We start from the raw sequence: 72,089 nt of genomic DNA on the forward strand, positions 1-72,089 counted from the left end.
AAATACTATAAAAGTTGGGAAGTCCCCAGAGCCTTAAGAATCTGGAGAAACTACTTAAAGTAGAACTGACAGGAATGTTGATTTCACTGAGGCTTTGGTTTTGCCACAGGCCCAAGAAGTTCCAGTTTTGTGAGAAATGTCAAAAAAATGTTGGTTTTAGCCTTATCCAGGCCTAGCACTTCTGCATTTTCATCTGCACCTTTTCACTAGATGACCATGTGCTCCCTGACTATCACATCTTCCAACAGACAGCCAGAAGAAATTGTGAGTAGGACTGAAAACAATTGCTGTTCTCAAGTCCATTACATGCCCAGCATGAAATACTTTACATGTAGCTTATTTTCATAATGCTTGGACCATTATTCGAATTGAAGAGTAAAGCCTTTCTTGTATTCATGTTGAGAAAGTGACAGTCATTAAAATGAACAAGTGCCTGTTACCTATGAAGTAAGCCTTGGAGCAAGTCTCTCTCTGATCCAAGCATCCAAATGAAGGAAGAGATGAGAAGGGGAATGGTAATGAGAAACTGGATGGAAGTTAAAAAGCAGTTGCCTTTGGCATGTTTTTATTAATTTTTGGTTGATATGCAAGAAAGGGTTGGTGTGTTTAGTGATGTTTTAGTGCTTCACAAAATTATGGTGAAAAGAGAAGTAACAGTAAATAAGTGTTGAAATAAAAATTTCTCAGAAAATATTCATATGAAGAGTAAAAAATCAGGCAATAAATAATTTTCTAAAACAGTTGCTTTATGTACTTGTCCCATAAAAGTAACAATTCACATCCACCTGTCACAAAGCAGCACTTTGAGCTCGTGGGTGAGAATAATGTTTCCTGGCTGTTCATTAAAACCATTAAGAGAGAGGAAGAGCCAGTTACTTTGGTTGTTGTTCCTTTCCTAGTTTTGTGCCATTGAATGTGAGGAAAATCCAGCCTTACACTCTGTGAGTCTCCTTGCCCCAGGCTGTGATCGTGTTTGTTTGAGACTTTCTTCCAAGAGATATTTTTCCAAGAATTAAGCTGAAAGACAACATTTTGATATTGCAGTTGGGGGGTGGGTTTAAAAGGTAAATTCTTTTTTTCTTCTTCTTTAAAGCAAGTCAGTGCTTCAGAGCCTTCTTTCACTTTAGCCACTGTTCTATTCAGAGGATACAGGTCTCTGCAGTAGCTTCTGTTCTTGCATGGAAGGAAGCACATTAATTCTATTTGTGCTAGGGACCTCCTTGGAAGCATCCTTTGAAAGTTTGCTTTTGTACTACCTGTTGCAATACCACAGGACTGGACCTTCTTCAATTCTTTCAGTTTCTAAAACATCCAGTGAGAATTTGATCAGCAGTAACCTGGTAGGCTGAGCACAAATGTATCTGTGCATCTGGCTGCAGAAGGCCTTTCCATTATCTGCTTTATTTTCTTGTTCAGATAACAATTTACTTTGAACTATAGCTCCCTTTTCTATCCTGTTTGTCTAACTCCTATGTCTTGAAAAGTCTTGTAAAGAAGTTCCCCATTGAAATTCTGGCAATTTTTTTTTCCAAATATAAGACATTACCTTTGTCTGTGTAGTTATATACTCTGTCAATGCCTTTGTAGTTCAGGTTGGTAACATTAGAGATTCTGTGCTGTGTTAATAGGCAGACATACACTGAGGGAGATGAATGATATGGAAAAGGTGGAGAACAAAAAACATGGAAACACCACTTCCTACTCAATAAGCCCACAGTTCTAATAAAGTAAGACACTTCTTTCAGGAATGTGGGGTTTTCATTACATCCATGAACAGTTTTACATCTTTTTGTGCTTAACTGCATTTTGGATTTGTAACCTATATAAACCACATCTGTTGCAGAGATGAGATGGACTTGAATTGCAGCAAAGAACTTCTGTCATGTTACAGTAGAGAAGGAGTACACAACTCCTAATTTAAATATGCATCAACACTGGATATTATGAAGGGGTTTGGTTTTGAAGATTTTTACAAAGGCAAGTTTTACAAAAGAAAGGACCCCAGAAAAAAGTTTTAGGTACTTCAAAATGAAGGAAAACCTTTTCAATTAGAAAATAATCAGTGACATAAAGAAATAGTGCATTACATATAATTTTCATGATGGAAACAGTCAGGTGATATTTCCCTTGCCCCCACTTTTTTCCTTCAAATCTGGGTGTCTGATGCTCTGTCTCCCCCTGTGAGCATTTGTGCAGTTAGTAATTAAGGCTGAATCTATTACATACATTAGATTTCAGCTGAGCATCAGCTGTGTAACATGCGAGTTCAGTGTAGACGTTTTTGGCTGTTTGGATGCTTTGTGAAATTTCACAATTACACACCAAATATTAATTAACCTGTTTTCATATTTAATTTAACTTCATTTAATTTTAATGTTGTTGGAAGAATTACTTGACATGAACATGTCAAAAGCAATATAGATTTCCTTACCAAATTATTATAAGATTTGTTTTTGGATAAAAAACTTCAGTTTTGTCAGGACTGGTGCAGACAATTCCATAGCACAAAAATGCTGGATAATCCCAAGAAATAGTCAATGATATAAGTTAATAATTATGATAAAATTATTATTTATTTACTCTGAGATTACCAGGATTATTTGACATGGTTTATGTTAATAAGGTGTTCAAAACTCTTCCTGACAAATGAACCTGTACAAAGCTATAGAATCATTTATGTTTGAAAAGACCCTTCAGATCAGGTCCAACATTTCCAGGTCTGGCACTAAACCATGTCCCTAAGCCCCAGGTCCACATGTCTTTTAAATACCTTCAGGTCTGGTGACTCAATCACTTCCCTGGCCAATCTCTTCCAATGCTTGACTAAATGTTTGGTGAAGAAATTTTTCCTAATATCCAAACTAAACCTCCCCTGGCATAACTTTAGATTCTTTCCTCTTGTCTCATTGCTTGTTACTTGTGCGGAGACTGACACCTGCTTGGCCACAGCCTCCTTTCAGAAAGTTGCAGAAAGTGATAAGGTCTCCCCTCTGAACCTCCTTTTCTCCAGGTTAAACAAACCCAGCTCTCTCAGCTGTCCTTCATAAGTACTGTTTCTATGTTTTATTTTCATGAAGAATTATCTGATTTTCAAATAAATATATTCATACCGTAGGTGAGATAAATGTAGAGTCATAGGACATCAAGTATATTGGCTTAAGTGAAGGCACAACAAAGTCAATGGACAGCTTTGAGTATGTTGAATTTTGTTGTAATTAAAAGTGTCTTTTAAAATACCACCAAGAAAGATTCTATTTGCTGTTCTAAAACAGATCTTGCATCCATAATAATGATAGATATTAATAAAGATAGACTCGTATTTTACAAATTGGTCTGCTAAGGTTTAATGTGAGAAAGGACAGAATTCAGATTTTTGAATAATTTTCATCTTGGTATAAGTCCAGGAAAATTTGGATGTTAATTTCATAAAAAGTGTAATGTACTGCTGTTCCTAACTATTTCTTTGACATTCTTTTTTCTTGGCTTCTCAAATTCCTATCTTCCACCAGTCTTAACCTTTACTACTCCCTAATAATTTTTTGTATCTAAAATTTTTACTATACTTATTGTGTGAGTTAGCAGAGGCAAGCAGCTGGGGCAACCACAAACCCATGGCTAAAGCACAAGGAGTAAATTTATTTCCTTCACCTCACTACTGGGGTATGCCCAAAGCAAGCCAGGGCAGAGGCACACAGGCAGAGACACACGTGCTGTCGTACTCAGTCCGTGCCAGAGGATTACCAGCCTGCTGTTCACACTTGTTTATCAAGGGTTGTTTCCAACTACAAAATCACTCGAGCATATTTACAGTCCTCCTTGCCAGTCACTCCTAATACTAAACTCTACCTCATAACCCTGTAACCAGGATATTTACATCTGAGGGGCACTCTGGAGGTCACCTAGTTCAAAATCCTGCTCAAAGCAGGTCTATCTCAATTAGATTGCTAAGTATTTGTACAGTTAAGTATCTCTAAGGATATTTAGATTCCCTATCACCACTCATAGTAAAATAAATACATAAACCTAAGAGGGTAGCAATACCATACCTTTTAAAAAAATTTTTTTTTTTCTTTTGTAGTTTTTCTACTTTCACCCCACAGACTTAATAAGCAGCAGGAGATTTTATGTTTGCTTGCAGAGCATCTTTTCTAGCTCACCTTTAGCTAAAGAAATCGTCTTCCCAATGTGCAGGTACAGTTCATCATGTGAATCAAATAGAGACAATGACTTCAGAAGAGCTCTTCTGAGCTCAACTAAAGTGCTTATGCTGTCACACAATGAAGATCTGTCATGACCACCTGGCAAGTCATTTGAGTTTCTTCATCTTCTCTGTTGACTGCTCTAATGAAAAACATATCTGATTTTCTCTGTTATAACCTGGTGGCAGTGACAACTCCCCCAAGTTTGTGGTCATTTCTAGCAAACATTCATAGGCCTTTGAGCTGCCTTTATAGGAAATTTGACATCTGCTAGATTAAGGAGGTGATACAGATCTGCTTGGTAATGTTATCTGTTGGAAAAGGATATCCCTGTCTGATTTTCTCTGAAACAGGGAGAAAATTTTGGGGTAGGGTAAGATGCCAGGTAAATATAGGCTTATATCAAACAGATAAATGTTTCGAATTTAGGCACAAATTAGAGTTGTTTTTACTCCTTTAATTTTTTTTTTTATTATTCAACAAAGCAAATTTTGTTGAACAGCAGAATTTTGATTATATGTTCTGATCCCCAAAAATATCAGTGAGAGAGGCAGCTTGTGCTTTAGTAATGTGAACCATGCTAGGGGTCTGAAGAGTCAAGACACAGGAGTTTTTCAGGAAATAAGTTTTTCTCTACCTCACCTTGATTCTGAAGAAACTCCTTACAATGTAATCCTTCAAAAAAGTGAGATTTTTCTGAGTTCCTAATGGAGGTTGAGCATTTTGACTGTTAATTGAAACTTGCAAATTAGAGCCATTGAACAAATTATGCTCTTGGTTATGTTGTATAGCCAAGCAGTCACTGAGGGCTGTTATATTTCTCACAGTTGGAGAACACAGTAGTTTTCAATTTAAACTCAATTTAAGGGAAAATAGTAAGACTGAGAACGAACCTGAAACTTTTATGACAACAGAACATGAATTTTCTGTAACATAGTATAAAATTCTCCTTCAAAAATGACCTTTGCCCCTGCAGAAATAGATTTTTGAGGATTTATAGATATGGTACCAAAGCAATCTTTACAAATATGTAGCTACATACACTCTGGTTACACTGTGGTAATTTAAACCTCACAGGCATGTTTGTTCACTGTTCTTTTTTTTTTTTTTTTGCGCAGTCTTGTAAGGAGGTTCAAAAGTTGTGGTGGCTTGGCAGTATGTTACTTTGATGCTGAGTTCCCTTTCTTCCCATTTAAGGACAAAGACACAGGTCTGACTAGGAGATAAATCTTAATAGATAAAACTATAATACCCTGAAAATAATCCAACCCCTCCTCAACTCTTTCCTGTTTTGTTGTGATGATTTTTTTTTCTGAGTCTTCATTCCTGGTCTAACAGGCCCCAGGTGCTGTGATAATCAGAATACAAGACATAGTAAAAATAATGCTAGTGCATGAGGTTCATGATCCTTTCTTACCTGAAAATAAGCTCCAAACTGTTTATATGCTGAGGAAAATGCTATTGATGGCTCTTCCTAGGTTCTTCCTAGCATGTGTGACTGCTTGTGGCATGGCACCAGAAATGGCAAGAGTGAGATGAACAGAAACAAACACAACAGGATGGGTGAACACGAGCTGGAATGGTAAGGAACATTGGAATACTAAATTTCCCTCATTATCTGATGCTCTCTGAGGCACTGTTCCACATCTGCGTGAGCTGCTTTTCTCAAGCACTCCAAGCAGGACCTCCACAGAGGGGTGCTTTGTGATACCTTTTATATGAATACATATATCTATCACAGAAATATATAATTTAGGAAGACAAGCAATGTACAAGATATGAGTGAGAAAAAAAAATAATTAATTTAATAGTGGTGCAATAGGACTGATATTAGTTTCACTTTTTAAACAAGCAGTAAGTTTAACAAAGGTATAGGATGGTCTTACTTTGCCCTGTTTTTCTGCTGACTTCCCTGCAATACCCTGGGGGGATAAATCCAGTTGCAATCCTCAAGCAACAAGCAACCTCTCTTCATTAAAAACAAAACATTCCACTTAATATAAGACATCCATTATCCTATGTTTGTGTCAGAGGTAAATCTGGAGTGGCATAATGGAATCAACAGAGTAGTACTGGGGTTAAACTATTTGGAAATTACATTTTGCCAGATCAGATTTTTCCCAGAATTTCTCATTAATAGCACATTTTTATGATTCTTCATTTGAAATTAAACTGGCACAGAAGCTGAGTAGGCTATATCACGTCCTTTTTCTAGGCATCTTTTTCTAGCATTTTCTAGGCATCATCTGTCTTGCTTGTTGGACTGAGGAAATTATAATTTCCTTTCTACATTTTCTCTCTCAGTTTGAAATGATACTTTCAAACTTCATCTCTGGTCCCCTGATCATCCATTGTAAATAAATTCTATTTTTTCATCTCGGAGACTGTAGAAGAACTAAGTGTGTTTCAGGAGTATGGATACATAGTATGTGAAGATAAAATCTTTCAGCATTTCCTGAGAATGTCTTTTGTGCAGGGCAGCCCCGAATATGCCTTGAACCACCCATGAAAGGAAGCTCAAGTCTCGCTTTTCCCAAAGAACCTGTTTTAAAACTTGTTGATTCTCTTTATTTCGTGTTTGTCTGGCTCTGTTCACTAACAGAGGAGGCTTTTACCTAAGACAGCCAAAAAAGCAATCAGAAAATAACAGTAGAGGGTTCCCTATAAGTCTGGTGCCAAACATGGCAGAGCATCTTGCTGTTTCTCGACATAACAGATACACAGGACAGTGTAAGTTCAGAGCAAAAAAAACTGGTGATCTGCATGAAAATCCCTGACAAGAGAAAGCAGTTATTTCTTTAGCATGGCAAGTTTCGATCACAATGACATCTTGGTATCACTCACTGTCCTAAGATTTCTGGGCAGGAGGCCAGGTGTGGTTGGGCGATGATGTCTTTATGCCCTGCATTCGTCACACCCGTTTGTTTCAAAGTTGTTTAATAATGGTGTTATAAACTTTTGTTCTTTTCTCATATAGGAGGATTTGATTAGGTTTCCTAGATGATAATGAGTACAATAAATAAATGCCCATGCTATTGCCGTGTGTATTCAAAAGCAGTAAATTGCTCATCATTATTCTATTGCAGGAATGAAATTAAAAGGCTATGCCATTAGCCAAATGATGATGGCTATAACTTTTTAATCAAAACATATAATTTTATGGCTTATAAGTTAACTAATGGTTGTGGAGCCTGACATGTGGTTGATACATGATCATAACACAGGTCTCAGGGAGGATCTTGGTTGGTATGAAAAAACAAAACCAGTTCAAATATATGACCTGTGCCTTGTTTCACATCAGTTGTTGTCACCTTTTGCTATTTCTAGAGCAAACATGAAGACTGATACATCTAGATTTGTACTGTGATGGTGGTTCTCCTTAATATAACCTCCTCTGTCTGCAGTTTTCCTTGTAACAAACTGGCTGTGAGACCTTCATCTGTCAATGTTTCAAGATTTGACAGCCCACCTCTGATATGTTTTGGGTACACAGCATTGAATCAGACTGCTGAGAAAGTTGTGAAGTTGAGACAAAATTCTGACAATGTTTGCCAAGTCTTTAAGAATTTTCGAGACATGGCTAATGAAGAGCCCAACATTTTGATGAGAAAAATATTGGCTCAACAAGGTATAAAATTTTCAAGGGAAGAAGGTGATGAGGATTCATCTAACTGTCAGTGCTATTGGTGTGTCAGTATTGATGGGACTGGGGTATGACAGCAGCTCAGCATCAGTCAGGGGCTCATTTCCAGCTCCCTGACTCTCCTCCTCCACTGATTGATCCTCTCCTCACTGGCAAAATATCTTTTGAGTATCTTGTTGGGGAGGAGAATGTGCTAACATCTAGCCTTGAAGTCTGTGAAATCCCAGCCACCAACTTCTGTGTGAATTGACCAATAAATCACTGCTTTATACTTTTAACTGTACTGTTTACTGTTTATTGTAAACTGGCTGTTTGCACAGCCCAGGATATCTAAACAAAATGGCCCCCAAACATTTTAAAATATATAGATATCTATACCCCTTTCCAGGAACAAAACACACTGCATTTGCCTAGAAGAAAACTTAAGAAAACATACTCTTTTGGGGACAATTTGATAAACCCTGTATTTTTCTAGAGGCACAGAACTGAGTTAGACAAGCACAACAGCTTGTAAAGAGTGGGAAGTTTGATAGCTTTTGCTAAATGCACCATGTCAGCAAATATATGGAACTAGAGTCTAAGGTTATCAGCACATCTTAGAATCATAGAGTATCCTGCGCTGGGAGGGACCCACAAGGATCATCAAAGTCCAGCTCTGGCCATGCACAGGACAGCCCCAAGAATCAAAACATGGGCTTAAAAATGTTGTCCAAAATCTTAAACTATGGCAAGCTTTGTGTTTGCTTCCCTGGGAAACCTGTTCCAGTGCCCAACCATGCTCTGGGTGAACAGCTTTTTCCAAATATCCAGCCTAAACCTCTTCTGATATAGCTTCAGACCATTCCCTTGATTCCTGTCACTGGTCACAAGAGAGAAATCACTGTCTGCCCCTTTTCTTCCCCTCATGAGGAAGTTGTATTCTGCAATGAGGTCTCCCCTCAGGCTCTTCTTCTCCAGGCTGAATAGGCTAAGTGACCTCAGCCACTCCTCTTATGGCTTCCTCTCCAGACCTTTCACCATCTCTGTAGCCCTGCTTTGGATGTTTTCTAATAGCTTTAGATCTTTCTTACATTGCAGTGACCAAAACCTGGGTAAGGAGGAGTGTGAAAATCCATTTGCTAGCTTGAAGGTCCAGATATTATCTAAATGAGACCAGACAATATTTCCTTTCCTTCACTTCAAAGTCAGAGAGAACACAAAGCTGAGAAAGTGGAAGATTGTCCTTAGTTTTCAGTAGTGGAAGTGGGAGTCAATAGGTAGATCTATGCCTTTAAATCCATCTTTTGTTTGTTTTTTTCCAAGTTTGGATTTTATATTTTCTGATTTGGAATGATTTTAAACTTGTTTGAAAGTTGATTAGTGGTGTAAAAAGAATGAATTGCCCATAATACAGGATCAATATAGATATTGAATTGAAATAATGGAAAAGATTTTCCACTTCAGCAAATGTCAGGTGTGTTCAAAGAGAGCTTGACTGTAAATACCCAGGACAGGATTTTTACCTTGTTTACAGGGGGGTGTGTGGCATAAGCAGTTTAACTGTTCAATGTGATAAATGGAGAAATGGTTTCTGCTTTTTTCCTTCCTTCCTTCTTTTTCTTCTTTCTCTTTCTTTTTCTTTCTTTCTTTCTTTCTTTCTTTCTTTCTTTCTTTCTTTCTTTCTTTCTTTCTTTCTTTCTTTCTTTCTTTCTTTCTTTCTTTCTTTCTTTCTTTCTTTCTTTCTTTCTTTCTTTCTTTCTTTCTTTCTTTCTTTCTTTCTTCTCTTTCTCTCTTTCTTTTCATAAGTCGAAAACTTTGATTCTGTATTTTCAAGCAAGCTGTATTGTTGCTGAGGTGTAAGGGCTCTTCTTGTATTTATATGTTATTTAAATGGTGTTGTACCAGTGCTGGCTAATGAGATTTCTGCTTGCCTCTCTGAGGGCTTCTTTCTGGAGGCTGAGAGCTCTGGGGCACTCACACTCAGGGGACAGTGAGTGGCTGGAACACCAGATTTTAGCTGAGACAGCTGAGACAGCTGAGCTGGCTGGAACACCAGATTTTACCCTGGGGGTAAATTCTCACAATCTGTAGTGTTTTCATTTTAAATTATAAAATTTTAAGTTTCTCTCAGGAGATAAAACTTTTTCCAGAGAATTTTGATTTGGAAATACCAAAATCATCATGTTAAAATGTTTTTTTTTTCCCAATTTATGTCCAAATACTTAATCTCAATAATAAGATAATGCCTGCTGTAACAGCACCAGTTCCAAATTTCTCTCTATGGCATAGAATTTAAGATTCTAGATGGATCTGTAGAGAGGAAACACTATGTTTTGAGTTTGAATAAGTCTAATAATTTTCAACCAGAAACATACTCAAAATAAGCACTTTGTTTTTTGACCAAACAATGTTTTGCAATAGACAGCTGTGTTATAAAATAAACATTTAAACATTTATGTTTGTTATTTCCTAATTTCAGCCTCATATTGCTCAAGTCAGCACTATAAAAAGCTCTACTATTTCATCATGTAGGGGTCAGTACTAGATAGTGTCTTTGCTTAATATTAAGCTTTCTTTTTTTTATAATAAGAAACTCAACCCTAAATATAATCATAAATCAGTGTCTTTAAAATATTAAAGTGATTATAAATGTCATGTAAGTGATGCACCAAAACAGGGTAAAGTTCACTGTAGGTCACACCTGCCATCAAGCTTAATATCTGCATCACAATGATTTTCTGCTCCCAAGGCTCACTTCTGTGGTAACTTTTTTATGTTGAGGCTGGTTCATCATAAAAAGAACAGCTGTTTTTTGTCACCCTTAATCTTCCCAAGGTGATTTAGATTGTTGAGTTTTTGGGGTTTTTTTAGAAAATCCAATATAGAAGAGACAACTGCCCTATGTAACCAGGGACCTGAGAGTTTTTCCTGTCCCTTCTGCTCCTTAATGGATATTTTCCAAGCAACCCTGGCGAGTAATCTCTGCCCTTCCAGAACTGAGCAGGTAAATCAGCCAATTACCAAAACTCTGATGGTATTTATAACACAGACTGTAACTCCTGGAAAATTAAATAAAACCAAAGAAGCACAAAAAAGCATAAGTACAAGTTTTATCAGTTTGAAGGTCAGGGAGTTGGTGATGAACATTTCATGAATGCTAATAAGAGTGCAAATGCATTGCCATGTTGTGTTGAAAGTCTATGTTTTGGAAGCTAATAACCTTAATTTCAAAACTGATAGACACACTACAAGACTCAGATTGAAATAAAAAGAAAAAAAATTCTTAAATTTTCTTATCCCAATTATTTTGGGCTTGTTAAAAATTTGGGTAGAAATTGAAAGGGAAAAACAATGGAAAGGTAAAATGGTTAGATGAGAGAGAAATATAGTTCAGTTTTTTCCTTAATGAGAAGGGAATGTAGTTCAGTCTTTTTCTTACATGTTGAAATGCAAGAAACCTTAACATTACTGGCATTATGCAAATAATGGTAAATGCAAACTCTTGGTGAATTTCAGCTGCAATTTCTCATATGAAAAGGCTATAAAATCAGAATCAGTAGTACAATACCAAGCACACAGATTATTATTAGTTTTAAATTATACTAAGCAGTACAAATACAGAAAGGAAATTCTGCAGTATTACAGTGACCTTACACTGAATAATGATGGCAGTGAACAACACCCCTGGGCTAACATTTTGTGTATCTGCTGGTGATGATCCTGCCACTCCAGAGGCAGGACAGGATGCTGCCTCTGCCTGGAAGAGAGATGCCAGTGTTTGGTAAATTTCTGTGTGGGGCACACTGAGGACAAGAGGAAAGGCTATGGCACACGTAGAAACCTTTATGTGGATTAAATTTTTAAATAAGCATGAGTTGGTGCTTAAGAGAGCAATAAGTTACCTTTTATAACACCCACAGGCTCAGATTCTCTGTGTGGATGTAGTAAGGGATCAAAGACCTTTTCTGTTTGGTTTATATAAGAAGTAGATAATATGAAGCCATTACTTACTCTGTTAATGAAATGTATTGATTCCCTCTTTTACACCAGTAAATTAATTACAAAACTTTATTAATCAGCTTATTACCCAAAAGCATTTACAGTAATAAAAAAAGCCAGCAATATTTCATTTTGTTAAAACATTAAAAAGCAGAATGTATCTGCTGAAATTCATGCACCATGCATTCTTGAACATGTCTAGTTGGGAAAAGGAACCGTAGTACTTGAAGACCAGACATTCATTCATGGCAACATTTTAGTAAATTGCCTGATTGGTGGGTCCTAGGAGTACGCCTGTGTCTTTCTTTGTGTTTGTACATGGACAAGTAAACGGGAAGATAAAGCTCATATCAGATCTTGCAGACTGAAAGAGTTTGTGCTCCTGTTAACTCTGTTTCTGTCCCTTAGGTACACATCCTACTATGGTATTGGTATGGATCCAGAGGGAGTGCTTTCCATGAGGGAAAATGGTAGCAGCAGAGTTGCTTTTGTCACTATGGTTGAGATACAGCCCCTTCTTTACATGCTGTGAGAAATTTTTTGTGACTTTTAGGATTTGTACCTTGTGTAGAAACTGACTCTGTAACAATTCAAATTGATGACACAGAACAAGGAAACTAGCTCAAGAATTATCACATAATTGCAGCATGTTGCTGAAACAAATAAAAATTTGTTAGCATGCTTCTTAGCATAACTTCAGTTCAGGCCAAGTAATCTTTGCCACACAATTCCTGTGGGAGAGTGATGTTAGGGCTGGCACAGACCAGGGTTTCTGTACACAGGTCAGTGTGAGGCAGGCTGCTCTGGAAAGCAGAAAGTATACCCGCATGCCATGGTTAGAAAGCACGCTATGACCTTTCTCAGAAACCAGGCCTGGTTCTGTATGTTTAGAGCTGTGCAGCCTGTGATCCCTCTCTGTTTACCAGCTCACCTTAAATGACATGCCCTCCATAATGGGTCATGCACATGAAACAGCCTCTCTCTTTTCTCACACTGACATCAAGTATCATGAGCCTTTGAGAAGAGAAGCTCAGGGCCTGATACAAACTTGGGCAGGAGAAGGAGCAAGAGCAAACAGTAATGAACAAGTATTAGAACATGCTGTAATTTTCTTTGGTCTGCAGTAGGAGAAGATTGTTCCTGACCTCAGCAGCTCCGCTCTATATCAAGGACAAGAAAATGAAAAGGTCTCATTACAGTCAGATGAGATAATGGGGAAAAAGGTAAAACAATAGTATTTTGGTAAGGACTGAAGTTAATAGCTCAGCTAGTGCTATGAATCATTACACACCAATTAGCCCAGCTTTACCCCCTTTCCGGGATTTTCAAGAGGAAAGGCATAAAAAAAGACTTTCCTAAACTCTAAGCATACATATGCACATGCATATACACTATTTTAATTATATAAATACTGGGGAGGTCTACACTAGATGTCTCATAAGCCGTTGGTGTTAGTGGGTCACAGTTAAATTAAAATAAATTCCTAACATATTCTTCTATGAAATAGCTCACAGGTCATCTGCATGCTTTAAAAAAAACAGTTGGGACTGACTTATGGTGAAGAATTACTTACTTAAGTGTCTTAAGAGAAAGTCTGTAAAGATAATTTATGTATATGGCAGTGACGAGATTTTGAGCAGAAAACATTCTATAGAGTCGTCAATTAATTTGTCAGCATGTTAGAACTATTTCAATGGCACAAGACGAATCTGCCAGGGTATTCTGTTTACAAAATAGCACCTGCATAGCATGCAAAATCTGATTCTTACTAGTTTTTCAAAATATGTTCTGCATAACATAAAGGAGAACGTTTTAAATGTCAAATACAAGCTAATTTGTGAACAAAAGAGAAAAGCAAAGACTGGATTATTAATCAGTCAATAGAAACTGATAATTTCCATTAAAAAACCCTTTGAAGAAGGTAATGAATTGGACATGGTGCCTAAGGCACTATGCATTAATACAGAATTTATTTTTGCTTTCAAGATACCTCTGACAACATTAGACATTACTAGCTTGAAATAATCTGCCTTTGCCTATCTCACTGTGCAGTTAGGGCAAATAATTTAAGATGACCTATTGAATCACTGGGTTCTACATGGCTGTGGATAAGAAAAACAGGGTCATCACCAAAGATGCTACACTCCATCATGTGGCAGTGATCAGCCAGCCATTACAGAAATCTGCTTGTGCACTACTTTTTTCTTGTTTTCCTGTGCCACAGCTTTTTCTTATATTTCAGTCTGGCTTTAATTGCCGTCTTCAGATAACAACATGTAAACAATCATCTCTGTAGATGATCAGCTCTATCCTTCACATTTACAGTTTTGACAGATCTGGGCAGAGTTCTAATCCTAGACTCTGGCAGAGCTGTGAACTTCAGATTAAAGGGAAAGCTATAGGTGACTATGTTCCAGTACTTCAGAGTTACAGTTATATATATATATATATATATATGTATATGAATACTGCACATACAGGATGAATAAATGTGCATTAAACTGTAATTACACCTAATGAAATGGAATTGGTTTCAGGAAACAGATAAATTATAAGAGATAAGGGTTGTTCCCCCTGAGTACTGAAGAAATACGATGTGTAAAAGCATACTTCATATCTACACAAGCATCTTAGCATGGAGAATAACAGAAAACTGGTCTGGAAGGGATCCAAAAAGGTCAGTCAGACTATGCCCTGCTCCAAGGCAGAATAAGCTCTATATAAATCATCTCTGACAGATGGCTGTGTTATGTCCTGCTCAAAAAAAACCCCAGTGAGGCAGACACTATAGCTCCCTGGGCAGTCTTCATTACTCAATGATCTTTCCCTTAGAGAGTTTATCTCTGGCTGCAGTGCAAGACCCTGATTCTTTTCCTGTTGTTGTTCGATCGAGATTAGAAAAAGAGGTTTATTCCCTTTCTCTTTGCAACAAGGATGTGCTGCAGAAGAGCAGAACACTCTTAGGAGAGTGCTCTACACATGGAGACTGTGGCATGGGCCACACTGTTTTCCCAAATCCGGCAACGTTGGGAGGCCTGTCCAGTTAAACTCGTGTAATGATTTATCTTTCTTTACAATTTCCTGAACAGAAAGCTAAAGTGTTCATTTAAACCTTCCTGGTATGTCCCCACCACCTTTCCCTGGGGTTACTTTTAGATAAGATCCCCCAACACAAGCGCACAAATACGCTGTTCTCCCTCTGCCCTGGCCACAGAGTGGGCATTCAGTAACCACATGTGATGGATTACATTAGCAGGACAGGGTCATTGAGCCTGGCTGGTCTGTGTGTTAGCTCATAACACAACCAGAGCAAGCTCACACCCTTCCAAAGCTGCCTTTTTTAGTACTATAGGATTGCTTGTATCGCAGACATCTTTTTATGAAAATCCTTTTCTTAGGATTTTTCTTCCTGAGAAGCTGAGAGGCTCCAGGAACAAAATGTAAACAATAGTTATCTGCTGCTGTGGAATGCAACAGGTGCATCTGTGATTGGCCCATCTTGGATGTTTACAATTAATGGCCAACCACAGCCTAGTTAGCTTGGACTCTCTGTCTGAGCCACAGACCTTTGCTATTCAGTCCATTCTATTCTTAGCTTAGCTAGCCTTCTGAGATGAAGCCTTTCCTTCTATTCTTTTTAGTATAGTTATAATGTAATATATATATCATAAAATATCAAATCAAGCCTTCTGAAATATGGAGTCAGATCTACGTCTCTTCCCTCATCCTGAAAACCCCTGTGAACACTGTCACATGCTTGTATGGGGAGCTTAGTGTGAGCCAAGTCAGGAGACAGGCATGGCAGTGATGAGCTGCTCCATAAGAACTGTCTGTGCAGGAGGCATGTGCAGAACACCAGGGATGAAGGAATAGCAGGTTGACTAATTAAAATATGTCTCCCTGTTTTCCTGCCCAAGTTATGGACTTCTGTGGGTAACAGCATGGAAATCAGACCACCATGTGCCTTGGGTGACCTGGCAGGAGCTCAGATGCAATATGATGCAGAAGAGACACAGCACCAGCACAAGGCTATAGATGGAGACAGCCTCGTGCCTAGAGGGGCCTGTTAGCTGCAGAGCCTGGCACAGAGGTAAGACAAATCACCCCGACTCCTAAGAAGAAGCTCTAGATCTTGGATATGAGGTTCCTTTAGTTGGCGAGTCCATGCACAAGTGGGTTCATAAAGGAACAAGGCCTCCAGGAGAAGAATGAGTGAGGGTCTCTGTCCATGAAAGGTAACGCCCTCTAATTTCATACATTTACATCACTTCTCAAAAATTTGATTTCATATCTTAGCCCCAAAAGTACTCCTGTGTGATGCAGCAGATTTGACATTAAGAATGGGGCAAATTATTTCAGTCTTAATGTACAGTATGGAGAAAGTGGATGCTAGACCTAGCACACTGGTGTCCCCATATAGATGTGCCCACATATGTAAAAGTTGAATTTAAACTTTTTTACTTTTAGTTCAAACATGTTTCTCTTTCATCTGACATTTTATCTTTCTTCTTTTCTGCTTTTTTCACTGTGTTTCTAACCAATCTCGGTTTCCTCAGTGGAGGGTAATGGTTCAATCTTTCACATGTGCTTGAAATTTGAGACTTCACCCTTCCTTAATATTAAAGGTAAACTAAAAAATTAGAAAAGTACACAAATTTAGGTTTAATACCTTCTCTAATCTAATCTTAATCTTCATCCTTTATAGTTTATATGAGTCATAAAACTATGTGCTGATACAAGAGAATTTTAAGAACAAGAAATACTGCTGAGTGTTTGAGTCAGCAGGTTTTGTCCTAACAATTAATTTTCCAGCTTTTATGCTTGCATCCACATTAAAACAGTGAACACATTGTTCTGCCAAAGAATCCCCATCCCCACCAACTGAATAAAATAAAAATCAAGTAATGAGCTAGGTAGAACTGTGAGACATGCACAGGCATACACATTTCTTTCAGAACCCTTACAGTATCTCTTTTATTTCTATTTATACATCAATATTTTGAATACATGACATGATAATGAAAACAAGACTCATGGTTTGCAGTAGGATTCTAAAGCTTCTTAAAGATATTGAAGAAATTTGAGATAGCACTTAAATGTATAACGTCTTTAGCCTTTGGATTCTGTTCTTTTGTTCTTGAACAAGTCTAAAAACAACTCTGTATTGATAGACATGTAACAGATAACAAAAAAAACCTGCTGTACACAGAAGAGTCCATCTCAGTGCTTTAAATATAACCATTCAAACATTTGCAAATTATACTATTCTATAAGTCAATGAGTAGATTTTTTTCCCCTCAGAACATGTATATTTTATGAATGTAGAAGATTGGCATCTCTATATGTAAGAAAACCATTCCTTATGAAAGTTTGGCATCTTTCTTCTCTTAGACATCTGGGCAGAAGGCTGAGGAAGAAGAGTGAGGTTTTCTTTTTGTTTTCTGTAAAGTACATTGCTTTCCTCTGGCAACTTGCTGATTTCAGTCTTATGGTAAGTTTCTTAAATGTCACTTGTATTTATGAATAATTAAATTATATATATGTATGTGTGACTTTTCAGCATTTTGTTTTAAGGTGGAGTGTATGTGTTAGAATACATAAATACAGAGAGACTGAGAGAAAATTTTGTTGCTACAACATGGTATTTTAAAAAGACTTACACAGGCACCTAGGGAAAATCAAAATGTAAGAATTTTTGAACCATAGAAAATAATTTAAGGACAGAACTCTCCCAGTGTTTCCAGCAGCAGATATGTGCTCTTTCTGAGCTTTAAATCCAATATCAACAAACTTGGTTAAGCCATAAAATCCACAGGGGTTTGGTATTCTTCATGTTGCTAGGAATCCCATAATGTACACATTCTTAAAACAATATATTTTTGAGACATATCCCATTGGCTTTCTATGAAAAACATGTTAAGAAGCCTAAAATAGAGAAAAAAGCCTAAACTGTGGCTTCCAGCCACAAAGAGCCTTGCATGAGGCAGAATGTAATTAGGAATTTGCAATACAATGATGCTTAATGCCTTCCCAATCTGCAGGCTAACCAGGATGCTGCAGATCATTTATTCTGCAGCCTGATGCAGCCTATAATTGCTACCTTTGGGCAACCTTGTCCAGTCTGCAACGGCTCCTTTTCTTACTGGTCTTTCGGGGCATGGTTGTTGAGTCAGGAAATAGTCCTGAATTCTGAAATTGTGACTGTGATCTCGACTCTTTGTTTGAGGGTAAATACACCTTTTAGTCGAGACTACAATGATGTATTGCATTCTGGCTTTTAATATTTATAAAACCCTTAGACAAAAGGTACTGCATATTGCAAATTAAAGTTATAAGACTTTTCCCTGAGGCCTTTTTTTTTCACTGAACCTGATCAAGAGGATTTTAGTTGAATTAGCATTTGGTCTGTATATTATTATTATTAATATATACCAAGAAAAATATCCTAGCTTGTTTTGCCTATTTTCATGAGGGCTTAAACTGTTCTAAGCTGCATTAAAGAATGCAAAATCAGGATAATTCATTTTCCTCATAGTGGTGGTGAGGTCCTGAAGCATGTTAGCTTAATACACATTCAAATTCCTTGCTTATAAATTAAATCAAAATATAGAGAGTTTGTAGAAAAGAAAAAAAAAGACATTGGATAGAAAATACTTTAGATATGATCCATGATCATGAGTGTTCTGTTCAGAAATCTGAACCTAGGTTTCACTAAATGTCAGAGGATGTTGCTTGCACGTAGGATTCAACTTTCGATGTTTTCCTCTTGCTGTTTTCACTGTATTCCTTTGGGTTACCTTTGCCCTACAAAAGGTTCTTGGTTACTACATGCTGTAGTATACGTGAACAGCAAATTAAAAGCAGAGGGACACATCTACAGCACAACAGTCTATTTTAGTACCCAGTGAAACTGGGGTAAAGGTTACAGCTGGTTAGCAAATATTTTGGCAGCGCATATAAAGGAGCAAAAGGAAATCCAGAGTGCTGAGCTTTGCATTATCAAAGGCTTTTCAATCTGTATTCTTTTTTAAACACCATAAATTGCTTGGCTTGAACATACAGGCATAAAATAACATTCATCATGTTTTTTAATATGAAGGCTTGAAACAAGGAGCTGCTGACACAGATCTTTTGAATGCAACTCCACTGTTACATATCTTAAATGGACAAAATTTTCTTTTGAGCTATTTCATATCAAGGCAGCTGAATACCTTGGCTGGAAATATAAAATAGGATGAACCAATTTATTCCTGTTACTCCTCCTACATGTGGTTCAGCAGAAACAGGATAATATTCTTTTAGGGCTTGACTTTACTGACTCGTTGTCTTAAATTACCCTACTTGAATAATACTGATAGGGTTTAATTCTATGGAGCATAAATAAAAAAAAAGCCGAGAGATGGGCAGAGATGGTTTGGAGTACAGAAAATGGCAGTTTTAGCAGAGGAACCACACAAACTCCCTTCTCCAGATGAGCATCACCAGCATCCAAGTTGAAAATTGTCCCCTAATCTGCCAGCCTAAGTACAACCTTGTGTATGACTCAGTCTGAAGTGCAAAGCTTTGCCAGTGTGGATGAGTATTCAGACAGGCTTTGAGCTGGCCTTGTACTCTGGGCTGACACTCCTACCTAGGCAGGACTTTAGTCCTGAGTGTGTTCCACAGAATAGGAAGGCCATCCTGCCTGCCTTGCAAGGCCTTGAGGCACCTGTAAGCCTGTCAGCCCACCTCATGCTTCATTTATGGGGCGGAGCATTTCACTGCCAGTGAATTACGTAAGAATTTACAATAGCTCATGGAACGTGTATTCATTATTAGTTTGATACTCACTGGATACTGTGTTTTAGTCAAGTTTTTCTTAAAGAGCACTATGTAGAGATGACTCACAGAAGGCTGGGCAGATAGTAGAACATTGTTTATGTCTGAAGAACTGGGATTTTTGGGGTAATGTTAGTGCTGTTTCCTGTTTCTCAGAATTCCAGTGGACTTTGAGCAGTGCAGTATGTAACTTGGCATGCTGTGCTTCCAGACACTCTAATACATATTTGCTCTGGTTCTTCCAGCAATCCCCTGTATCTCATTCACCTGATGCTGGGAAGAGAGGCAGGAGAGGTTGCAGCTGAAAAGTACATGATGTTGTTTTGAACACATTTTTGAAAGATGGAGCAATATTCTGAACTTCCTCACCAGTTTAGTCTCTCTCCAACCAAATTGATGCCAAGGACAAACAGCAGCAGTCCTTGATGCAAGAGAACCATCATTGAAGGTTTGGCTCAAAATAAAATAAAAGTATTTTACACAAGAAGTTATAAGCTATTTAAAACGTAAGTCCTTTCACCTTCTAAACAGATTCTCTCATAATTACAATCATATAATTTTCAGCCACTCCATAAAACATAGAGCAAGTGGAGACTGAAGAAATATGATCTATAGGTCAAACTACAAAAAAGATATATGCTACAGCAAGAATTCAGCAGGTTCTTCACATTCTTCCACAGGTGTCTTTGAAAGTTACTTCATTAAAGAGGCTCAGCACAGAGTCCATACCAAATTTTATCTTCACCATGTTCTTCACCTTGTTTCCTGACTTAAGGAAACATGAGCAGTGAAAAATACTTCTCAACAGCAACCCACGATGGTTTCAAAGCAAGGCATGGCAACAAATGGTTTCCCCTGAAGATCTATCTGCTTGTGGCAGCAGGTCATACACATACAATTAGTTTTTCTATCCTTTGTATAATTTAAAATTAATTTAGCAGGAAAAATATGGATTTTGACAGGTGAAACTCTGTTCCAGGATTTTCTTCTGAATGAGGTGCAAATACAATAACTAAAGAAATCCAAACGTTGGTATAAAAAACATTTTTCCCATCAAAAGTGGTAGAAATGGCCAGCCTTTCCTTTGTATCTGTAGCAAAAATAAATATACTTGTCAGAAAAAATGGTGCATAAATAGTTCAACAGAAAATTATCTAAAGCATCAGCTGGGTGATAGGGTGGACTTATCAAGTGATTTCGACTTTTGAGGACTACAACAAAGTCTTGCTTTTTATCTCATAGTAGTTAAACCAGTACCAAGTAGGTACAAAGGATCAAATGTCAAAATATGTAGTTTTGAGGGTTCAAAACCTTTGTGAGGACAGTGTAAGTTTTAAACTTCTGATACAGGGGCTAACTTGGAGTTACAGTGGTACAGAGGGATTGCCACACAGAAGTGCTGAATTCACAGGAGTCCTTTATGAGATGAATCAAATGGCACAAAAGATGCCTTGCTGTGCTGAGCATTAGAGGTTCAGAACAAATGTACAACCTAAGCTCCTTCCTGTCCCCATGGAGCCCCACAGCCCTGTCCCAGCAGAGAAGTCAATGGTGCAGCCCATAAGTCTCAGAGTGCAGAGCCTGCAGTGGTACTGGGCTTACAGTGGAGGAAGAGCACCCTGGTGGCATTCCTATGAAAATAGGAAAGTTTTGGAAAGTTTTTCTCATGGAAGCTGACCATGCTTATTCTGTTGTATCAGAACTCAGCCAGAAAATTTTGCTCTTTTAAAGTAAATAAATTCTGTTAAAATCAGCTGCTGCTCTAGTTGATGTGATTGCTAGAATAAGAAAGGCTTCTTTCTTGTGTATCAGCTTTATTAGAACTCTACATGGGCTTAAAAATCAACAGAGACCAAAAGTAACAAAAGATACCATTTTGGATGCCATTGTGCAAATAGGAAAACTGAGATTACAAGAAAATATAGGCAGGCTGGCAAAGAAGTGGCAGGGTCTCCCTCTTTTGCTGCCTTCAAAATGGGATCAGGTGTTTCCTGGAAGATATTATTCAGCCAGAGAGAAGTCTTTGGGCTCAGCAGAGGATAATATCCTGTGGCGGATGTTGTACAGAGGCTTGAATGAGTTTATTTACTAGCCCTTAAACTCCATGTAAAGCTGAAAAAAGGCAAGGGAAAGCAAAGACAGAAATGAGGGGAGGAAAGAGATAGAACATTTCCAGTCTTATAAATCAGAAATGAATCTTTTGTCAGGAACAGTTTTACATCAATGTAACAGCAGAACATGACCTACAGAAAGCTGTGCTAAAAAAGCCTTGCAAGGGAAAGTATAGAGTTTCTCACCCGAGGTTCTGAAGAGACTTTCAGGAAGTTAAAAAAAAGGTCAAAAATTATAATGTGCAGATATAAAGGATTTTTTAGCTTTCATAGTATGTCAGGCAACTTAGTATATTTTTGGATGTGTCTACGTAACTGTGCTGCATTTCTATAGTCTTCCCAGTATCGCATGCTCTGTGAGTAAATTTTTTTTCCTGCTGCTGGTAGCTTATAAAACATTGATAGTAAAATATGTGAATAGTGCTGTAAATACTGCATACAGGATTCTAGTGCATGTTGCAGAGAACCAGTAAACAGCCAACAATGTATGGGTAATGTGAAATGACTGGCTGCTCTTCAACAGTGCTCTAGGAAAATTGTGATTTTCAGTTACGATCTGTTCAGTCAAATTAAAGTCTGATGACTGCCTCAAGATGTTCATTTATCACCCAAAATAAATCAAACTGAGAGAACAGGCAACAATATGTGATTGTATTCAAAGGCAACGCATCAGTACCTATGGGTAGAATTTCCAGTAGCAGTCAGATAAAAGTGGCTGGAAATAAGACTACAACAATAGATCACATCAGGACAGGATATTATAGAATCTCAGCTTGGTTCATAAATATAAAATAATGAGCTACTGCTTTCATAGTCTTACCTGTCAAACTGTATTAAAAAACGTGAAAAAATGATATTTTCACCTGCTATAGCTGTTGATTTGGTAAAAAAATTTAATAGATTATACTAAATGGGTACACTGGCTTTTTTATTTTATGTATCCACACCTGAAAACAAGAAAAATAAAGACAATAGAGTATGTCATGCTCATTTTAAGATTTTTCTACCTGTAGCAGATGTCTGCATGGCTCAGTCTTGTGTGCCTGCATTGCCTCTGGGTTCTCGGCCCATGAGAGTGTGTTAAGCACTGGCCTTGCCCAGGGAACACTGAGCAGGCAAAAATGTCATCATCACATCCCACATAGCACAGCTGAGTGTGCTATGCCCTCTGAATACAGCAAAGATGTCCAGGATGGTGTAGATTTTCACCAGACAGGAAAACAGCAGTTGGTGGTGACCTGCAGGCTTTCACTGCATCCACAGCCACAACAGCTTTACTAACACCAGACTGCTGTGCCATGGATCTAAAGGAGTCTGGCAGAAACAGCTTTCAAGAAAAAATGCCCATACACTTCTAGACTTGGAAAGTGGAAAGAGAAGCAGGTGTGATACCTCTCCAGCACTAAGCAGTTTCTGAGATGGAACCAGAAATCAGCACCAGGAGGGGCTCATGATGCATATCCAGAGCTATTAAGACTTGGCAAAACTGAGTTTGATGGTGCATCTGGCATGCTTTTAGTGAATCAGAAAATCAGACATTCATTTGGTATTGGCACAACTTTTGAAGAGCATAGTGAAGGAGATCCAGAAGCCAAATGGCCTCCAGAAACCATCTGGGAAGATGGGTTTTACTGTTCTTGAATCTGGAGGATACCTGAAGCTTTTTGCCACCTCTGTTGACCTTTGACAATGTCAGAAGCTGTATCTTGCTGTAATAGAGTGATCACAGGGTTGATGCTGTAAGGCAGCAGCCAGCAGTGATCTTACAGTCCTGTAGGTCTGTGCAGGAGCAAGAGACAACTTTCAAAGGAGATAGAAGAGCTTGCATGGTTGCAGTCACAGCCTCAAGGACTTCATCCTTAGCAAAGCACAACATTCCTGTGGCAGACTAAGGGAACTGCAGACAGAGACAAGGCACTGCAGCCTGAGCCTCCTTCCTGTGCTCCTGGGAACGGTGCTGACAGGGGTTAATTCTGCCTGCTTGTCTTGCAGCACTGCAGATCCATGAAAGAAACAGCTGAACAGGTAAATAGCTGCCTTTGTCTGATTTCCACCTAGCTCAGATATGTGCATATATAAAAGGCCAGTGCTAATGGTGCATTTCCAAATGATATAACAGAATTCATAAGGTTCAAATACTTGCGTTCAGATCTTCCATTTAGTAAAAAATAATAATCAAAAAAAGTTAAAAAGTGAGTGCTTTTAGGCACGTATTAAGAATGTGCTTTTTTCCTCTTAAAAACCAAACATGAAAAAATTTATTTTAATGATCATTTGGCAAGATGCAAATTTACAGAAGGGGGAATTTGGAGCCCTAAGGCAGCCAGGAGATGCTCCTTTCCAAGCTGAGCTTGCTGCCAGTGCAAAGAACAAGGTGAGCCAGATTACATTTACTACCTGGAATAGTACAGCAGGAAAACCACAGGGAGAGGTGTTCACTCACTGGTAACACAGCTGCTTCACAGGCACTCCTGTGCTTCTCAGGTGCTGCCAGGGCCACCCCGGCGATTCTTGTGGGCCCTGCTCGTTGGGCAGACACCTGCACCATTTCAATCTCCTGGTTTTGAGCTCCAGCATTTGTAGTGAGGGGATGACAGGGCCAAACTACAATATTTACTCCTAATTTCTGAGCTTACTTAACTATGACATAAATGAAAGTGTTGATGTGGATTAAGTGCTTGAGTTTAAATAATTCATTTTCAAGGAACTCTAAATAAATGAGTCAAGGAAAATGACAGAGTCCTTTAAAATATATGGAGCACTATCCATTACAAAACTATCAAATTTCCCATCAATTTCAAAACCATAAAATCTCTCCCATTTTAATACAAATTTCTATTAGAAAAATATTTTGCAACTATATTTTGTGAGAAAACTGAAATTCTGCAGTAAGATTTTCAGATCTTTTTTTTCTCATTTTTTGTACTTCTGGCAAATTAAAGAAGTCATTATGGCATAATAGAAAAGAAATATTTTTGGACTGGGTAACAATTAAAATGAATGAAATTAATTAATTGTATCTGAAACACTGCTTTTATATTCAGAAATGTTGTTTGGTTCAGATACTACTTTATGCCTCTACTATATGTACTACACTTTCAGACAAATAAAAAAATAGAAAACTCTATCTGTGATATAAACACAAAATCACAGTAAATATATGCAAAATATGAATGTTTGAGGATAGGACTTGTTCTTGTTGGCTTTTAATTTATTGCTGACTAACTGCCCCTGCTCTATGTGCCTGTTTTGATTAATGCAGAACCATCTTGTCCACATGTGCTTGAAATTCTGAATATTGCAAATTGTGCATAAAAGAATATGCTTAATGATTTAAATTATTGAATCTCAGATGCACTTATTTGTGAATATTTTTTTAACAAGCTAGTTTGGAGAAAAAAAATCCATTATAAAAAAAGTTTCAAGATTTTATGTAATAAAATTTTAAAAAGGGTGAGGTTTTGAGAATGAATCTCTCCAACAATATTCATAATGATAACTTCAGGTATTTGGCATCCCTGGGTCACCCAGATGAAATTACATGGATGGAGCTCTGCTGTTAAACCAAACAGTACCTGAACCCAGATCCTCAGAAGTATTTAGAAATATTGTCTTGTATTCTGTTCAGGCACTGATCCTTCCAAAGGCTGACAGCACCAAGCTGGTGAATTACAGAGCAGATGTGTGAGAGTTGAAGCCAATGCTGAGCAAAATGACTTTGTTCTGGCAGCTTGCCTGACTTTAACCTTGCTGTGCATGACCCAGCTCCAATACCAAAGCTCTTTCAGCCACACAGAACTACTTTTTCCCAAAGGTGACTTATAAGAAAACTCGAGGTAGAATGGAAAACTGTTCTTTTCAACAAATATTTCTCAGACTGCAGGCCAGTACCTTTCTGGCAGTCCTGAAAGGGCCTAAAGTGGGTTGGTCAAATATCATGTGGCAGCAGTTCTGTCTCAGGGTCGCAGCACCTACTGCATTAACAAGTCAGGACAGCCTAAGACCATGGTTGCAGGATTGATAACCACCCTAAATTTCTGACAGCAGTTTATTTTCTCCAGGGCAAAGGAGTGAATATGAACACTTGCAGCCAATTATAAACTCTTCTCTCTTGACTGATAGGGAGGCTCTAAGCTGCTGGAAAGTCTAATTGAAGGTAAATGAGATGAACCAAATGGAAGTGACATTTTCAGATATGCATAAAACAGTCCTAGATGTTTCAAGATTCTCCTGCTCAGTTCAAACAATCTATTCTCTGCATTTATTCTGCAGTGATATGTGAAATCAATCCAGCACTTTTCACAGCTCCTTTTACTCTTGCAAAAGACAGACACATATCCTGTATCATATCCTCTAAAACATTTTCAATTATTAACCATCAACTAATTGTTTACATTTTATTGGAGTAACTGTTTCACCTTCTTGCTCTGTTTCATTATAAAGCTTGATGTGTTCTACAATACCTTTTGTAGCTTTGATGCATAAGCAGTTTTGGTGATCTCTAATTTCGTAGTCTGCTATAACTTGCTTTTCTCAACAAAATTCTTCAAAGAGACTAGGTTGCATTGTCACAGATGCACGATAGGAAACAGGAGGAATGGAGGGAAAAATTAACAGTAATCATAACCTCTGATCACATACATAATTATTTAGTGTACCTTTTGATTACAGCTAATTCCATTATTCTGCCAAAAGTCAACTTGCAATGAGAGTGTGAAATACTTTCCATTCAAAATGTATAAAGGATCTGTTGGACTTGAATTCACTTGAGGAAATTGCAGTTAACTACAGTGCAAGCAGAAGAGAGGAAAAAAACCGAATTTAAGCAGGGTGAGGAAAATGGGCTATGCACTTTCTGTCTGATTAGACTCCTCATGCCTGAGACTGATCCTTGTAAAACTATTTTAAAATTGTTGTACTTCAGTAGGATGAAGATAAATGAAAAACTGCCTATCACTATTTTCACTGGTAAATCAGAAAGTAGATAAACTCAACCCTTGATAAGAGATCCAGTGATAAGATGCAGACAGAACACTGACCAAATGAAAGTAATGTGAAAACTTCATTAAAGTGTATCAAACTTGACTGCATTATCAACTTGAATCTTTAGATTCTTGTCAAATTTTGGTTTTTCAATATTGCCATTTGCTAGGAAAACCTACTATGAACCTAGCCAATAAAATAATACTACTAGAATACTTGTGTTCCTGAAATTGCAAGGCTGCATGTGGGCCTCAGTTCTCATTTGTTAGAAAAGAAAATTGACTACTCTTCTGCAAATATGGGAATTATTTAAACTATAAGAAAAGTGAAAGTCAGGGAACTAGGTGTTTTATGTCTAGCAGCTGTATTCAGAGTCAAGTCTAGTCACTCTGAGGAGAGGTACCTACCTGTAGCATCAGTGACCAGTCCTCTGATTCTTCATCAATTTTGATATGATTCAGCATCACAGGAAGTAGACAAACACTTGTCAGTGCAGATTGTGTCATAAGAGGCAGAAGATTGGAGCAACACATCTCAACTGGGTTGGTCTTATTTAGAGTAAATTACTGTCTCTTTGATCCACTCAATGTAACTCTGTGGTGAGAATGGTTTGTTTATGTCTTCTTGCTAGTGCCTTGGCAAAATACATCCTACAGATTAAGAAACTCTGGATTAAAGGACCCCTTGCCATATTTAATTTAATTTAATTTAATTTCATTTCATTTCATTTCATTTCATTTCATTTCATTTCATTTCATTTCATTTCATTTCGTCCCCTTCTGTGTTTCTTGGACAGTACTGTTTCAAGCCTGTAATTCTAGTGGTTCAGTAGCAGTGAATGTGGCCTCAGATTCCCATGTAGGAATGTAAACAGTATATCCTGACACAGAGTAAAAACCACTTGCATCCACCTTATAGTTTGATGGGATGAAGAAGCTCTTACTGTCTTTCCTCAGCTCCAGGAAATGCTGCCAACTATGCCTTCATTGCCAGTGAGATGAGTTCATATTTGGAGAAAATTCTGCTGGGATGCTGGGCAATTTTACCTTGTGAAGGGCTCAGCTTGGCTACCTTTTCTTTCTCATAAAGCAAATTGAAGTGCAGTGTCAGTATGTCATGCTTAGAGGATCAGCAATGGTGTCAGCTAGGATTGAGACTGGGAAGAATGGTCTCCCAAAGAAGTTGCATGCCTGGTTTTCTCTCCTGCTTTTTGATTGTTTTTTTTTTTGGCTCCTAAATGGTCACAGAAAGAGAGATTGGCATTGCCTGTTCTCCTCTTTTTTTGTTGCATACTTAAAGCAGAAGGCCCTCCCTGGTTGTGTGAATGGGACTGTGCTCTAGCCTTTGCTGTGCTAAAAGACTTGGCACTGTGTGTGTGGAGGCAGCTTTGCAGAAGCCTCAGAGAAGGACTTCCTGCCAGCAGCATCTGTGGAGATGGAAACTGCCACTGCATTAGATCCATTAAGATCTAAAGAAATGCAACTGGACCCTAATTAGCCATCTACACCCAAATGTTAAACATGGTAGGTTTTCAAATGGATGCCTAGCAGAGTCATTTGTCTGCCAGCTTCTTGGACTGGATCTCACACTAGGCACCTGTGACGTCACATTAAATTAACTAACCCTTGAATTAATGCCAGGGAACCTTGACAGGAGACAGAACATGATTGTCCATTCTATTAAGATAATTAGAAATGTCCTGGAATGGCTTAGGGCTTTCCCTGGCTTTTTCCCAAAAAACTGCCAAGCAGCTTGGGTTTTAACACAAGCAAGAGAGAATTCTTCATCATTTTGGTTGTAAACATCTCATTTTGCAGTATAAAACAGTGTGCCTGTTGGCCATTTCATGACAGATGTCCTCAGGGCCAAAGAATGGTACTAAGCATATTTAAACTCTGATTTCAGGTGAAATTAAGTGTGTGGGAGTCTAGAAAAAATGGCAGAGTCCCTAATCAGTCCTAATAGTGTTTGCACTTCTGAGGTCAACTGGTTAAATTTTGAGAGAAGAAGGAAACAACAAGCATAATGAACTGAGAATCTGACCTGACATCCTGGTGTGATAAGTCTGACACAGCCAGCCTTCCTCCTCTGCATGCTGGAGGGATTTGTGAGTGAATTAAGGCTTTAATGTTTCTTCAGGTGTTGCTGTCACAACCTCACCATATAGACATAAGTCTGCCACACCTTCAGGATGTACAGTTTGCTCTAAGAAAGCTGTAAAAGTAGACTTTGGCTTCTTAATTTTGGAACAGTTCAGCTCTGTGATGTCCTGGGCCAGCTCTGTTGCTAGGTTAATGGGAAATTTTCCAGCTGCAAAATTATGAATATGTTCTTCTTATTCACAAGTTCCCTGATTCTTTTTGCACCTCATGCTGCTCTATTCTGAGCATCTGGCCTGGTGACAGAACAACTAGTAAAGAAGTGAGGATGCCAGCATGTCTCAGTGCTGAGGAATATGATGGGCATGATGGGCCACTATAGCCTTCTAGGATGCCTTTGCAGAGGTGACAGGTTGTGCTCAAACTGGTGAGCCTGAGTCCATTCTTCCTGCAAGGACAGAGAGAGAGAGTAGGTACAGAAGTGAATGAGAAAAGAGTCTGTGGGTGTATATCAAAAATGCACAGTACTCTTTACAGCAATTTGAAAAAGTGGATGCTATTCAATAAAATGTTTATTTTAACCAAAATGGACAAGAGTATTAAAAATATGCAATTCGGCCCTGCATCTCAATAATGGGTGTGAAATTGAATAACCAGACAACTTTTCTCATCTCTATAGATCAATAAATTTCCAGGGACATAATAAACAGATATAATATAAACATAATATAAACATGTTTCAATCTTGCTTTATTCAGTTACATTTCAATCAATTACATATTCTGTTTTGTAGGAATACAATTTTTAATCCTTACATTTGGTGATACTGGGAGCTTATATCTTCTTCAGAATACTTGAGAAACATAAGTAACAAAAAGTTCCAAATATTAATAATCCTTCTGAGAAAAATGTAAAAGATATAGCTTGATGGAAGTTTGTGCAGCTTGTTGCATAGGCTTTAGTTAAGAGCTAAGACAAAACTAAAGTGACAAATGCTAAAATGTCTTTCTTTTTGTGTGAGTGTAGTGTTGCATTGGACATGAATTGGACTGAATATAGAGAAATTTGTAACTTTTAGCCTTTGAAAACTGTCATTTCACAGTAAATGCACAAAGACGTACTAACAATTTAGAAATGTACAGTCTTTCTCAGTATTTGTGCCATGCAATTTGTATGTAAAAGTATGTGTTTTCCCTGCTTTTGCTGACATTTTTGGCAATGTGCATCATTCAGAGGTGTACTCCATGCGCTCTAGAGATCAGTAGTTACCCTTTGCTTTCAGTATTCTCTCATCCAATATCTTAAATGGTCAGGAAAAAGAAATCTTTTTCTCTTCATCAAAGGTTTTGCTTCATTTTTTTTTTGCCAAATTTTTATTCATATTTGTAGTAAAGATTAAAAATAAAAACAATGAAAGAAAGTGTCACAGCTCAGTAAACAATCAGCTCATTACTGGGAGCGGTCATTACTACAGAGCTGATGATTTGCAGTGGTGTCACACACTGCACTGGTGAAGAAAAATTTTTCTTGTCCCTTCTGTGCTCAGACTGTCCCCAGCAGCTCTATGGCTCCATGTATCTTTTGCAGGGTACATACAATATGAATTTCCATTCCCCTGCCACCTCTCACTCTGCCATTTATATAATTCTCACACTGCCATCAATACCTCAACTCCTCTTGTTTTTGATAGATGAGCCCTGCATTCCTGCTGAGCTGTTTGGCTTGGAGGAATATTTGAAAAGTAAAATAAATGAATGAAAAAAGTAAGTGATGGCACTGGAAGCAGCTAACAAACTAAACAGGTTTTGATAAGTAAATTCTGCATGGCAAAGTTTTTTTACTTCACATAGTGGAACTATGAAGTTTCTTTGATGCAAGTCTCTTTTATAGACTCTTTTCAAAATCTGACAGACTAGGTATGCAAAACAATTTGTTGAGATAAATAGTGAATAATTAGAGTTACTAACAGATCCATGAAGGAAACATTTCTGAAAGTTCTCTAAAAATGTTAATACATCCATTACAAAATACTACTCAGGGAAGTTTGGTCTTCTCATGGAGAACTGGTACACACTTCCCTTAAAAAAAAGAGTGATTTATACTTTCTGTAAAAAACTGGAATGAAATGTTAGCTGTGAATGGGTAATAAGATTAATTTGAGATTGGCTCAGCTGGTTAGAGAAGGGTGCTAATAATGCCAAGGTGTGGGCTCGATCCCTGTATGTGCCATTCACTTAACAGCTGGACCTGATGATTCTTCTAGGTGCTTTAGACTCAGACTATTCTGTGATTCTGTGACTTATGAAAAGGTGCAAAATCTGATTTTCCAGAGGCTTGTGGGGAGAGAATATTCAACCCTAATGTGCCAAAACAGTACCTTTCTGCATATGCATTCAGAAAGCTACTTCCACTAAAATTGTTCACATCTCTCTAAATATTGTCAGGCCACCCATATAGTCATACACAGGACACAGCTCTAAAGCAACACTGTAGAATTTCTAATGCCACAGTACTCTTAGAGAAGGTTAAGTGGTAAGGAAAAGTAAAAAAAAAAGTCATAAAAGTGCATGGAAATAAATACCCAAAACAAGTCCCCAGAAAGCACCAGGCTCACAGAATGTTCCAAGAAGTGAAAGAGTAGTTAAGTTTATCAGAAAAACTTTTTTTGGTGAATAATTAACAGGTCAGCTTCAAAGTGTAACTCAATATAGACTGTTTGTTTTTCTTTTTGTGACAGTGACGTTTTGCTTTCAATGTACAATAAAGGGTTATATCAGGTAATCCTGGCACAATACGGTGGGAGATTGATCCATTTAATCAGTCATATTGATATAATTTTTCATTTCAAGTTACTTTCTGAGAAGTATCCATGTTTCATGGGATCACAAACAAAACAGCCTCTATTTAATAGTTATGCATACACAAATGTTATATTAACACTATTGTTCAGGTCATAGTATTATTAATTCAAGGGGTTGGAAATGTACATTTTGTAAACAAATTTTTACAAAATTGGGGATTATGTATTTATTTATATATTATTTATTTCATAGGACCCCTGCCTCTTTTTGCATAAAGCATGGATATGAACTGAGTTTGTTATATTCAAGAGACTACAGCATGTATTTAATAGGACTACTTCCATATTCATGACAGAATTTGAGAAATGATGCAGCCAAGGCTTTCAGGGAGAAAATAATGGGTCAGTGGTTAAGGCAGTTGAATGCTGTCTTGAAAGTTAAATTGCAACCGTGCCCCTGAGTTTGTAATTGATGCTATGTGAGTTACTTAATAGTAGGTGGCCACTAACCAAGTTTTTCAATGTTTCAAAGATTGAGAATCTGATTTATCAACACACTGAGTACTTAAATCTGGATCTGAAATAAATGACAGCTATAAGTGGGTAAATGAAGTATGGCATGAAGCAGTTATAAAAAAATAAAGTCCTAAACAGCTCTCATATGAGACATGTAAGATTTTTGGTAAATTTTATCTCAGCTCCTATGGATCTCAGAATTCTCTCTTGTTAGCTGAAGATAATAGCGTGGCTTGGTTTTGCAGCTATACTTTAAAATAATTGTGCCAGTATTTTAGAAACAGTCTGCCAGAATGACCATGCAAGAAAAAACACTGGGGAAACCTGCAGTTCTACATTCAGAGGATGCTGTATTTTTACTAAAAGAAAATACAATAAATAGGACATAATGACAGATTAAGTGAGAAAAATTGTGGAAAATGTCTCATTAAATAAGCCCTTTCTATTCCAGTGCATTAAAAAAGGCTCCAAACCAAAAGTGGTAAATGACCATGTATACTAAATGATAAAGCCAAATTATACACATGCAGCAGTGAAGCAATTGAAAATTTTACAGACCTGGTGTTTCCCAGCTCCCGAGTATTTTGGCATGGCTCTGAAATGAATGGATTTTTTGTGAGACTTGCAAGAGAGAACATTATGTCTGATTCCTTGTAAAGTACAAAGCCTATACCTTGGGCATGTTAGAGCCTAAACAGCTTTTCTGATAATGTCCTCGACAAACCAATGAACATTACCAAAACATTAAAACAGGATTTTAAAACTGAAAGACAAAACCAGATACAATAAATGATAATGTTACCAGCTCTGTCTAGGACACAGTGCTATCACTACAAATGTCCACCCTCACAGCCCAAGAAGACCATTTCTTATGGCTCTTTGGGACGACGCTTCTCCTCCTTCAGGAATGGATCTGACAATTCAACAAAGTGCTCAGTGTGGGGGCATTTATGGTGACAAAAACAAATGGGGTCTTGCAGAAATTTATTGCCTTCAAATAGAACAAGACTGAAAATGGAAATTGATTACTAAGGCAGGAAACGAAGTGACTGATACACTGAATTAATGGCTAATAGTATTAACAAGCTAATATATTTAGATATCCATAAACAAGAAGTTGCAATGGTGAGTACTACTACTCTTATAGTGCTTTTTTACATGACAGGATAAATGTATGGGGTAACTGGTGTTAGTGCTTGGTATGAAGTCATCTGCAAGGAATATCCTGTGTCTATTTTGCAGATTTCTCAGTGATGAGCCTTCAGTCTTTGCTCAGGGGACACCACCTCATCGTCAAGACTCTGACAGCACATCAGTAAAAAGGCCTATGAAAACACACTCTGCTTACCTGCTACAAATGCTGTGTGGGTATTGTTTTAGAGGTGGTTTCCCTGAAGTGTGGTTTACACCATGATAAATATGCCAGGAGCTATTATGAGCTATGTCCTTATCATTTGAGATAGAATTCACTATTCAAGCAGATGTGACAGCAACATCATATCACACACACTTCACCTCTGTGTTCTTACTCACAGCCCCTGCTAGGGAAAAAAAAAGGACAAGACAGCTTTGTTGTGGAGTGGGAGCAAACCAAATAGCCAAAGCTGTTAGCTACTTTTTCTGTTGACAATTGTGAAAGATGAGGTCACACACTGTTGTACTAGTTTTGCCATACAATATGATTACAACAATGAAAAGGACCTGTGGATTTATCTTGGGAAAGTAAAAGTAGTTTTGTGATTTATCTTGGACTTCATTCTAATTTTACCAAGACTACACGATCACAGGCTTTAATCATTACCGTGAGAGTGGAGATAATTCCTCTGGCTTCACTAAAGAAATTAGTGGATATACATAGCCACGTTCGCGATTCTGAACAAAAATCTTTACCCAAACCGGCACCTGTCTGCTCTTCCCATTCTACATAGGGAAGAGAATATTTAACTAGCAGCTCCCAGTCCCCACTCCAGCGATGTGCTCGGCACGACAAGCAGGAGCGGGGACCGAGGGGCCGCCGCGGGGACGCGGAAGCCGCCGAGGGCCTGTCCCGGGCCGACCCGGGCGGTGCAGGGCGGCTGCGGCCCCGGGCTCCGTCCCCTCCCATCCCCTCGCTCCCGTCCCGCCTGTGCCACCGCCCCCGGGCGGGGGGAGCCGCCTGCCCGTCCCATAAAGGGCGGCCGCGACCCCGGGACGGCTCGGTGCGGAGCGGGGCCTGGGTTCTGCCTCTGCACGGCCGCTGGCCCTCACGCAGCTGAGCCGCAGCGACGGGGCAGCGCGTCCTTTCCCCCGGCACAGCGCGTCCTTTCCCCCGGCACAGCGCGTCCATCCTTTCCTCCGCAGGCTCCTCCCGGAGAAAACCGGATTCCCCGTCGAGTCGCTGCCATGGCCTCCGTCCCGTCCGCCGGCTGCCTCCTGGCCAAGAACCAGTACTACAGGAGTGAGTGCTCGGCGGGGCTGGAGCTGCGCCTTGTCCCCAAACACGCCCCCCGCCCTTCTCTCCCCTCTTCCTTTCTCCCTGCCTGGGGAGCGCCTCTGGAGGGGGGAGGCTGCTGAGCCTCCCGAGCCTCTCCCGAGAAAGTGGCCGGCTTGTTGGCACTCAGGAAAAGTGTTAGAAAGTGTTTCGGGTAATTTCTGGATGAGCTGGAGGCGGAGTTGTCTTTGCCGAAATAGCTTTTAATTTCTTGGAGACTTTTTCATATCACAGAACTTTAGTTTTAATGACTATCTTCTGGCTATTAATCTACCTTTTAAAAAAAACTACTCTCTGTAGAATTATTTATTAGGGTTATCATATATGTGTATATATATGTGTATATATATAATATACGTATATATATGTACATACATACATACATGTATCTAATTATAAAACATGACCTAGAAAAAGTTCTAGCTTAGCAAGTCATGGTTTCTACCTGTGCTTCCTATTTACTTTACTTACTATTTACTTTGCAAATTTAGACACAATACAAATCAATTCACATTTTTGTTTCTAAATATGTGAAATAATCACTGCTTTGAGAGTACACATAGTGTGTTAGTATTCCTAGGTCCACGATAGACACTAATGGGAGTGTAGTATATAGTTGTGTCACAAGGGAATTGAGTTGTTGTGGACATAAATGTTCAAAGATGTACTTGCTTTACTTGCTTGTCTTGACAGCAGTGTGGCCATGATGTTAGACTTTGTCAGTGATTTCAGTGAAAGTTATGCAGACAGATCTCAGTATGCTTTTCAGGGAAGTGTCAGTAGAGTGAGAGAGAAACTGATATCAAAGTTTTTATGAAAACTGTAGTAGAACGGTTACACTCTGTGGCTCAGTGAAATTGTTTCCTCTGAGGTAGCAGCATGTCTGAAAAGCTCCTGACATATAAAGAGTGCACTCTCTCGAAGCACTTTTTTTTTATTGCGTGTGTCTCTGTTTTCCACGAACAGCAAGACTGAACTCGGAATCCAGCGTTTCTTCCAGCTCCTCCTGCTGTTTGGATGCTGTGAACATCACAGACCAGGACAAAGCATTGAATGGTATTGTTCCCTTCTTTGAAACAGTTTTCAGTTTTTCCTGTTATTCATCCAGTGTCTAATGTTGTGGGCTTTTCTCCTCTGGCAGGGTTACCAGAGTTAATTGATAAACATTGGTGGATAAAAAGCTTCTTCCACAGTGAACCCTCTCCACCAACTGTTGGCAGAAAAACACTCTCAGCAAGCAGGTGAGTCCTGCTTTTAAAACAGTGGGGATAACTTACTTGATCTACATTCCTTTTGGTAACAGTGTTAGTAAACAAGTCATAATCAACTAAAACCATCTGGTGAGGTGCAATGCTGTTTTGATGATTTAAGTAGAATATACATCAAGTGTAATGCTATGCAACCTTTCTATGTTTTCATTTTAACAAATGAGCTCATATGCTACTTCACATTATGCAGGTGGCAGTGCCTATTACTGTTTCACACTTATGGTGATGTTTATTTAATCATGTACCTATACAACTTCCACAACCATTTATACAGTTTGGCCATTTTACTTTATGTTAAAAAGCTGATATGAATTTTAATAAGCATTAAAAATACTTAGGCAGATAAATAAATATCTTTGAGGTAAATACAGTGAAAATTATGTTTTTAACCTTTATATATGTATTTCTGCAGTACCAACAGTTGAAAAGGACAGCATGATGGCTTTTCTGACTGAGATGCTACATACAGACTTGTTTTTTCAAGAGGCTTGGGATCTTCCTAATGTCTGGGTTCAGCTGCAAGAGGAAAACAAAACCTTTAGGAGAGTGGAAAACTGTATTTTCCAAATATTTTTTCAGTAGCTAAAATGATATTGCTTAATGGACATATCCATGGCCTACTGTGTTCTTTCCAGATTTGCCATAATTTGTGATGTCTCTCTAATGAAAGTTTCCAGGAATAAACATCCTGATGACTTGAATAATTAGAGAAAAGTGACAGAAAAAATAAGGCATCATAGATTTAGGAGGAAGATGTGTATTGAATGGCTTTGTAATAGGTGATTCAGTTAAGTTGCCTTTAAGATACCACTCTATAGGCAGTCACACTGATGTAAACAAAATTCAGACATATAATCCTGAGTAGGACTGCTGTGTGGCACATGTCTTTTTTCCAGTATTTGTGTGCCAGTTACAGGGTGTAAGTTTACAAGAATGCTTGTTAATAGCTTTGCTTTTAGAAACCCAATTATATGTAGAAGCAATAATCAGTTTGGTTTCTTTGATCAAGCAGAGTGCATAGATCCAAACTTCAAATACCCAGGTACCACTTTCATTCCTACCTATGTATGCTGGTATTTGAGGACAGAGTAGAGGAGATGCACAAAACCAGTAATCCTAATGGAAACAGACCTTTTCCAAGGAGAAGAACAACCTTAATCAGAGTTGATACTTCTAGTTTGTTTTAGATTTCTCTGCCTACTTTGTTGTGGCTTAAAGATCTACTTGTTCCTAAGTGACAAATTCTATCAATATTCTGCTCTCTGCCAGATTAGTTATGAGGGCTAGGTCTGGCAAAGGATTCCACTCAAAGTAATCACATTATTGTTATCCAAGTGTACTTTTGTCATGCTCTTGAAAGGCACTATAACATGGCAATGCTGAAGACTAAATGAAGCTAATTAGTATAACAATTGTTTATTCTACTGGGCATGACTGAAATGCTTCAAGGATTATGGAAAATAACAAGTATTTGTATGGACAATAACATTTGTGAAAGTATCTGCAACTTTTTGATGTACTGTCATTAAACCTGCTGGATATTTGTCCATCACTGAATGAACTAACAGTAGCAAACATTAATGTAGGCAACATCTTTTTATGACAGACTAATGGTTTAATGGTATGCATAACTCCAAGGTGTATTAAGTGGTTGCTTCAGGGAGCAGGTTGCTACAGTCTTGGTGGAGGCAATAAAGGCATGGCAGATAACAACAGAAAAGAGCACAATTCTGAAAACTTGATTTCAAGGGTCTTTAAATTGACTTGTGTCTTACTTTACTGCTATTGTATAGTTTCATCCTGGTCTGTTCTCTAAGTATACAGAATGACCTTTTTTATACTAAGATTTTTTTATTAATAAAGATTTAATCAATATTTTGTCTGACTTATTTTTGGCCTCCAAAAACAAACTGGTGTTCCATGTTGCCTGTGGTAGAGATGCTGTGTGGGTTTGGGTCTTCTCTTTTGAATGTGTATTTATTTTTCTTTTTTAAAACAAAGTATTTGAAAAATTTAAAACCCCTTCAAAAGTCCATTTTGCATGTGCATCACATTCTCCCTTTAGTCACTTTAAGGTCTGATGTGACTTGGAAAAAGAGTGTAAGCTAAGGAAAAGCCCCTACACCTTTTTCTATAAAACCATGTTGTAATGGAAGACAACACCATAGTTACAAGAAGGTGACTGAGATTCTCTTTGAAGATTTCTCTTGAAATCACAGAAGAAAGAGATGCTGTAGCCTTATTATTATTACACATATGAAATACCAGATTCAGGAAACTGTGGAAAAGAAGTGACAAGTTTCCGTATTAGTCATTGAGCTTAAGCTTTGTCCTTACAGAGCCAAAACTTGGAGTGCAGAGCAGGCTCAAAGAGCTGATAAGCTGTTAAAACCCACAAAAACTCTCCTGAACTAAAACATTTTTCAGGGAGTGATGAGGGGAGGAAGGCTTCATGTTGTTTGCTTTCATCTGCTTGGGCCCTATGAACAACTTGTTTTTGTAATGGCAACAATGTGATAGAAATCTCTGCTCTAGAGAGGTGTCCTCATGCCATCCACATCCTCTTCTACTGTGATCAGCTCAGCATTTGGGCAGCATCCCTGCCAACTCACAGTGACTTGTGCCAGTTCTTCAAAGTATGCAATGGGCCAGCTCCACTAATTAATACCTAATGTTGCTATAACAAACTCCTGAGAGGGTATGGGTAAATAGAACATGAAAGTGCTTGCAAACAAAGGGCTGCAGTTTTTTATGTCTCAGTAATTAAATTAAATACCAATTCAATGCACCTTTGAGAGGAGAGGAAAGCCAAAATTTAATTGATTTAAAAAGGAGCTGAGATAAATAAGAAGGGGAAGCTGTATTGTATAGTTTAAATGTCACTTAGAGTAAGGGAAACAGGAAAACTGTGATTTCATGTGCCAGTCTGGGCAAGACAGGTACAAATGTTTGATCAATGATTAATTGTAATAGAAAAGAAACACTTTTTTGCTTTTTGCTGTTATAAGGTCTATAAGTAGAGATCTATTTTAAGTTAATCTGTATATTGTTATCCATCTGGAAGAAAATGTTAGACACAATATCTATGCCAGCATGTAAATACCAAGTTAGATCCAACTATCATAACCAAAGTAGGAGTGGAGAGCTGGCCTTGAGAAAGATTTTTTTTTTCTTTACCTTAAGCCCAAGTATAGCAATGATACTTAATAATAGATTTCCATTTCTTTCCTAAAAGGAAATTTAAGTCATAGTGTCCTGGAGGTAGTATTATCCTATTTAAAAGTTAAAATAGAACAAAATTCTTGTACCATTTGTTTTGGTTCAAGAAGGATGAAATCTGCCTGTTCTGCACATTTAGAGAGAGAAATTCATAATAATGAATTTTTCCCCAGTTGTTGTTATTTGGATGAAATACTGTAGTTACATTTCTTTCCTAGAGTTTTCTTGCCTGTATGTGAGGTAAGCAATACTGTATATTGTGGATGGACAATAGTGAGGATTAACTCTAAAGACTGTAGCTATTGCAGTAAAATGGGATTTTTTAAAAATAAACTTGCTTTTTCTGCAGAAGCAAGAATGATAAATGGACTGAGGTAAATACAACAGATTTTCAATATAAGAATGAATAGAAAATCTAACAGCAAATCAAACTAATTTTGAGTTCTTAGGAGTAAGTAATATCCTTGTAATTTTTTGGTTAGGGTTACTTCTCTTTGTGGTATTACAGCATCCTGATACTTGAAAATAATTGTAAATCCCTCTTCATTTTTTTTCATGATCTTAAATAATAGTTCATTATTTCTTCTTGAAAGAAGGCTCTCTGTTATTGTCATTTTTCAACTCTTTTATGAAGGAAAACCCAGGCAGGGTTTACTCAGACATTTCTACCAGGATTAATATTGTTTGCAAAACATTTCTCGGGTTATTGCACATACAGTTGCTGACTGAAAACTTTGACCATGACCATGTTCATTGCCCTGGCTGACTCTTCATTGACGGAGGGATTCTGTCAGATTTCTTTTGTCATGCACTCTGTCATATGCCATTTTAAGCTGTTCTGGCAGTAGCAGATGTGAAATACACTTTTTGTAATCACTAGAAGATAGGTTTTTGTAATAGGAAGAAGCTGTCACTACTAAAAAAGAGAATCAAATCACTGTTTTGGGAGGGAGTTATGGAAAGCATTTTTTTTCTTTTTTTTTCCACTTCCATCCCACTCAGAAACTTTCCCCACTCAGAAACTGTGGGGAAAGAAATTGCTGTTTCCTAGCCCTATGAAAAAAGAGAAGATTCAGGTCCCACTTACAGTACTTGATGGTATGTTCAGAGACACTCTATTGACTTTTTCTCAAAAATAAAATTATAAAAGTGCTTTTAGTCAAAATGACAGAGCACAATCTGTACAGAGATATAATGTTAGAGCAGCTCATAAAAGGAATAAAAAGGGGCCTCTGCACTCAAAAAGTTGCTTTTCTTAGCTAAGTCAACCACTGTGTCTCCTTCAAACTCAACCGTCTTTAGCATCCACAAAATTAATTTTCATTTTTACCTGCAATACAGAAGACACTCTCACTTCACTTGTTTAGTTGTAACATCACTGGGTGCAAGATAAAACTCTTTTTTCAGTTTATAGAGAAGCAAGGTACAGATTGATGCTAGCCACCCTGTGGGGATCATCTCCAGGACAGACTGAAGCCTGGATGTTCAGGAGAAATCCAGCAGGAGTGGAAGTAGCTTTTCAGAAAGGTATTCTGATTTTGTCTCCCTTTCCTTTTGTTTTGTTTTGTTTTCTGTTGCTCTTTTGGCACAAAGTGAAAAAATCACTTCATCCTGACTTTGAAGTAGTCAGAGATGGAGAGTCTGTAAATCAGCCTAAAAGTAAAATAAAGTAAAATAATTTTTTTTTTTTGTGCTTGATCACCTTCATCTTTAAAGATTTTTCCCACTGGTACCAACTTGAATTTCTCTGTGAACAGCAGGTCAGGTGCTAGTCAGAAATGCACAACCTAAATAACACATAAAGTTTTAAAGTGCTGATTCCAGCTTCTCTTCAAGGATCTCTCTGATGAGGTTGCATGATTTTGTTTAATATCCAGCTACACCAACTTCAAGAAGTATTTCAGCACTGTAGAAGTGGATCAATAGGTGGAAGCAGCTGGAGATGTGCTTTTTGCTTCTGTGAGTCAAAGCTTAAAGCCAGGTTCTCAGAGTATGTTTTGGACTCTAGTTTACAGACCATTGCTAAGTGAGCCAAATGAGAAGGAAAAAGTGCAGTATTTCCTGGCCTTTGGTGCAGTATTGGCATGGCATCAAAATGTTAGCCAGTTTGAAATCTTGGATCCTGAACTGCCACTCAATTCACTTTGAAATGAAATTTATTGAGTAAATTCCTTAATATCTCAGAAAAGAATACGTTTAAAGAGTTCTACTTATCACAACTAAATACTTGTCCAACTAAAACCCCACATTTTTTAAAATTTAATTTTAAAATAGCTTTTAATCCTCTCTTTAATAAAATCTATTTTACATTTTTTTTTTGTTTTAATTCCATTATTACATATTATTACATTACATAAAGACTAGCTTCTTCATCTTGAAAAAAAGCCACCTTACACTTTGAATAGAATTTTGGAACCTATGGAAGAGTCTTATACTAAACCTAGTTTGGATATAAAATATCATTCTAAGAATCTATAAATAAAGTCATGTTTCATTGTTTCATAATAGTTCAGAAGTGAAAGGATGATATTAGGGGTAAAATACACAATGAAATAAGTATCTTTAAATAGGTATTTTCCCAACATATTTTAAGCAGGTTAATTAAATGCTGCCATGACTCCAGCTCTGATTCACCATATACTTAAGTTCAGATGAAATCTGGAACCACCATAGCATCACACTGACGGGATGTGTTAGGTGGCTGCACAATATCTCCATGGCAGTAACCAACTGAGTGGAGTATTGCATGTAAAAGGCAAGGTAACTGTATGTTTTATGTATTATTACCTTCACTTTCTGTTACAATGAAATGCCTGCCTGCAAAATACAAAATCAATTTGTGAAAAAAAACAAACTAAAACAAAACACTGCAACAAAAATTTCCTCCTCCTTCACATTTTGTGCTTTCCAGAGGCATATTTTTCTTGATGAAGTACTACTTCCTTTGTATTTCTTTCTGATGTGGCTGCAAAAGACTGACAAACAGAAATACATTTTGCAAATAAATTGTTACTTCCAGTACTAGTACTACTTGGTGTTATAATTTTTATCCTAAATTAATTTTTTGCTATTACTGTTTAATGTATCTAGTGGGGAAGTTGTTTTTCTGTGTGTCTGTCACCGTACTGTGAATTTAACTCCTTTTTTGTCTGGAGGGGGCACCTTTATAATATAAATACTTCTTAAACACCTACTCACCACTAAAATAGACCTCCAGTAACTAAACCAGTCAGCTCAGACCTTCTGAGATAAATGTGCTTAGGCTGTAACTCTCTCATGTAAGGATTGACTTTTATTCTGCATTTTTACAACATAGCATTGGCTGTTAATCTTGAAAGGCATCAACTGCTTGGCATTATAAAATTATATAAGGCCTTTATGACTAATTCTGAAAATGGATGTCCCTTCACTTCCCTTTGGACATTAAAGGATCTGTGGCATTTAAAAATACACAGAAAGCAAAAATGCTTTTTGTAATAAATAAATGTAAACTCATTGTTGATGGATTTGAAGTAAAAAAAGACCAAAACAACAAAAAGGATCACAAGGTGGATGGCTGCAATAGTCATTCACACCTACCTAAAATCCTAATTATATGTAGGGATCATTATGACTCAAAGACTCACAGAGTTTTTATCAATGCTCATTTACTCTTCTCTCCTCTATCCTTGGTTTTCTCTGTACTAATTAAAAAACAAAAAAATAAGCAAACAATACAAGTACAAACTTCATTTCAGCACCCACATAGAAAGAGGAAAATGAGAGAGAAAGGTCAGTTAGCAGTCAGCAGTCCCTTTAAGCCTAGAATGGATCAGCCTATCTTTAGGACACATTTTCTGCCTCTGGTTAAAGAAAAAAAAAAAGTCAACACCTCCCTGCCCACCTCTCACCCCCCCACCAATGCAAAAGTATTTTGCTGTGTCCAAGAAATAATCCAGGCCATATTAGAAGCTCAGAAAGAGCAGACCCTTGTATCATTTATACTGAGTGAGCGCTAAAGAAGGAAAATGGATTGAAAGAAACCACAATGTGGCTGTAAAACAGGGGGCAGGACTGCAACACAGTCTTTTACCTCAATAAAACCTTGACTTTTAGGCTGAAAAATAGCATCCCTGGAATGTGTTGACAGGATATGTTCCTGCAGTGGCTAACGGGAGTTTTGTTCAAGACCTCTTTTATGGGCTAATCTTCTCAGAAATTGCTTCCCTTGTTGCAAGGTTGTCCTGTCCCTCCCTCACCCCTGCCCCCTCAGTTTTATGCACAAGTTACATTGAAGTGGATGAAGCCTTTATGGGGCTCATGGTGATGGGCTGTAGCCAAGCAAAAGCTCCTTGAGATATGCCCCATGTGTGCATTTAATTCAAAATGTTGTGAATTTCAGGGAAAACATAACTTTAAAAAAATATGCAGTATTTCAGTGAAAGAACAGAAAATATATGTCAAAACATTTTGACTGCTCATAACAATGACTTCTAGAAGATGTAGAGTGAGGAATAACCTGAATTTAGCATTTACCTGCAAATCAGAGAGAGCAAAAATTTTACTAATCTCTGAGAAAGCAACATTAAATGCTGCAGTAAATTGTCTATGGGGGCTAAATTCTCTCTTCCTTCCACTAAAGAGCACTAACAGTGATGTCTCTAAATAGACCAGAGCTATCAAATAGGCAGGCTGAAAGTAGGAAAGGAGGATGAATAAACCAAACCCTGACTGGCTGCAGCAAATTATCAGAAAGAAAATCTGAAGATTTATCTGGGGTCCTGACAGAGCATGACAAATGTCTTGGCACAGAACCAGTGGAGGTTGTTCATCATTTTACAGTAAAACAATCAAGAGTATTTATTTATTTATTTATTTATTTATTTATTTAGTCTGATAAACATTTTAGCTGTAGGGACTGGAACCTCTAATGGGCTGAAAATTCTTGGGCAAATGAATGCAGAGAGATTGATGTTGGGGGGGGGTTAGCTTTTATCTCCTGAGAATTTATATCTGAAACACAACTATATATAACATCATTATTTTGATATGCTTTAGTTAGTAATAATCAAATTTATTAACTTTATTAAAGTTTGAAGTTTATTTTTATTTATATAATTTGCAGTCTGAAGAATGACTATACAGTGTATGGAGAAATGTAGGTAAGAGCATCTTTTTAGTAAGGTTTCAGCTATGAAAGGGGTGCACTTTCAGTCTGAAGAGATAAAGGAGAATTTTATGGTGTCTTTTCAGGATTGAAAAGACTGTACAGCTGAAAATAAATTTCAATTAATAAACCTCACTCCCATTTCCCTGATGTGGAGGAGTGACCTAGAAAGAACACTGCTTATGTTTGTCTGCTGAAAGAGTGTTCTACAAATACAGGATGAGGAGTTTGTCTTAGTAATAGATCCTTATTTCCAAGAAATCCAAGTGCCTCTAGTCTTACATAAGTCATTTAGGACACTACAGCTGAAGTTACTGTGCTGTGACTTGCTTAACACTGTTCTATAATTAGTTAGAAAGTCAATTCAACATTTATTTCAAGTGTATGAGGGAGAAGCAACTTCATGAATAGGTAATAGAGAAGGCATACGTTGTCTGAATGCATTAGTTTAAAAAAGTGTTCTTAAATTACTGTTTTATTGAAAGTGTACGTTTGAAGATCCTAGATTATTCCATTTGCAAGTCAACATATTATGTGCATTACACTTGTATTAAATTATTATGCCTTGGCTAAATAAAGGCCCTCATCCCTGGTGCTTGACTTTTATGAGCCTCCTACATTAATGTGTGTGAAGGCGCATGGGAGTGAAGGAGAGAGAGAATTCTTTGTACTTTCAGTGTTTATCGAACCACAGTTTTTGGGTCATCTCAAAGAGCAGGCACAATTTGAGCAGTAAAAACATAAGCAAAATCTCTCTTCTGAGAATTTTCTCTGCAGACTTGCCAAGATTTCCTTTATTATTATCTAATTATTCCTGCTTTCTTACAAAACATGAAATGAGGACACAAAGAGTTCTCAATTTGTGGGGCAACGAGGGGCTGTTTCATGAATTGTACATTAAAAAGTCAACAGAATGACAGGCTTACAATCAGTATTTAAAGATATGGAAAGTCAGAAATGTTTGAGAAGGGAGAAACAGGAACAGAGAAGGTGGTATAAAAACACTCTGCCTTCAGATTTCTTCTTTTCACAGTTCTCTGCAAACTCAAGTGACTGTTATCAATTGATTGTTTCCCACATTATAACTATTATACTCTTGCCAGTTAAAACTGTCTGGGCAGGAGTGGGAAAAGCAGTGAATAACATCAGTGATTTCTAACATATGGGGTCTAAAAGTTGGATTTTAAACCTAATACCAGAAGGTACAAGCTTTTTTCTTTCAATATCAGCTAAGATGCTGTTGAAAAACCTAGATATTTATCCATATCTGTCTATCTATTTATTCATAGATAAATATAAAATAAAGCATTATTGCTATATCTTACTAAATGCAAACCCCAGTTTTTCTGGAAATGATTTAGAAGTTTTATACACAGATACATGTCATGGATTAACCCCAGCCAGCAACCGGGCCCCATGCAGCTGCTTGCTAACTCTCCCAACCAGCAGGATTGGGCAGAGAATGGGAAGGGTAAAAGGTAGAAAACTCATGGGTTGAGGTAAAGGCAGTTTAATAGGGAAAGCTAAGGCCATGCACAAGCAAAGTGATACAAAGAATTAACTCACTGCTTCCCATGGGCAGGCAGGTGTTCAGCCATCTCCAGGAGACCAGGACCCCATTTCATGTAATGGTGACTTGAGAAGACAAAAGCCTTCACTCCAAACATCCACCCCTTCCTTGTTCTTCCCTCCACATTATGTACTGGGCACGATGCCATATGGTCTGGAATATCTCTTTGCTAGGTTTGGGTTACTTGTCCTTTCTATATCTTTCCCACTTCCCATGCACACCCACTTCCCTCACCAGCCTGGCAGCACGAGAAGCAGGAAAGGCCTTGGCTCTGTGCAGGCCTTGCTCAGCAATAACAAAAGCATCTCTGTTTTATCAACCCTGTGTTGAGCACAAATCCAAAATAAAGCCCCATACCAGCCACTGTGAAGGAAGTTAACTCTACCTCAGCCAAAACCAACACAATACTCTATACTGCTCCTTAAAGAGTACAGATTGTATTTATTGAACTACAGTATCTCCCTCTAAAATTATCAATACAGTGTTCAGCATTTCCATAGAAATTCTTATTAGCATATACTACCTTTTTCAGCTGTGTAGTCTTCAAACTGCATTAACATTTTTTCTTTCATATAAAATGGGTGATTTGTAGAGCAATCTATTTATCTATATAATTTTGTAGTTCCCCTTCTTCAGTCTCATATCACAGAATCCCAGAATAAGCTGAGTTGGAAGGTACCCACAAGGATCATTGACTCCAACTCCGAGCCCCACACAGCACCCTCCCCAAGAGCTGCACCATGTTCCTGACAATATTGCCCAAATGCTTCTTGAACTTTGCCAGGCCGGGGCTGGATATCAAACCACCAAAGTACCATTAATGATGCCTTTGTCAGGGCCTGTACCAGAAAAGTTTATCATCAAGGACACTGTGTATTGGTGTTTGCATTTCTGCAGGGAAAATTGGTTTTGCACATACTATATTCTTATACAGCAGCCTTCTTTTTCCCAGCAGATTGCTGCATTTTTGCAGAAAAATCACCTTCATGCACGTTTTTGTGTGTACACATGAACTTATGTCTAGAATTTTTCATACATTGTATATTTTAAAATTATTTTTATTTTTTTAAATTCAATAGTAATATTAGACCCAGTAATTTTATATTCATTATAATGCTCATGCAATCATTAAAATATTATTTAATTGGAGCTGAGCTTCAGACTGAAACAAAATTTTACATTGTACAATTTCCTATGTGGTTTATCTTTTAAGCACCATAGTTAATGACAACTTTCGCAACAACTTCTACCAAGCCAGCTGAAAATATACAAAATTTATATTTTCTTTTACTTATAAGGTGGTATAAAAAATAATTGTGTAGGTGAAGTTTCCTAACCTGTATTATGGTCCTCACATACCCACTGGATTCAGAATCATGAATCCAAACTCAGTTGAGGCTGCTCTTTTACTAGAGGCATATTGCTTTGGGTTTTTAATGATTGATTAAGCAGGCCCACGCATATGTCACCCTCCTTTCATATCTATCTAATTCCTTGTGGCTGAGGGATCCATCAACAAATTAAATGACCTCTCAGTAACTCAAATTAATCAGTGAGTCCAGAGATGTTCCCAGTATTATGCATGACTGCTAAGACATGCATCAAACATTGTAGCAAAATCCGCACTGCTATCTTCAGAAGCAGCAATGATTTTAAGTCGTAAGATCATAATTTGGAAAACTGCTATCTGTGCCAGAGTAATTAACATCAGCTCTGTTGGCCCAAGATGTTTTCTAGTTCTCTTTCCTGATGGTAATAGCCTGTGTCTAAAGCCTCTCTGCTTTCCTCAAGATTTAATCTTATTTCCATTAAACACTGTGATTATGATCACAGTAATAACCATAATAGAGACCTCACTTCTAGGCCCTCTGAAGAGGCTGTCCCTATAACAAAATATATTTCAGGAAAGACAAATCATCTTGGTGCAATTATGCCTTTAAAGCAGGTTTTGAACTTCACATTTTTGTTCTTAAAGATATGTTTATTCTTGAGTATATATTTCCCCTTACATTTACCAGGGACAGGTGTACCCTTCCTTCTTGTCCAGTTCTCATATTTAGGACAATTCAGCAAAAATAAAAAATCAACCAAGTTGCAAAGGTGGTGAATTTGTCTGGAAGGCTTTTATAATGGGAGTTGCTTTTACTGGTGGGTCTAGGAGCCAAGGGTTTCTTCTGCTAGGTTTAAATGGTGTTCCATATAGGAAAAAGAATCAACAGGTAAAATGAATATGTAGAATAACAGTCCCTGGGATTCACTATTTGACATAGTGTACTCATGTGCATTTATTGTTAGTGACATAATACCAATAATTACTCTTATCTTTTTTGTATATGTAGGCCTTCTCCTTTTCCTTTTGGAATTAATGCAGTGTGGAAGTGGCCATTTTGTTTATTGAGCCCTCGTAATTCCATACATGGATTTCTGAGTGTGTGTGCTAACAAAAGCTGCAGGCATGACCAGTTTTTATGAAAATACATCAGTGAGGAGCCAACATGCCAATTTTAAATTCTGCAGGTGTTATAAATGGAAGTGAGAACATCAACCAATTTAAATAACTTCCCATTGCCAAGCTATTTCTCACCCTAAGAGGATTCTAAAGCACATTTTGTCCTAGAAAAAAGGATATTGTTTGCTATTTTTCTATGCAGCTGAATTACAAATTACTTCTTCAGCATAAACCAGTAGGGAGAAAAGTAGATATGTGGGATATTGATACCCAGACACGATTTTAGTAAATAAACAGATAAGAAGTGTTCTGTCAACAGCTGATTATGGTCACTCTCACTCATTCACATTTTCTACTATACACTAGGTACCAGTAATGTACTCAGAGCTATGCACAATACATTTGCTGCCTGCTCCTTAAGGCCAGGAGTCAGACAGCATAGATAGTAAGGAGGGAGTACATTTGTGATATGCCTAGAGGAAAAAAAATAATTGGAATTATTTTGTTTTAATTGCTTATTTCTGTATGTTTTCAGTGGAAAATGCCACATAGCTTTTTAAAGACAAAAAATGTTTTATAACCTTTGCAGAAGGTTGTCACTTCTTGTAATGTCATGCCCTCATTTGTCTTGATGAGCTGGATAATGTAATTTTCAGACAGCCATCTAAATTTTCCCAGATGAGGTGATAGCTGTCCAATATATTCAAAGTTTCACTGAATAGATGGCTTACAAATAATTTATCAGTGATAATATAAATCAATTATATTTCTAATTGCCCTATAACAGATGAATATATGCACACAAATGTCTAAGTCCATATTTCCTAATTATTTATGGACTCATTCTTTTAAATGAGTGTGATTTGCATGTCAAACTTCTGAACTCCAACCTGAAAGAGCATTGAACCCAACCATGGTCCATGGCATAGGAATCATGGCTAAATAAACAATGTACCTGATGTCCACGGTTCTGGTTTGAGGCAATATTTCATTATTTTTCTAGAACTCCTGTGGGTTTTTTTCCTGGGATATTTATGCCAACTTTATATCAGAATTTATCACAGTTAATTTTTGCATCTACCACTTTCTTAAACTTTTTGAAGACATGAGAGTGAAATCTGCTCTCACTGAAATCTCAACCAAGAGCTCATGAACAGGTTTAGGTGAGAAATAATTCTGAGTTTTCCTCAGAGTTTAGGTGAGAACTCTTTATGCAAATCAAATGACTTTTGAGACAGCAAAGTCCTCTGCTTTGATGAGAGATAATTTTACCCCAGACTTTTTTGAGCATACTAACCACACATAGTTCCATAAAATTAACATGCAATGTCTGGGTTGTCTTTAAGAACTCAATAGTCAATTTTGTAAAAGTCACTTTTTAAAGTATAAAATAAATTCAAAAGAACGATAAAAAATCACATTTCTGAAAAATGTGAAGAATAAAACATTAGATTAGTCAAGGCACCTCTGAAGGAGAAAGATAGTCATGAATTAGTAGTAGAAGAAAAACAAAATGTTCTCCCTTTTCTTAAAAGTCAGTTCAGCTCACACAATTATAGAGTGACTCCTTTATTTCTTCATTTTTGACAATTCCAAATCAGGTGCAAGAGGATGGAAACCTCTTGCAGCACAGAGGAAGATTTTGTTTGTATCATAATTTCTCCGTCACTTTATTAAATAGTAATCCAGATAGGAAAACATACTTTAAAACTTAGACTGAAGAACTTTGTTCAAAGAATTACCTTCTGCCAAACACTGTCTTGAATAGGTTTAGATGCCCTGTCTTCTTACTTCCATTATATTTATACATAAGCAGAAGGAATGTGGTACCCTTACTGTGGGTTCCACTGTTTTGCCCAGAGTTGTGCTGAGTGAGACACAGGTCTCTCCTGCAGGGCTTAGTGAGCAGAACTGATGGTGGACATAAAGCAAGAATTATTTGGAAATAATATTTTTTAAACTAAAGCATTTTTAGGGAAATGCATTTTACCAGACTTGCATCAGTGGTGATGTGTCAGACCATAGACTCATGTTAAACAAAGAGGATTTGTTTTAAGGGACATTAAATGCAACAGACTTCTCTGGACCTCAGTGGTTGTCAGTGGGTACCAGATGACATCACAAGAAACTAAGAAGTTAGCAAAACAGCTTCAAGTAAACTAAAATGTCATGGCAGTGTAACAAAACAAATGAAGAAGGATTAAGCAATCTCTATTCATTTGATATTTGCAAGAAACAGTTGTCATAAAAAATTAGAAAATCATAGGCAGCTTTTTCAGAAAACACTTTGAAGTAGATATGGACTTGACAGCTACACAAAAAGGAGAAGTGTAATTCTGAAAATATGTTACATACCTGTGAGGCCTCATTAAACAAGAAATATAAAAGGGAAAATGTTTGGAGAGAAAATGCCAATTTTTTTGTTTAAAAGGGGACATATCAAGAGAACTTGGAGCAACACTGAACTAAATCCTCTGAGAAATCATTTGAGACTTTTTCCAAGGATAAAGAAGCCCTGAACACTAAGCATTGATACCTGTGTTTTCCCTGGAAGCATTCCCCCCTTTCTAATTAACAACTGAAAGAGGAGTAAGTAGATATCCTGCCATGTACCTTTTTTCTCTAGAGAAAAACATTAGTCTCTCTAATCACTGAACAAAGGAAAATTGGTGAATCATTTTATCTAAGGAGGCCTGAAACAGGCAGGTCACCACATGCTCCAGCACTTAAATTTAAGAAGTACTAACTCAGAGCTGCTGATATTGAGATTTGTGAAACAAGAGCCACACACTATCCCGGAAGCTTCAGAGAAGGGTTGAAAACAGTAAAGAGCAGTGTTCCTATTAACTTTCTAAAGAGGTGATGGTCCAGCACCAAGGGAGAAAAGGGAATTAATTGTGCCATGGGGACACAAAGACATGACATGGGAGCAAACACTTCACCTGTCCAAGGGAGAAAGGTAATCAGTGTCACAAATCCACGCCTGTTTAGGAAGTTCATCTCTCAATGTTATGAAGGAAGTTCTTGCTCTTTTACAGGGCAAAGGAGCCAACTGCATTTGAAGCAATTCTGCACTGTCTTGACACAATGAAACCAGGAGTTCACTCCATGTTGCTACTGCTCATGAGGGTTAGGTCATGCTGTTTCACGAGAATCAACTGTCTCCAGTCTTAGGAGTGCAGTGATAAAACCTTCTGAAGGGAAAATCCATCAAAAAATAGTTAAGAATTAATTGCAATTAAGTATAATTTCTGCAGAACTATTTCCATACCCCATGCGTGTTCTGCTGCAGCCTGAAAATATTACTTTTCATGAAACTTCACCTGCAAGAAGAATTAAAAAGATTCACTGGGAAAGGGGAGAAAGCTGCCTCCTAGCAGAGAAATCTGCCATTAGGAGGCAATAGAACTGAAAAAACACCTGGCAAAAGTAGGAAGTGCAATTTTATTTATTTCTATACTATATTGTCTTTCAAATCTGGCCTTGTTGCAGAGACGTTTGGACGAAGTGTTTTTTAAAAGGAAAAAATAATAATTTATTGGAATCTTGGAATAAGGTAAAACTTGCATGGAGTTCTAGATCTCTAAATCAGAATGACTGATGTCTGTCCAGTGGTGATAAGTGGTTCAGTCAAGGGGATCCTCATAGTGCAGCATTCAGGTGAATTTGGAGAGACTTCTCAAATTGACATTTTGTTCTGTTCTTACGAGTCAGCTGACCATGATGCTATGTGACCATCCCAGTGCATGTACAACTCATTGCTATGGATACATCATAGCTTACCCACAAAGATCCACTTAAGGACTGTGGCCATTTCTGCTGGAGCAGTTTCTGTTGACTTTTACAAATGTCTTATCCATGCACAGTCTGACACTTCAACACTTTTGGACACTCCACCATGGATGTTAATGGGCACATCTAGGAGAACAAATTGGGCCAGACACAGGGGAAGGTGCTGTGAGGCACTAGATGCAAACATCCATAACTACCAACTGTAGGGCTGCTGTAAATATCAATCAAATCTTTAATGATGATGGGTCATTCAGTTTTCAGGTTGGTCCATTGGCTAGAGCTGATTTATTATCTCACTTGTGCATGTGACTGACTGGGGAAGTCCCAAAACCCTCAAGGAACTAAGTGTGCACTGGGCACATATGGACACATATGGGCACAGCACCAGAACCCACCTACACCACAATTATAAAACAAGAGGAAACTTAATTTTTATACTTTGAACTCACTTTCAACTAAAATCCCATGGCTATAGTTTGAGTATTCAGAGAGGTCATATTTTCAAAATTAATGATAAATATTCTGCATACACTTGTGGAAAAAATTATTCTCTTTTTTTAGACATGTTTATACAAGTTTGACTAAGGAAAGAGAGCTAAAAGGACAGTGTATCTTGAAAGACTTGATAGGTAGAAAGGCCATTAATTGAAAAAGACAAATAAATATGGGATAATAGTTCTTATTTCAATAAATGGTAAAAAAAAAGACAGCAATATTGATGTATTTGGAAGATTTCAAGACTAGGGAGAGAAGTTAGTTCAATTAAAATGGGCAACAAAAGAAAATAATTTATTTAATAAGACAAAAGAAATACAAACCTTTTTACTAATTCACACATTTCTGCTGGAAATTAATGGCTTGCTTGCCTATGAAATAATTAGAGGTGACATTTGGAATAAAGTGGGGGAAACAGCCCTGACAGGGAGGAAATTGAGGAGACTCCAGGAAAAAGGGATTAACTGTGGACAGTAACAATAATGATTGTTATTTGCATCGTTTTCTTTTTAAGATGAGAAAACAAAAATTGTTTAAACTCAGTGAAAATGAAATCATATCAACTGCTCTTAAACTGTGAAGCAGCTCCTCAGGGCTACATCATCATTTACTCAAGAATTAAAGAATTACAAAAGTGGCAGAAGTAGAACAGCTGGCTTCCAGGATGTGGCTTGATGTTAGTGTAGGCATGGATCTTGTCTGTACCAGATCCAAAGTACAAATCACATTAACTGGTTTATGTAGGCTAGACTACTGCTGTTGCCTCCTGGTTCCATTTCTTTAAGCAGTAAAAATGTTGTATTGTTTTATTTGAAATATTTATACTTTTCATGAATATGGTAGTGTTTTACTTCAATACTGTAATTTTCAGAGTGTGTAGTTCTATCATGCATCCTGAGATTAAATTCTTGACTATCTCAAAATTATCATTTACCTTAAAAATTCTGTTTTGACTTGACTAAACTTCCAGTGATTGTGAATTTGACTGATACTTGGCCATGGTAACTTGTTTTAGATCTGAAGCTACTTTTGCCTCTAAAAAACGAGAGAGAAGCTGTACCCCAAAAGAGACTGAAGAGCATTAAACATGATGATGCCAAATACTTGGAATCAGTGTATTTTTAAACTGTCTGAAGGTGCTAAGAATAATTCTGATTAAGCTCAGGTTATGATAAAACTGATCTTTTTTATAATTGATAGAGATTTTTTTTATCTGGATTTTTTAGGACTACCTGAAAATTGTATGAAAGCTGTCATACAAGAAACTACATGAAGTAACATGGAATTCATGCTGTCCCTATATGTCCAAAAGATGCTAAAACATTTATTTTAGTAAAATTTTGGTGGATGAAATAATTTTTTTTCATTTTCTTTTTGTGAAAATTCATTCTCCTCAAGTTTTTACTGGTTAGGATTTTCAGCTGTAATATTAACATTTTCTATCATTACTTAACTCATCTTGTTCTGACAAAAAATTATACTTTAGACTAGACAAACATAACTTGACTTCTCTTTCATCCTTTCTCCAATTTCCCTTTCAACTGACTACTCAAAAGATTTAAAAATATAGAATCACTTCAATAACAGAAGTTAACTATGTTTCAGTCTTCCTTCTTTCCCTTTCATTAATTCCCTGGTTTTAGAAACTTCCAAAAGTGTTGTGTTGTTCCTAATGAGAAACAAATGCCTTTCTAAAACACCTCTTCCTTTTACTACTTAGACAAAAATCTGGTTTAAGAAGAAACCAAATGGGTGCATCCTTGATCAGTGACTTTCTTATGTTCAGGATGTGAGGCCAGAAATTGCTCATCATTTAATGGAAATTTGAAAATCTGAAGGTTGATAAAATGTGGGGGTTTCTTTCCTAAAGCACTTCTGCTCCTAGAAATAGGTTTTGATTTTTTTTCTCCCATGTATAAGGAACCCCAGTCCCACAAATTATTAGGACTCACACAGCTACTCCTGACAATTTCGCCAGAGCAAGATATGCAGGATCAGATATTATGATTTATTCATAAGTTGCTATTGTGTTGGGTTTTCTTTCTAAAGTTAATTGGAATTAGAGTCTTTACTGATAGAAAAAGAAAAAAAAAACTGATTTATTTTAAGCTAGCTTCAAACTAAGTTTTTAATTAAATGACTGTTTTTTTATCACCACAATTTGCCATCTCAGGTAAGAAGCTGTAGGTACTCACATTAGAGATAATGAAACCTATTTTAAAAACAAATCTGACTAACTTTTAAATTTTGCTTCAGACTTCTAAGCCAGACTCCAGGCTTCAGTATGCTATCAAGTCCTGAATGAAATCTCTAAGTCGGAATGTCTCCACCATCTATTCTTTGTCAGAGGCTGCTACAATCAGATGAAGCTAAAAGTAATTATTATTCATAAATGAACTGAAAGAAGTTGATTTTCCACAGGCTTTAATTTCACAACATTTATTAGAATATAAAAAAATTGCTTGTAGAGCAATGCATGGGAATTAAAAAAAAAAAAGAACAGAAAATCACATTCTCAGATCCAGCCAAAGCTTTGTAATTCATGCAGAACCTAAAATTACAGACACATATATTAGAAATATGTAAAGAAATTAACTGACTCTTGTAAGCTGTGAAGACCATCTCCTTTGAAGCTTTTGGGGTTTGAGGCTGTTCCATAGATGCTTTAAAATCCCTCTTCCCGTCAGTGAACTATTAAATTAAAGCACCGAGCAAGTATTTAAACTATTGGTTATCAACTGTGTATGCTTGTTACTCTTTTTTGGAAACTTTGGAAACATCTGAGACAATAATCATCTCTTAATTAAGGTATAATTTTGCTCTATCACACCCTGTATATACACAATCACTGCACAATATTCTTCAGGCTTTCTGAAAAGTAACATCTCACTGCCACACACAAGTAAAAGCTTTAGAGGATTAAATAGAACTGTTGGCTTTTTTAACTCAGTGGCATCATTACTGAGCTATGAAATTACTGAATTAAAAGAAATTTAAATATACTGTGATGACTATGTATGTCTTTATTCATCTAGCCAATCATGTGTGTAATGATCAGCAGCCTTTATTAGAAATCTTCTCTCCAGAAGAAGCAACCACTGTTATTGGGTTTATATTCAGCATAATTCCTCCACAGGTGAATGAATTAGCCATGGCAAAGTGCATGCCAGAAAATCTAGGTTGCTGGGTAGGAAGAAGCAAGAGAGGACAAGGAAAGGAAACTTTAGATGGGAGTGGAGAACACTCAGTCATGATTCAAGGATTAGAAAAGACAGATGCTTCCTATGGACACTGTGGGGATGTTATTTCCTCCTGCAACACCAAATGCCACTGGTATTTGCTGGATAGAGATTAAGTTTGGAGCAACCTGCAAGGTCACACTGGCTGTGAGGGATGTATGTGTTCCCAAAGCATTTTATTTTGATCTGCCAATTGATCAGAAACTTGCTGTGCTCAGAAAGCTTTTCTATCTTGTGTTCCTTTTGACATGTTCTCCTTAAGAAAAATAGCAGGCATGTTCATCTCAAGGCTTTGGCTGAATTTAGGTCCTGTCACAAAGTATTTCACATTTTTTCCAGGACATTATTTACCCTAATTTCAGATAGACCTCTTCTGAGAGAGCCATAAATCATAGGTCCACATTTTCAGTCCTGAATACGTAAAACTACACATCTAAAAATACATGCTGGTCACTGATTTGCCAAATTAGAGGTCTCCTGAAGATTTTCTAGTGTTCTCTTCCTTCTTTCTTGCAGTCTACCTTTGCAACTGAAAAGCACAATTAAAGTACTATTGAAGATTAAATAAAAGTAATGTCAATAACATCTCATTCTATAAATGAATGAGAAATTGTTTCTGCAGAGTACTCAGGCATTGTAATGCAGTGTAGGGAAGAAATGCTTAGCTCCTTAAATGAGCTCTGGGAGCACTGGAGTATCAGCTATTAGGAATTGAATTTGCCTTAAATTTAACTTAACCCATCAATGTAGTTTTGTGTCATGAAAGCCAAAACCGCTAGACCTCAGGTGGAAAATGGACACTTCTCTTTCTCATTATCTGTCTATGTCTCTCTTTTCACAGGTAAGCAGGACTTGATGTGATGTAGGATACAGTTAGTTAAAGTGGTTTCTGCTTTATACATATTTTCACATGCTCATGTTCCCTTGTAGTGTCTGCTTACAAATAACCCAATCTTAATTATTAAGTTATTTGATTTTAATTCCAAAACTATCCTTGGCAGCAGCGATCTTCTTGAATCTATTATTACCCAAAGCAGGAAAGATACTTCATTTTTTTCCCCTTATGAGAGTTTGAAAGATAAATACTGTCAAAAAAGAAAGTGTTCTCTAAATGAAACACTTCCTAAGGGCAAAAAAAAAGGAAGTATTCAGTAACAAGGTAGCTCTAAACAGTCATGTCATGATCAAACTCTAAGAGCCTAAATTTAGCTTTGCCAGTGCTGATCTGGACTGGTAAAAGACTACTATATTATTTGAGGAGTCAGTGTTTAAAGAAATAAACATACTGTATCAAGGTTTTTTTATTACCAAGCATTATATTCTAATTTTAAGCTCTACCTTTGCCTTCTGTTTGAACTGTTGAACTGATGATATAGAGACAATAAAATACAAGTGCTCTTATAAGTCTCATTAAATTAAAACCCTATGAACTGCTGGTTTTGCATGTTTTCATTTTATATAGCACCCTTTTTAAGCAGTTACTGGAATGGAGTTTTTCTAAATAATCTAATTTTCAAGTTATTTTGCATGACTATTAAGTGCAGTTAGTGATACAAGCACAAAACCTTGCCCCCAGTTCTGAAAGAAACTATAATTGAATTGAACCTTACAAGTGTTTATGCAGGTGCTCAAACAGGTTTGTATATTCCTGAGAATTATCTTGATCTTGTATTCACTATTTGAACATCAGTTGAGAGTATTTGCTTTTCCTCTGGTTGAAAGCATTTGCTGCTGCTATTGCTGATGCTGCTACAGGAATGATTTAAATTTACTCTTGCTGTAACCAAACACATTTTAATATGTTGACCTGAATATTGTATGTGGGTGCTCTAAAAAGGTCTTTATTCTTGTGTGTCTAAACTTAAATTTGATTTATGCTACAGTATTGCTTTCATAAAGAAATTTTATGTTCCAGTTTTATGTAGGAAGCTTTAATATCTGATTTAAACACTTGTTAGCCATTAGGCAACTAGAAGCTTTTCTCTGAAACTGTGTCTTGCAAGAAAAAAAGATGATTAGTTGGTTCTGTAATAATACTGATGAGCCAAAAAAAAATTTTTGTCTTGAATACACATAATTATAATATGTAGGCATCATTGCAAAAGAGACATTTAGTCCATCAGAATTTGAAACTAGCACTTTTAATTTTTTGCTTTACCACAGCAAAGAAATGGGTACCAAAAAAAATTGCCATAGCTATATGTACTTTTATTTAAAAATGTGTTTCAGATTTCCGTTTCAGTACACACAGCAGCCCAAAAGAGAAAGGCTTTAAAAATGCCAGTAACATAACAACCTTGCATTGCATTGTAGTTAAAAACTGAGACAAAATTGGTAGGCATGGCTGCTGTTGCAACACATCTGCCCTGTTCAGCTTTACCTTCTGTTGTGAAGTCCCATTGCTAAGTTACCCCACAGTAAACATTTTTTAACTTGCATGTGGTGTTGACCTTTAATAAATCATTCTGTTTTCTTTAGGATTAGCAGGAGGTACATTCCACCCTGCACAATGCAGATCAAATCTCTAATATTTGCATTAATTTGCTCCTTCTTGGGTTTGATTATGAGATGGTTCAGGTGGATATGAAAGATCAAGCCTTAAGAGAAATAGAAATAGAACATTTCTTAGTAATAGTAAGTTACTCTGGGAAGAAGATGACTTCAGACTTTTTCTCTGCTCGTTAGCTCTTCTTACAATGCCTTGTAAAGCTTCTAAAAGACTAATGGATTCCCACAGGTAATAAGGAAAACTTCAGCTCTCTCCTTTTTCCGAGAACAAAATACTATTATTTACTGAAACTTTTAAAAACATGTTTTATCATGAGGTAACAAGACAAAACCCTCTCTTACACAAAGCAGGAAACCACAAGGAGTGGTTCTGCAAGGCTACTTCTTCAAGCAATGGTTAATATGGTTAATAGCTGAAATAGTTATTCTGCATCTGAGGTGCAAGCTAAAATGCAATATGGTATCCTGAACCTGGGGAACTTTTTTATATCAGCTGGAGACTATATTAAAATACACTACTTGTGGTTCCCATTTTGGTATTGAATACACTTTGTCCAGTAAATACTCAGGTATTCAGAAAACATATGTCAATGAAAGCACTTTGCATACACACAGATATCACTCTTAGAGGAAATGCTTTGCATCCAGATAAACAGCTGAATTAGCATATCTGCATGACAGAGAGAAGTGACAGATTGCTTTCCATAAAGAAGTTGCACAGCTTGCTCTGGCAACTCTTTGGTATGCTACAGAGGTATTGATCCAGGAGCCACATCACAATCAATCAGGCTCTCAGAGGACTGTGGAAGGATTGCAAATGCTTAAGTTAAGTAAGCACAGTAAAAAGTTTGATTGAAATAAAAAGTGACTGCTTTCAGCTGCAGATACTTACTTTTTACCTTAGCTTGCTTGAAAAAGATAATTATGTGAGCTTAATGACTCTTTCAAAATACTGAGATCATAAACCAACAGGCTAAGGGTGCTGCTTTCTAGTAGTAATGTCAAACCACATTAGAATAACAAAATGTGTTAAAACAAATCTCATAAACCATTTATTTCTAAACTTTCCTTAGAATAATAAAACTCATCTACGCTGAAAATCAAAGTGTGAGACCATTGGCTACTAATGCAGATCATCAATAAATATGCACATATCTACTCCCCTATGTCTCTATTACTGCTTGCTCCACCAAATAGTAATACAGACATAGGGGCACCACCTTTGTTAGTACTGCTATTTCCTTTACACAAAGAACTCCATGTTGAGGTTGCTGTAACTCACTAGAAATTGCTGATGTTAACTCTGCCTCTGCCTGGTGCCATCAGTGCAGGCTTACTGTCCCTTTGTCTTCTTCTCTCCAACTCACATCCTCTTTCATTTTGTTTTATTATCCTGAGAGCAGGCTTGGGCATATATCTCATAATTCATAATTCCTGGCCTCACATGGTATCTGGATATGGAAAAGTCAGTCTTTTATAAGTACATGTGTGTCTTTATTTTTCTCCCATATTAAGTCTGATTTTTGTCAAGTATGGGTGATTAGCAGTTCATAAGAAGATATTTTCTTATTTATCCTTCAACACCTGTCTGTTCACATGTGCCTTCTCTATTACATCTTGTAATTTGGTTTTTAGTGGAAATTGGATATTTTTATTTAACACCTTTGGGCAAAATCTTACCTTTCAGATGCAAATAAGAAAGCAAAGCTCTGCTCCAGGTGGAGTATATTCCAGATTGTAAGAAACTAAAATTTCAAGTGCTCTGTCTAGAAGACATTTCTATATCTAATCTATAGGCTACCCCTTCTCAGGAGATTATGCAAGATGCTTTCCTGGACATTTTTTAAACTAGACACTGCCTGACAATGCCTTGTTGTAAGCTACTTTTAAAAGTCCTCTAGAAAAAAACAATCTAAGATTTGATTCACCCTAGTAGGTTTGTATCATCACCTGAAGTTTCTCCATGCTTCCTCTCAAGGGCAAGTCTGCTGGTCAAGGCCTTCCCCAATAGTATAAAATTATTTCAAACACTTACCAGAAATAATGGGAACTAAAATTCAAAGCTGCTGTGTGCAGCAGTAAACATTCATTAAATGTACATTAATATAACAGCTTCTGTGAAGTATGATAGCATATATCCCATAAGCAGATGTAAAATGAATAAAAGCAAAATGCTATTAACATGTTTGATTGCTTAAAAGCATTCATTGTTCAAAATCATCATGACAGAATTACACTTGCCTTTGAATATATGATTTACTATAATGTGTGAGAATTGTTTGTTAAAATACTTGTCTAAGTTGTTAAGTGTTGCATGCAGAGATATGTACACAACAATTCCATTGACAAGAACTGCACTCCTACATGCAATTTTCCTTTGGGGTCTTAACCTAGCTCTGGTTTAAGAACCACAACAGGTTACTCTCTGAAAACTAACCTAGGAGACATGCAGAACACATTTTAAGAAGCTGGAAATTTCAGAACCTGATGGCTAGAAGGTTACTCAGATAAGAAATAAAATTGTCCTTCATGTCTGTGAGCTGTTTTAGTCAAATTTAGGTTTAGGTATGTGACTCCCAGGAGCTTTATCCATATCCCCAGCACTTACTGGTCAGAGTAGCTGTGCAAGCATATTTATCCCAGTAAAAGTGGTGCTTCTGTGATAAAGTGAAACTGCTGATGCTTGAGAAGGTGATAACCAAAAAGGTCTGCTGTGTAACTCAGCATCTGCAATAAATTTCAGCCAGTTCTACTAAGGTGTTATCAACCAGAATAATATATTAACTGCCCAGCCCAGGAAGAAAGAAACTATGTAGTAGCTCACTACTTGGACAGTTTCTAGAGCAAGCTTTGGGAGACACTGAAGAGCTAGTCAGAAACTAGACAGAGTCACACAGACAGCTGGTCAGGAAAAATTAACCCAGTGGTAGAAAAATGGCATTAAGGAGCCACTATCAACTTCCTGCCTACCAGATCATTTGACCTTCTCTGAAGACTTTGGTATAGCATGATGCATTAAGTTTCTTGAATGGAATAATGGAATAATCCAGAAGAAAAATCAGGAAAAATCCATACTTTATTTGCTGAAAATATAGTTGGAAGGGGGGCAGCTGAATCATTGTGACTTTTAGTGAGGTCAATTTTTTTGCCTAGGTAGCTGTAACTGGATTACCTGGAGACAAGTATCAAAAAAAATCCCCAGGAAAAGATGAAAGGACCACCAGGCAATCTCTGGACATTGGAGAAGTATTAATGATTAAAAAAAAAAAGCAAAACAAAGCAAAATCTCAAAAAATTAAATAGAAGAATTTAAATGTGGATACTGAGAGCAAACCTATAGTGAGGATCAATCTTTTGAATGGTACAGGGATATGACATAGCATGTCACAACATCTTTATCTCATTCAAATAGAAAGTTTTGCTATGTTTTTCCTTATAAGTGCAGATTTTCATGTTTGAAATGCGGGCTTGGTGTTCAAAACCACAGAAACATTGTTTCTCTGTGTGAACTAGCAAGACAAACAAACAAAGAAATGTGCAATGAACCTGGGGTTAAAGGAAGTTTAAAATGGTGATCAAACTGTAACACTTTTATGTTTTATGTCCGTTTATTAATGCTGCTTATGTTTTCTGTGATCCTGCCAGCATCCAACAGAAAGATTAAGGATAAAGCTTTGCCTGCAGATGTTCACAACTTTTCCCTTGCCTTTCCCTGAGAAAGCAGAAATGCTCAGCTTCAACTCTTATTGCATGATTTTTCCCAGTGTCAGCTGACAGATCCATTTCCTTAAGCAACTTTCCTCCACTGGTCTTATCCTCGTTTTAAGATCTCCTATCTTCTGCTTTAAAAACACAGTTTTGCCTGCAAATGGCTGTGACTAACAGCTTTATTACAGGACTGAACAAAAAATAGGGAAAAAAAAAAGAAAGAAACCCCCCAGATCAAACATGTTTGTACTAAGTCTTATCAGCTTTGCCCTCGGGGCCGCTTCACACATTTCCTGTGTGTCTGCAACAGAGGAAACTGTTCTTGGCAATGACCTTTTTGAATCTCTGGCATATCTGAAACGTGCAGCAGAGCAGAGCATAGCATTTCTCTTTTTTCCTAATCACAAATGGTTCCTTTCACTGCTTCAGTGCTTGTGGGCTCTTTCACACGCATTCTCACCCACACTCCCACACATAAACACATGTACAAAGTCACTAACAAATATACACAGGCTTCTGCAAACTTGAAAGCTATTTTCTAACATGGAATTCACAGGTAAATACTGGAAATCTTTATCCCCTAGGGAGCTCTCAGCACTTTTGCCACCTCTGTGTCTCTGCTAAGTTAGGACTCTTGCAGGAGAGCTCTTCAAGATGATGTCCTCTGATCTACCCATTTTGAAGAGATGCACACACCTCTACACTGACACTGGCACTGAGCATTTCACTTGTGCTCTATGGCAGTGCCTCAAATACTGAGCAAATATGAACATTCAAGAAGCAGACAGAGCCTAATAATCTCAGTAACTGCACATTTGTTTGTAACAGAAAAAAATTAAAACATTATGACTAAAATGTCCCAGGAGTATGGACTTCTGTTTGGAAAATGTCTAGTGTGCTACTAGATTACCATTACAGTCTAAACATGACACCACAGAAATGCTGAGATGAATCTCAAAATCTTACAAACAGAAGCTTCTTCGCTTTCATCTGAGGAAGATGGTCAGAGGAGTAATTAATTGTGCTGCATTGTGATCTACATTTCTGCATAAAATAATTTATTTTCCTCAAGTTTGCAGGGTAAGATTGAGGGCCAGTGAAACTGGTGAATGTAGCACTGATATTTATAAGACATTTAACTTATGCAGTACTTTACTTGAAGTATTCCATTACTTATTGTATGGAGTCTCTCACTCTTTTTGTAGTTTATACATGGAAAAAGAGTAGCAAAGAGTGGCAAAATATTTCAGGTGTTTTAAGATAGGGCTGATGTTCAGATGCATCTCTGTGATCTAGCTGGAAACCCAAGGGAAGACCTGATCTTTGGCCTCACCCTCTCTGCATCACTGGAGGCTGGCTGGGGCACCCTGCCTGAGGATATCTGACCTGTACCTGTGTACACCCTGCAGTGCCCTGGGCAAGGTTCATTTCCCCAAAGCCTCATGCCCTGCCAGGTCCTCTGGTTCCCCTCTATGCAGACATCCCCTCAAAACATGGTACATCTTTCTTTTATTTTCCTAACATATGTTTGCGTACAGTACTCTAACCACAGTAACCAGTAGTCTAGTTTTCTATATCTTGGTGTTGATAAGAGAAGGATGAGACAGATTTAGCTTGTCACCTGTTCTTTAAGAAAAATGGAGCTACTCTGACTATATTTATCCCAAATAAATTAACATTTCTTCAAATCTGAAAAGCAGGGATTAAGAAATGTGTAAATTTAATGCATCTGGCCAGATATTTAATTTTCAAGAGGTTTTTAACCCACTATTGAATTAGCAAGCACTTAGCAGACACAGTCTTGAATTTCAACCCTCCCCTTGCTATGACAGCATTTTGGGTTGTGTTTGGTAGTATTTAGCTCCATGGGGGGACATTTTATTTCTCATCTTCCAAGTTGCCGTGGCATAAGAAGAACGACTGAAGGAACTAGAGTTGTTTAGCCTGGAGAAAAGGAGACTCAGGGGTGACCTTATCGCTCCCTACAACTTCCTGAGACGTGGTTGTATTCAGGGGGGCTTGGTCTCTTTCTCCAAGCAGCAACTGATAGAACCAGAGGACACAGTCTTAAGCTGTGCCAAAGGAAATACAGGTTGGATATTAGGAAAAAGTACTTTATGGAAAGATTGATAAAGTACTGGAATGGTCTGCCCAGGGAGGTGGTGGAGTCACCATCCCTGGGTGTGTTTATAAAAAGACTGGATGTGGCACTTGATGCCATGGTTTAGTTGAGGTGTTAGTGCATGGGTTGGACTTGATGATCTTGAAGGTCTCTTCCAATCTAGTCATTCTATGAATTCTGTGAATTCTGTGAATAAACAGGAATGACATCTGGTAAGAAATCCAGGTGTTATGTTTGCAGAACCTAGAATTCAGTACAATATAACAAAGAGGACAGAGATAACAAAACCACCCAGATGATACCACCACTTTAGCTGAGCCCAGCTGATCCCTCACACCACCAAACTGCTGGCTGGCAGCTCAGTTCCAGCTTTGAGGAAGCCAGATGATTCTCCAGGTTAGGCAAACCAGCTCATATTCAAGTTGTGTCCCTACTGACAGTATGGTTGTAGTTGACTCTGGGCACTCACCTCTATGACCTTGAGGCTAAAAAGAAGAAGTTACCACAGAAGGTAGAGATGTAGGCCAGATACGTGGTAGGACGCAAGCGATCCTTTTGCCAATGAACGTTTTCTCCTTTCTCATGTGACTTTGAACACCAGTTGGTTTGTGCCCATCTCTAATACATCATTGATAAGCAGCTGTTATTTTTTCCTGCATGAGAATGTCAGATACTGCCTGGACTGTCAGTGCTTGCCAGTGCGGATTTTCCAGCAGATCAAAGTCAAATCTTACATCTGCTTTTTATCAGTGACCATGAAACTGTCAGATCTGTGGGGAAGGAAGGCAGACCACATACACACCTCCAGCAGCATTAAGTGGGATTGCATCTACAACCTAATAATACAGAAAACTGATAAGAAAAAGGAGCAGAGTGTTATAAAGAATGATTGACATTTTGATGAATTTGGATTATAACACAGGCTTCAAATACATAAATACTCTAGTTAAGAGTTCTACAGCATAAAATGGAATATTAAAGCTGAAATTTAGGAGCAGACACAAACTGCTTTAAATAAAACATACAAACACCTACTCACATAGTCTGATTTTTTATCTTGCTAGGCAAGTACAATTTATTTAACTTATCTTTAGAAATTATTTATTGATCTTACAAAAAACCCCTACAGATTACTTGGAGGCTGATTCTAATGGTACTGTGTGCTCATCAGAGCTCAGACAATAACAATAACCAATTTCTATTAAGGAAAATAGAGAAGATACAGGGAGAAAAGCTACAAGCAAAAGTTTTTAAATTATTCTTTATGAATGGAGGGCTTGTGCTTGAAAAAAAAATAGAAATATTTTAAAAGATGGAAATAATACAAGATTGAAGACAGACTAAAAATGAATAAAAATGAGTATGTTATACTTTCAGGGAAGAATAAACACTGTAAATAACATGACTGATTTCTAAAATGGACTGGAAATTAGGCCTTCATTCAACATAATGTTGTGAGGCTTTGGTACCTGCAAAGAACAACGGATTGAGAGAGCACTCTTAGCCTGTTATCATAAATCTTGGAAGCTTTGTGTGGCTGGGTTAGAGAAACAACACCAAGGGCAGCAAGTGAAATCCCAGTTCCTCAGATCTTTGTAACACAGGGGACCTGAGATACATCAGTGCATGGTCTGCCTTGTCCTGGTGCTAAGTAGGGTTCTCTGGCCAGCTCTCTGACTAGTGGTGAGACAGAACATTGACTGGCAGTGGATGGAGAGTGATACCATAAACTGCTGGAAAGATACACCTCCTTATCTCCAGGGGCTCCTCTCACAGGTGCCGGGCACTGACAGCAGGATGTAGAAGTCCTTGGGTGATGGTGCAGGTGTGTGCACCCATGTGTGTTTTCCTTGATACAGCAAATCTCTTGCTTGGACTGGCTTAAAAGTTGAGCTTTGTGCTGTCAGCTTGTTCCATGATCCTTTCCTACCATCCTTGGTACTAATTAGACTAATCTCCTGACATTCAGTACTCTGCTCGCTACCTCCAGAAATAATAAGATATTTTATCAGTATCTCCATGGATTCTGGAATCTCCAGGCCAGGATCTAATCTCTGGTATCTAAGTAGGCAGACATAACAGTCTAGACATTCCTGCTATATAATTACAGGGAGAAAATAAGTGAGTCTTGTGGCTATGTGTTTTGGATTTAAAATTGAATCCTGTGTGCAAAGGTATAGAAAATACACAAAAATACCAGCCACTGCTTTTAATAATTGGTAGTTTTAATAATTGGAGAAAGAGTTGGTAGTATGCCCGCTGAGGTGAAGATGCACTAAAAGTTAACATTGTCATAGCACAACATAGTAATATTTGAGTGTTTTCATTGTGCCACTGAGAAAATATAATTTGCTAAAAGTCTGTTCCTTTGAATAACTACAAGCACACAAAATTGTGTAAAACATTAAACAACTGTAAATGGCACTTATAGTTTCCCAAGAAAATGCCTAGATGTCTTCCTTTCCTTCTGTTGTGTCAAATGCATGTCTCAGTTTGGAATCATTAGCAATCTTGCTGAGTAATTTTCACATTTAAAAATATTTGAAAATTTACTCATGACTCAGTAGCAACCGTGTAGGAAATCAGTGCAGGAGCAAACTCCTTTCAGATGGAAGTATATAATTCTACAGTACTATCCTCAGCATTGTTTAACACTAATATTAGCTAGGTGGAGTCCCCCCACTGCCATCCCCTGCCTCCCCCACTAGCCCACCTGCATGGCTGCTTTAGCTACTCACTTTACCAGGGAAATCAGAGGAATCTGTGCATGACCCCTTTGTTCTGCTGTGACTTTGATGCAGAGTCTGGCCAGATCTAGGAAGCAGATGATGTGATTTCATAGCTCCTTTGTGATCCTGCTGTCTCCTGGATGATGTTTGACTCTTTCATATCTGGCTCTGCCTCAGGGTTTCTGGTCCTGGAGGGTGAAGACCCTCCCCTCCTCCCCTCTCTGGTCACTCACACTCCCCATTTCAGGGTAACAGTAAACAATACTGATTCTCTGTGAGTACAAGCTCATGCTTGTTTTTCCTTAGTAATTTTGAAATAATTTGAACACACGGAAATTAGAATAGGTCTACAAGAAGATATTTAGTGCCATAAATGACATTTCCATATTTGAGTTCATTTGGCATCTGTAACAGAAATATTACAGAGGAAACATGATAGTTACAAAAAAAAGAAGACATAAAAATATAAATTTAATGTATCTTATACCAGATTCTCTATCTTTCTTTCCACCACTGTTTATCTCACTCTACACACACACACACACATACACATGGAAACTGGAAAACTGGAAAAATATATTTCAATATGTCAATGAAGGTAATATGTGCTTCGTTGTGAAAAAAGTGTGCTTTTTCTCTAAAACAAATCCTATTATTCTGTTAGAATGTAGAAATTTTCATATTTATGAAATGAAACATTTTTCTGTTGGGTTGGCTCCATCAGAAGAGAGATGGAATGCAGAGGAATAAGGAAACTGAACAACAGTTTTAATAATTTAAAGGGAAAAAATAAAAGCAAGCCTGAAAGACATCAAGGATGTTGTAACATAATTGAAAATTATTAATTATGCAAAAGGTTAATTAGGCATTTTGGTGTTACATCTGAATAGTGGCAACAAGTTAAGAGTAAAAATAAGTAAAAGAAAGAAAGAAATGCAGCCATATGGGAATATACTTAAGTATCCTTCTATAGGACTGTTCCAATTGTAAGACTTCATGAGGATCCACAAAAAGAAATTTTATTTGTGTTTTTTTGTAAAAGTGTGAAAAAGGAGACAGAGAGAAACAGAACTTGTGCTGACTCCTCAGTTTTTATAAGCAAAATTTATCACAATGTAGTTTAATTTCCTGTGTATCTGAGCCTTGATGGAGGAAGCTGTCCCTGTTCAGAATACTAAAATATATGCCCATCCTCCCACTGATTTCAGTCCACCCTTATTAACAGCTAATATTTATCTCAAGATAAAGATCTTTATCTTATGAGACAGATGAAAATATAGGGTTAAATTTTTCCTGAATCAGAGCTAGAAACATAATTTAGGTTAGTACTCCAGAGTTCATCCAGTTGAATTCCCTTCTCAAAAGAGGTCTCATTAAATCAAGACCATCCCACACTTATAGTAGAAAGCAAGCAAACCTAATATTTGATTAGAATTTCCCATACTCTAGCTTGTGGGAATTGTCCTATTCCCATGCACTTCTAAGAAGACTGCCTTTATCTTCTACTCTTATAAAAAAAATATATTATAAAGCAGTAAGTCTCAAATTAGTCCTTATATTAGTCCTATATTTCCGGATGAGAAAACAGGCACTCTAAAATTTGAAGAAATTAAAAATTTTGTTTTGTTTTGAGCAGTTATTTACTTGTAGTAGAAGGGAATATATAAGATGGTAGTTCCCTAAAGTCCTCATCTTTGACATGGTGGTTTAAAGCATGTTCTCACCAAGAGCTAAAACATGCTGGAACTTGCAATTGCTGTTTTGAAAAAAGATATTTCCGCTTATTTTACCATTAATATAATTACTGCTTTCCATTACTGTTCTCTAACTAATGAGAGCCTTAATGATTTCACAAAAACTAATATAGCATGAATTGCAAAGCAGCCCACATGAAATGGGAGATCTAATGCTGAAGTTTAAAAGAATCGTTGCTTTTGTGGGTAATATGGAAAAAAATCTGCATGCACTGTGCATACCTGCAGGATCAAAACTGTTGTTTTTTTGCAGGTCAGATTTACCAGCTTGCAACAGGAATGTCTGGAAGGAAAATGGGATTGCAACATATCAGAAATTAAGCTCATGTTTATTCCAGGACTATGCTGGAGGCAGTTTTGCCTGGTTTAGATAATATTAAAAATCTTATGATTCCTGGCTATTAAACTGGTTCTTAAATGTGACCTGTCAAGCTGTACTCCCTGCTGCCACTTTCTCAGAAGTTGCCACACTGCTTGCGTTCATGATTCTCCTCCACCCAGTGTTTTTGTTTTGCATCTGAAAGTCAGTGTTGCTGTAGAAAGCTGTCCAGCATGCAGCACACAGAGTTGATGGCTGAAATGTTATTTGTACCCTCTAGATATGATTTTTTCAGAGTAGTACTGTAATTTGAAAAAAAAAGGTTAATTACTAATTACAGATTATTTAGTGTGCACTTGTACATGGCAATAACTGTCAACACAAGCTGTAAAGGTCTATGATTGGTTCAAATACCAACAAAATAGTGTTTTATTATAAATACTACCCACAACTTCTGCATGCAAAAAAGGCAACACAAGCTCAGTCACCTATCCCTACAGATGCGTATGATCCCTGTTCTAGAATGATCTACTGAAAATGTAAACACTTTCTGTAGGAGAAGAATCTGATATGTTACTTTTCATTTTGGATCTCTATTCTGTTTAGATTAATTTTATAAGATAGACATCTGTTGTTAGCTTTATTCCTCTTTCATAAAAGATCCATTTTAAGCTTCAAAGAATTCTCAAGCTTCCTTCACACTGTGGGCATTTTTTTGTCTCTTACTTCTATACTTTTTTGTCTCTTACTTCTATACTTGTATACCAGTTCCTCTTCAAAATGTATTTCACTAGGCTTAGCTTTCAAAAGCCAAAACATCTATTGATTTCAGCTTCCCCCTCTACTTAAATATAAAAATGCTAATAATTTTCCCTTTATTGCAGCCTGAGAGGCTTCCTGGACCATTTGACAATTTACTTCTCCCACCAGTCTGATATTAAATCTCTGCCTTCTATATTTTTTGTTTGTTTGTTTGTTTTCCAGTAGTAGGTCGGTGCTTCAGAGTCACTTTAATTAGTACATGATTTAACTGTGTAATTAACCCACTAGCTCTATATCCTCCAAAGATCAATGCTATGGAATATATTCCTAGATAAATGGTCCTGGCCAATAACAATTGGACCTCACTGAATGCATTATGTAAGGAAAGGGTAAAATATCTGAAAAAGACCAGTGTTTTGTGCTGCTGTCTATTCTATTGTGCCTCTGAAAAGAGTCCCTGGAGAATCATTTGAACTGTTCATTCAAGATGACAGTCTATATTGTAGTTGGAGGCTGAGATGCTAATGTAAAGAAAACCACAGAACAGCATACTGATCAGCTGAAGTTACACCTGTTACCTGGTACTGCAGCATCCGTAGTGGGCCTGATAATTGAAACATTTCACCCATCCTTGCTTTTCTGTCTGAAATGAAGTCAAGATGGAAATTAGTTTAGCAAGTCTGCTTAGTTTTAAATGAGAAAAGTATAATGGCTTGTTTTACATATCCCTCAGTAGGCTACCACTGTTATTGTGGACTTGATTACTTCCCAGAATGGGCAGAGGCAGTGAGAGGATAGAATAGAGAGGAGATATAAAAAACCTTATCTGTGTTGCTTCCATGCATTGTTCCCTGAGAGCAACTGAGGGTCAGTGTGGTCTCTGCAGGAGGGAGCAGTCTGGAGAAGACTGGAGCTATCTCACTTCCTGAGGGGCAGATGCCACTGAAATGGGGGCGTGTGTCACAAACAGTAATTTCAACACTGTGAAAGGAAACAAAAAGTGGGATTCTGCTGTCTGCCACAAGGCTCAACTAGATGAAAAGAACAGCAGTGGAATATCTCAGATGTGAGAAAGAAGAAATTCTGCAGACATAATGCAGACCTCCACAATGTAGGCTAGGGTATCTCCTGTCCAGTCACAACAAGGATACTTCAAACCTGAAGTTCATGTCATGTTATTGCAGTGACATGCAGAGATGAACTGAGGTTTGGCAATTTTCCCAATGAACTATAGATGTTCAGATGGCTAGCTCAGATAAGGATGACTACACTGCAGATAACTGAAGTCAGAAAAGACAAATTCCTGTTAGACTGAATGAAAAACAGGTTATGATGGAGTCCTACATGATTTCATGGCTACCACAATTTTCCTAGTTTCTACAGAGGGTAATAGAAAATTCCAATGTAAGGAAAAAAAGATTTTGATTTCTTTTAGACACCTACTCTGTGTAGATGGCATACTACAGATTTTCAGATGATACTGAATAACTTTTATAATGGTGCTTCATTACAATCTGGCAAGTAAATCCTAAATCACAGAAAAAGAAACACCTCATGAGAATTTACAGTATGAATTGGCACTGGAACAGGCTGAAAGAAAGGAATACAAACACAAATTGAACTTTCATATGTATAGAATTTCTCATATTTCTCAGAATTACAGAGGATGAACAGAAGAAAAATATTTCTATATGAGAGTAGGCACAAGTGGAATAAAATAGAAATTGGAAAAGAAGATGGCATCGGAGGCTTTATGTTTATAATGAAACAAAAAATTTAAAAATTAAAGTATCTCTGTAACAATGACAACTGACAAAGGAAATCTAACTAGAGAAGCAGAATACTCTAGCAGCAAAATATAAACTTGCTCATGAATTTGCAAAAAAATGTGAAATACCAAAATGAGTGAAGACTTGAATTAGACAAAAATAAAAGGCATTGTAACACAAAAGGTAAAAAAATATACAAGTAAGAAACCTGTCTCTTTGAGATATGCCTCAGTTCAGTGATTGTCCTGGATGCTCAGCAGATACTTAGCATTTTGTTCATGTGTAAGACAGGGTGGAGCTCTATCTACCAAGAATTATCTTAGTATTCCCTCCATGTCGTGTGCTTCAGTGATTCAAGGCTACGAAAACAATTACATATGAGTTGATTAGCATAGTATATCTGCCTGAGGTTCTAATAGAGAAGGGGGAATACTTGAGAAAAGAATGCAATGAAGCTAATTATATTTTGTATTAGTGTAGACAGGAAGTATCTGGAGAGGGGACATTAATGGTAAAGATTTGGAGTCACACTTTGTTGTTGGGTAAGACTAGTGGCAGTGAAGTCAGTAGCCTGGTATTATTCTAATGAGATTGAGATTATTTTACAGGATTCAGAGTTGAGT

At 37.3% G+C, this 72,089-nt stretch overlaps 1 protein-coding gene across 1 annotated transcript; it reads left to right on the forward strand.

Moving 5' to 3' along the window:
* The first annotated feature begins 34,357 nt into the window (after positions 1-34,357).
* PPDPFL (pancreatic progenitor cell differentiation and proliferation factor like) lies at positions 34,358-37,760 on the forward strand. Its single transcript, XM_066546637.1, has 4 exons — positions 34,358-34,584; positions 35,584-35,673; positions 35,759-35,858; positions 36,298-37,760. Exons 1-4 carry the CDS (start codon positions 34,530-34,532, stop codon positions 36,308-36,310), a joined length of 258 nt encoding a protein of 85 aa, XP_066402734.1. The 5' UTR covers positions 34,358-34,529; the 3' UTR covers positions 36,311-37,760.
* Positions 37,761-72,089: the final 34,329 nt, after the last annotated feature.

Source organism: Molothrus aeneus, chromosome 1, assembly GCF_037042795.1.
Source record: "Molothrus aeneus isolate 106 chromosome 1, BPBGC_Maene_1.0, whole genome shotgun sequence".
In the NCBI taxonomy this organism is placed as follows: Eukaryota; Metazoa; Chordata; class Aves; order Passeriformes; family Icteridae; genus Molothrus; species Molothrus aeneus.

Bases quoted from the DNA above. Each gene is read 5' to 3' on its own strand.
- PPDPFL (XM_066546637.1), top strand. From the start codon at position 34,530: ATGGCCTCCGTCCCGTCCGCCGGCTGCCTCCTGGCCAAGAACCAGTAC. The intron at 34,585-35,583 runs GTGAGTGCTCGG...TTCCACGAACAG, and splicing joins CAAGAACCAGTACTACAGGA to CAAGACTGAACTCGGAATCC. The intron at 35,674-35,758 runs GTATTGTTCCCT...CTCCTCTGGCAG, and splicing joins CCAGGACAAAGCATTGAATG to GGTTACCAGAGTTAATTGAT.